This window comes from Falco rusticolus, chromosome 2, assembly GCF_015220075.1.
Source record: "Falco rusticolus isolate bFalRus1 chromosome 2, bFalRus1.pri, whole genome shotgun sequence".
Taxonomy (NCBI): domain Eukaryota; kingdom Metazoa; phylum Chordata; class Aves; order Falconiformes; family Falconidae; genus Falco; species Falco rusticolus.
Genome location: NC_051188.1, coordinates 86,268,111 through 86,324,143, shown reverse-complemented (window position 1 = coordinate 86,324,143; position 56,033 = coordinate 86,268,111). Strand labels below are relative to the sequence as shown.

Below are 56,033 nucleotides of genomic sequence, written 5' to 3'. Positions count from 1 at the left end.
GGGGGGTGGTCTCTGGCAAAGCCAGGAGAGATTGTTGTGACCTTCTAGTATGACCTGCTGTGGATCCTTTTCTGGGTTGCAGGACATCCCTGAGAAAATGGATCTCTGTAGTACAGTTTAAGTTCTAAGAAAAAATACCACACTTAGTTCTAAAATTTTAGAATAATAGAGAATCCTTCATAATATGTGTAAGTGGTTCCAGTGTTTCATTACTCTCACACATATTTTCAAAATATGGATCTTTTTACTAAACTGTATTTGTTTAATTTCAGATTTTGTAATTATGGGCTGCAACTCCATCACTTGCTATCTGTTACACAGTAGCAGATAGTGCTGTTCACATCCCAACCAAGGCTCCTACATGGCAGCTGAAGTACTAACCAAAAAAAGTATGTCAGAAGTGCTGTGCAAGATGTCAGGCAAGTCATTACCAAGCAGCAGTAATCATATTTTGCTTATCAGGAAGCAATACTGACAAAATACCGTGAGTTTGGTCAACTACCGCTAATGGGGAGTTACAACAAAGACAAATGTATTTAGTGGCGTCTGTGGGGGTTGACTTGCTGGCAATGTGTGTCACTGGGTAACTTCTCATGTGCTTCAGTCAGCATTATTAGCTTTTGCAATTCTATCGTTGGTCTTGCAACACCAGCAGTTTTTCTTGAAGCACTAGTTACCAGGACACCGTAAGGAAAATCCCAGTTTTAAATTTAATGAGTATTTCTGCTTGACACGGGGTAAAGCATTGAGAGCTGCAACAAGCCTCTTTTGGGGCCGCTAAGATTTTTCAGCCAATATCATAGCTATAGTGACTCAGTTTTGAACGCCTTATCGGCAATATTCGCTCTGAACAAAAAAGTCTCCAGAGCACATCTCGGCTTGGCGCCTTCCGAGCGCGCACCCTTCGCGGCTGGATCCCGCCTCGCCGCCGGCCGCACCGGGAAAGCCGGCCGGGCCCTCGAGGGGTTTCTTTCCGCTCTCCTCGATTACAAGCGAAACAGGTTTCGCTCCGGGGAACGCCGCCGCAGGACACAGATGACCCCAGACTGGTGCCCCGAAATCTCGTCCAGCAGACTCCCTCCGGAGTCCCGCACAGCCCTCCGAAGACCCTCGCCCCGAAGCGACACACGCCTCCCCCAGGAAACACCTCAGGTTTCCCGCGCCCCCCCTCAGGCCGACAGCTTCCCTCATGCCAGCGGCTCTCCGGCGGGCGGGGGGGGGCGGGGGCGGGGCGGGGCGGGGCGGGGCGGGGCGGGGGGCGTGCTGTGCACCACCCACCACGTGACCCCCCCGCCGCGCCCCCGCCGCTGGCCCACTTCCTGCGCCTCCCGGCCCCGCCCCCGCCCCTCCGCCCCGCCGCGCCCCGAGCGCTGGTTGGCTGCGGGCTGACAATGCGCGCGGCAGCGCCCCCCGCCCCGCCTGCCCGCCTGCCCCGCCCCCCCGCCGGCTTCACCCGGCAGCCACGAGCCGCTGGCCGCGAGCGGCCGGGGCAGTGTCAGCGCGGCCGTTAGCCGCTCGCTGAGGGATCGCTGCGGGATCGCTGAGGGGACCCGGCGGGCGGCTAAGCGGGGTCATGGCCGCGTCGGACCGAATGGTGCTGGGGCCGCTGGTGGGCTCCATCGATCAGGGCACCAGCTCCACTCGCTTCCTGGTGAGCACATCTTGGGGCTTGGGGTGGCCTCTGGCGCTGCGGCGCGCAGGGACGGGCGGCGGCCCCGCGGCCTGAGGGAGCCGCTGCGCCCGCTCCTTCCCTCTCCTGCATCCTCGCGGGGTCCCTCTGGCCTCTGCTGTGCCCTTGGGGAAGGGCAGGGGGGCGGGCCGCGCAGGGCCGTGCTACCGCTGCCCCGGCTGCTGCCTTGGGCCGGCATCCCTCATCCCCGCGGCGGGCCGGGGCTGCCGCGCCGCCCGGAGAGGCGGGTGCTGGTGGGTACTGGGGTGGCGAGGCCGCCGGCCGGCGGTGTCCCCCCAGCGATCAGACCCCCGTCGCCTTCCCGCCGCGCTGGGGGGCGAGCAGCGCTGCCCGGCCCGCGCAGAACGAAGGGGAGCAGGCCCGGCGGCAGGACCGGCAGTGCCCGTCCGGCCCCAGAGCAAGCCGGAGGGCAGCTGCTGCTTGAGGGGGCTGCAAAATCCTGCTCCTTCGGGCAGGCTGTGTTTTAAATCTGCCGGATATCTCGCCCTGAACCGAATCAAGTGGGCGCAGTGCTCAGGCACGGGAGGAACAGATCCCTGTGAATTCAGTGGCTGTGGTTAGTTAGTGTTCAGACAATGCAATGACTGCTGTGTTTCCCTCTAAAACCTACTTGGGCCTGTTGGAATGACTGCTGCAGTTCTGGAGGCTACATCCCAAATTGTCAGTGCATCCCGTGCACTTGCACACAACTTCAGGTGACGGGACTAAAGATGGGCTTGTTTAAATGCTAGAGGAAGATTGTTTAAGGATGGGGCAATGACTATGTTAATCAGATATATATAAAAGCCTTTTAGTTTAAGGATCTAGTTATTTCCATATTATGCAGTAGACAGTAACTAATGTTGTTATTATATATGAAACTTACTATGTAAACTTCCTGCTTGCAAATCTCTCCAAATGTCCAGTCGCCTAGTCAGTAAGTCATGGTAATTTGATTTAGATCCCAGTGACGTTTTCCATCATGGAAGAGGAATAATGACTAAATACAAAAAATGTTGTCAAATATACAGTGTTGAACTGGGAAGAGAAATGTTTTGGCTTTTTTTTTTCTTTTTTCCCGTTTTTCTTTTTTCCCTTTTTTCCTTTTTTCTTTCTCCTTTTTCATTTTTTCTTTCTCCTTTTTTTTTCTTTTCCCTTTTCCTTTGCTTTCCTTTTTTTTTTTTAATGCATCCCCCATGTGGAATGTTCTTTCATGAAGCAGGAGACTAGAATATCTTCTTGACATGTGTTACCATTATTACTCAATATCACGACCTTCATGGGATTGTCAAATGACAAAACCCAGATCTGGGGGTGGAGAGAAACTTCAAACTGACAAATGACACCACCGGACTATCTTGAATGCCAGTCAGGAGTCCATTTCAGAAAAGCATTTGGAGAAGTTCCCTGTAACACCTGAAGATTAATTCTATCTGCTTTACGTGTATACCAAGTTACCTTTTTTCTTAGCCTAAAAGGATAAGACTAGTAGAAATAAAAGAGACACTGAAGGATTTAAATTTATATTCAAGCTCTTTTTACAGGTATTTTTACAAGTTCTTCTGACAAGGAATTTCTTATACCAGATGCATTCATCAATGGCTTGTATACAGTCAGGGTTTTTTTCTGTCTACATGAGATATGTTTCCTCTGTTTGAGGATTCAGGTGCTTACACAAATAAATAAGAGGCCATAATTCTTTCCTTATTTTTTTAAAAAAGTATATTATGTCTGTCATTCTTCAGTTCTTCTTGTATCCATCTCATTTTCTCTTAATTAATTTCAAAATACAGTGCTGGCCTACACTTGGCAGTTGATCAAACTAGTATGATAATTAAGGTATGTGGATTTGAGAAAAAAAGGTACATCACTGAACTGAATCAGAACATGGGGTGGGGGGAGGAAAAGGGCAAAGTGTGCAGGAATCTACTACAAGTTGCATCAATTACACAGATAATAGCACATATATCTGGAGAATTCTGTGCTGGAAAGAGATTGCTACAGTTAGAAGGGAGATTTTTGCTTTGAATTATTTTAAGCCAAAATGTGATGTGGTGTTCTTTTTGCCTGAGTTGTTTCCCTGTCTCTCTTACTATCTCTCCATCTTTTACTGTCTTAGTTGTTTTGCATACCTTTCTCATTGATCTCTCTACATTTTTTTTCTTCAGGGCTTCCAACAATTTTAATCTTCACCAAGTCACCAGTCAGAATCAAAGTGTTGGTTACTTTGCACATGTCTGTTCAGTAGTACAGTGCAACGGTTACCTAGTTTTTTAAGATGGAAGACTTACTGGGTTAAAGATGTCTGGGTGAAAAACTGGCTTCTCCTTTGCGGCCAAAGGGTGGTGTCAACAGTTCAGTCTAAACTTACAGTTACAGGTGGCCAATTTACAAGTGGTGTTCCACTTGTAAAAGGGCTGATATACTATAGTATTTTCATCAACCACCTGGGGGATGGGTTGGAATGCCCTTTCAAGTTTACAGGTGACTACAGACCAGAAGAAGCAGTTGACTGGAATTCCAGTTGGAGAAGGGGCCTGACAGAAGCTTCATGAAGTTCAACAAAGTTTGGCGCTTGGGACAGAATGCTAAGAAGCAGCTTGTTGGAAAAGGACCCAGATGCCTGCTGGACAGCAAGTTTAATATAAGTGAGCAGCGCGTCCTTGTGGTGAAGATTAACCACATGAAGAAAAGTACAGACTGCAGATCAACAAAAGTGATTATTGCCATCTGCATGGCACGTAAGAGGCAGCATCTGGAACGCTGTGGCTGGTTTTGGCCTCCCCAGAGGAAGAGAGAATCGGAAGAACTGGGGTTTGTCCAACAAATGGTCACTAACATGATCACTGTGCTGTAGCACAAGGCACACGAGGAGAACTTGGGAGATCAGGGGTTGTTTCTTCATAGGGGAGTCTAAGGCAGTGTCTTCAGCTGTCTAACCACAGTCTGTAGAGAATACAGAGCCAACCTTTTCTCAGACATGCACAGAAAAAGGCAACATGCAGTGAACAGAAGTTGCAGCAAGTGAAGTTTCAAACAGATGTAAAGAAAAAAATTTTGACTTATGAGGGGCTCCGGATCAGGGGTGCAGAAAGCCTGTGGAATTTCCATCCTTGCAGATACTCAACACCTGGATGAGAAAAGGCCTTGACCAAACTGGTCTGACTTTAAATTTAAGCTTACCTGAGCAGTGAGTTGGCCTAGACAACCTCCAGAGATTCCTTTTAGAAATAATTATGCTATATATAGACACAAGTTTTGAGAGATTCTCTTGCTTACGTGAACGAGACTGTACGAACACAGATAGATGATAAAGAAGCACCAGAATGTAGGTACATTTCTGTTACTGTCACTCCTCATTTATCCTTGCCTCTCACACACAATACACATACAGTTTTAGCTTGTGCTGTGGTTTTACCCTCTGGAAACCTTAATTTGGATCTTTGCTAAGCTACTTGCTTTTGCAAAATAAGCTGTAATTATTTTTGAGATCTCAGCTTTCCTGTAAAGTTAGGTTGAACCTGGATAACAGATTCAGAGTTACCAGGGAGAGTGCAGTGCTTTGAGTACCAGTCCAATTGCCTAAGGCTCATTTTCTGTAAGATATCAAGCAGGAAAATAAATTGAGTAGGCTAAACAAGTGTACCCACGTGAATAAATTCTGGTCTAGATATTTGGCCAAATATTTTCATCAAATACGTGCTTCTCTTGTGTTTGATTTTATTTTTTTCAAGAATCCTATCATAAAAATCCACTGTTAACTTCTTTTGCTAAAAGTCTTGGGATCAGAAGCTAATGGCTGGCTGAGCCACTGCCTGATCTCTTGAAAGCTATTTGCGGGTTGAAGTCTTTCTGGCATTCTATCCAGGAACAGCAAGAATCGAAAGTACACATACAGTGTACACATACATGTACAGAACTTCAGGTCCTAGGTTTGTCAGTCAGCCACAGACAATTTTTTTTCCACCTGAGTGGAGTGTTTCTTCCTTCATTTCCCAAAGAAGCATCCCAATAAAGCTATATCACACTGTAAGCATTCTTTTCAGGAAACAAAACCTGGGTTTAGATAAGGAAAAAATTGGTGTACCCATTGAGCTTACCCTTCAGAGGGGAATCTATTTCACTCTTCTACTGAGGTAACATGACCTTTTGGGAAAAAGCAAAACTTGATTGTATAGTTAACAAGAAGGGTTGAAAATATTTCAAATACTTCAGTTTTTCCCTAAGTCTTAGTTTTTATCACTTAAAATGTATTGCAATTTTTACTTTTTATTCCCATAATCATAAGCGCCTCCTTGAGGGGGGGAGGGAGGTGTGTTCATTAGGAGCCTTCCAAGCAAGATAATTTCTAGGAGACTTGTTAAACTGTACGTACGTACACAAATTCTGATTGCCTGATAATTCTAGTTAAATGCTAAAGGTGGAGTTACGTTTGTCTGTCATCCTTCCCCCAGCTGGGTTGATTTCAGTGCGTTTTCAGAACTCCAGCTCTGAGCTTGCTTGCCTGCAAAGCTGTAACATTTCTAGCTTAACAGGAGCTCATGAAAGTATAGCATAAACTAACAGAAGTAGCATTTCTGCAGGCAGTTACCTGGCAAAGCATGGAAAGTTACTTCTAAAATCTGTCTTCATTATTGTAATTTCAGCTGTGCAGCTTCTTGCATCACTTCCCTGAGCCTCATGTTTCTGTTTGTCTTATTTCTTTTCATTCTTTGAAAATTGTTACAGCTGATTGATCTGAATTCTTTTCCACTAAGGTCATAAAGACTTGGTGTAATACCATGCAACTGTTTGCACCCCTTCATATGATGTCATGTGTTACACTAGAGACCCTATAAAGAGCTCAAATTCAGTGATCAGCCCAGTGCTTGTGTGCTTGCTTACGGACAGCATAGCTAAATAGGTCTTTCTTCTCTCCTTCACTCTTGAGATTCAATGCTCAAGCTCTAATTCTTTGTATGATAATTTGTTGGGAGTGGAAGGAGGATGTTTTTTATTTATTGTCTTTAATCTGTCACCCAAGAATTCAGTACATATCTGGTGGTTTTCAGTCTTTGCGGATAGCTCTGCATGTCCGAATAACCTAGGCAATTATTTTGTGAGTACTGCTCATAAAATGAGGGCAAAACTGACTTTGACTTCCATCCCCCCTACAAAAAGTGAGAGATCAGTACCATAAACTGGAACCAGTTCTTAATGGATATGAAAGGAAAGAAAGCACTGACAGAAATACACCTCAAACTTGTTTCAACAGGAATGTATTGACCTTACCTGAATTACCCATTGTCACCTCTTTATCTCTCTTACCACTGTCAGAGAGAAACAATTGTTTAGGGTTGTTTTTTTTTTGGCATCAGGGCTATGGTTGGTTTGTTGTCGGTTGTTGTTTTTTTTTTAGAGGGGGGGCAGGCAGGGGACGGGGACTTGGGCAGGGAAGGAGGGCAGGTCGCATTCTATTTATTCCCTACTTTGTTTATCGTCTTCTAGGTTTAATTGTAATGACTCATTTATGTTTGGCATTCTTTTGTGTATCAGAATTCTGTTTATCAGTGTAGAACATGGTATTGTTCCCAGTGAAAGGTTTTAATCCCTTGCTTTGAGGTACAGGGAATGTCTGATGCTTTTGTTGAGGATGTCAGAAGCTTGCAGTTTTGTTCCTGATGGATTAGGAAAGCATGTTTACCTAGTTCTTCTCGATGGGCATGAAAAAAATTATGCATTTATAGTGTTATTGCTTCAGTTGATAATTTATTGCTATTTGAGCAGCTTGTTTAGAAGGAAGCAAAACATTTTGCTGTGCTAGAGCTTCACCTTTTTTTTATTTTATTCTATTTTTATATTTATATATGTAAATATATATATATTTATTTTTATTTTAGAGCAGGCCACACACTCCAGGTTCAATGAATGACCTTGTCTAATTGAATCTGTATTTATTTCCTGCTAACAGTAGGAATCTTTATGTACTGCCTTCTGTTTCAAGGAATACTGAATGATTAATGGTGAATGATTACTGAACGATATTTGACATTGCTAGTAGAGCAGATACATACAGGTTCAATAAAAAGTCTTCTGCTATCTTTATTATAAAAACTTAGTAAATGTTACTATGCTTTAGGCAGAAAAGCAGTTTCAAGTAAAAAATTTTTCTGCGTACATGCAAAACCTTATCTCTCCTACTAACTATGTTGCACAGTGTTTTAAGACCTGTATCCCATTATACTAATTCCTTCCAAACATCTAAGTACTGACAGAGCTTACCCTTTTGTTAGGATATCTTCATGTCAAGCCTGAGGTGTAGATTAAATTTGTACAAGTAAATATGGTAAAAAGAATAGTGGTGCTTTTTCTATCTAATCTTTCCAACTGACAACAGAAAAGGACAAACTAGTACCTTTTAAAAACTTGTCTTTTTGGCAGTGGAGGGGAAAAAATAACTTCTAGTATTTTCCAGAGAGGTTGTAGTCTTTCCATCCTTGGAGGTTTTCAATACCTGCCTAGAAAAAATCCTTGAGCAACCTGGTCTAATCTCACAGCTGACCCTGCTTTGAGCAGGAGGTTGTACTAGAGATCTCTCAAGGTCCCTTTCAGCCTGAATTATTCTATGATTCTAATATATATATATAGAATGTTTCTAGTCATCAAAGTTTCACTCTAAAGATAACACTTTAAAGTTTCAAAGAAACTGGAGAATTGGAACTTTCATCTGCACTTTGTCAGAATTGTTCTAATAGTTTCAGAGTAAACTGTACTATCTAAATGAAATCAAGAGTTTATGGATTAAAAGCTTTAAGAGAAAGTCTTAGAATTTGTGGAATGAGAGGAGAGCATTACCAAGGAAGTCTAGAAAAACTTCAGTTATATCCCACAGAGTGGATGGGTATAACTGAGTTTTGTACCTTAGCACGAGTGGTTTCTAAAGCCAACCCTCCTCTGCTTGCCATAAAAAAAGACAGGATGGTGTGCCACTGGCATGTTTTGCAGTTCACCTGAAGCTGCTGTTAGATTTTACTTTCTAGGTCCCTGAGTGTTCTTCAAAAGATTCTGCATGATGCTAGTGAGCAAGAGCTGTTCTCACAGGAACTTCATCATTGCCCAGTCAGTTATGCTGGTTTACTCATGGTACAATGAAGTTGGATGTTTTATTGGGTGTCATCTTAGCTTGGCCACAGTAGATTACTTTTGGAAACAGGCCACTGATGGTTAATTAAGACTGTTGTGTATTCTAGCTGAGCTTTTACTGCAAGGCAGAGCCTCTAACTTGTGATGCCTTAAGAACAGCCATTAGTATAGTCCTCAGGATTCTCTGCTGTTTTTTATTGCAATGTATTCAAATCTAAGTCACTTCTGCATTTTCTTCTTTTTTAATGTATTGTGTTGCTGCAGTGACATTCTTTTATTGTCAGATAGTTCACAAGCTCTGTATTTGTAGTTTGTTTTGAAATAAACTGGATTCTGCCTAGGTGCTTTTTCTTTCTTCAGTTTGGTCCCCTTTGTCATTTTGAAACTACATGTGATTGTCTGTCTCTTAAAATCACTCTTCCTAAATGTGAGCTAACCCAAGAAAAGGCATAGTTCTGGCATTGGAGTATCAGTGCAGAAACTAAAGAAATGTTATTATGACTAGCAGTGGGTGTTTTACTGGGAGGTGTGTTCTAAAATGCATCATCAGTTTAATTTCCACAACCTCTACAAGAAAAAAATATGGTTCTTTCCCAATCCATCAAGAAAAAACAGCAGTTATAATGGACAGCAAAGCTTACTAAAATATTCTTTGCTTACCTTAATTACAAAAATCATCTATCTGAACCCAGGTTATATGGATATTTGGGTTGATAATAGACAATTACTATCAATTATCACAGCACTGTATTTATTCAAAATAATAAATGTTCATTTATTGTTGTTTAAACTTCTGTGTTCATAGGAAATCCTGTCATGTAATTTATTTGCAGGTTTTTAATGCAAAAACAGCAGAGCTCTTGAGTCACCATCAAGTTGAGATACAGCAGAAATTCCCTAAAGAAGGGTATGAATTTTCGGTGGTTTTTAATTTGTGTACTTATTGGTAAAGCTTATGTATATTTATCTATGAATGATCAAAAGTGAAGTTGATTAATAATCATTAAGAACATAGTATCTGCTATAAAAGACTGTAGTCGGAAAAGTGGCATAAAAAACTCACATTGGGTGTCTGGCATGTGCTCTGATTTAAGTAAACTAAAAATACTTAGCATTTTACTCTGACCACTCATTAACACATTTAAAATTTAAACTTTAAAGTTTAAATGAGACTTAAAGTCTTTTTTAAAGTGGTAAAGCTGGACATTTTTACAGTTTAATCGTAGTCTTCAGTTTAGTCCATAGAAATTGATTAGTTTGTTCTCTGAGGTGTTTTTTTTTTTTGTTTGTTCTTAACTGACCTGCCATTTGCTGCCAAAGCAGAAGTATAGAATAAAACAAAGCAAAATTCTTTGTTTTCTGCAGATGGTTTTGTTGTGAAAATACAACTTACTCTTTTAAAAGGGTTTGAAGTTCATTGCACAATTTCCAGATATGTAAAACATACTTTGTAGTTAATGTTTGTGTCAAAATGCTTAGCTGTTTTTTCAGAGTATAATTTCTTTTTTTCCCCCTAAATGTAATTTTTTGTCTTTTTATTAACTGGTGTTTACTTTTTGTTAAAGGTGGGTGGAACAAGATCCAAAGGAAATACTAAAGTCTGTCCATGAATGTGTGGAGAGGACCTGTGAGAAACTGCAACAACTGAACATAGACATCACTAACATAAGAGGTATTCCTTACTTAAGGGTAACTGAGGGCTTTAACATACTCATGGTTGAGCAAGTCAAATTCTCTAGTTTTTAAGTCAATAAATAGAAAGGTGGCAGCATGTGCTGACCTCAGAGAAAAGCTAAATTGGCATTGAGAGCAGTTTGGTTGAAGCAATGTGAAAGCAAATCCTTTGTGTAGATTAGCAATGCAGAATCTACAAAGTAGACTTAATCTAATCTTGCAAAATCACAGAGACAAGTGATGAATTAAGAGATTCTGAAATTTAAATTGGGATTTATTGGGAAAAGCTAGTTTCCCTGTCGGTGCTTGTGTTGTCTCAATTTGTAGCAAAAAAAAAAAGATTTAGAGCACCTAAGTTAAGCAGCAAATGTTGAATGATGAGCTTTTAGAAGTAGCATTTCTAAATTGTAGCATGAAAAAGTTGGAATCTTTTTATTTCCCATTTACTTTCCTCTTCTCCTTACCTGTTCCTCCCTCCTTTCCACCTCTCCTTTCCCTCCCTCACTCCCCAAAAGGGGAAAACAAACCTTCTGAAAAGGATACTTCTTTCTATTTTGTCCTGAAGCCATTGGAGTCAGCAATCAGAGAGAAACAACAGTGGTTTGGGACAAGACAACTGGAGAACCTCTTTATAATGCTATTGGTAACTACTATGCTTTCTGAATATGTAAAATCATAAAATGAGCATGTTGTAGAAAAATGCTTTCCTAGTTTTCTGTGCAGATCTCACTGTGGCCTTGCCTCTTCACTTCCTTGATTTTTTGATACCTGTGTCATAAGCTCTGTGTTTATATATACCAGTGCAACTAAGAAAAACCTACTCTGTTAAAATTATTGCTTAATAAATCACTTAATGGCTTTTAATAAAAAAAACCGTTCCTGAGGGGTTTTGTACATCCCTGACATGTAATGAAGCTTTTACTTGCACCCCAATCACTTCCTCCTAAATTAAAAAGCCTACTAAATTTTCAGGATGCTTTTGATTTAACTTTAAAGGAAAAGCATTTCCAGTAGGTTTAAATATTGTTTTGGATCTTAATTTTTAACCTAACTTAGCTTTTCAGATCATGTCAGCTGAGAAATGGTAATTGCATAGATTTACTCTTATAAGTCATGTCAAGTGCCAGATTTAGTTTAGCTTAGTATCACTGAAAAATCAGGACTCTTCTATATTCAAATATATGTTAACAGCTTTATCTTAAGCCTGCTTGTACCTTGATAACTCTGACATAGCACTTGAGTTCAAAGTTTTCATAGGAATAGTAAATAATCAACCTGCTATTTGTTTTAACCTCTTAGTTTAATGACAGTCATCCACTGTAAACGAAGTAGTATTTTGCTTATGCTGTGATTGAGAAAAGTATATATCCTGTTATGTGGAAAATCCTGTTTGATTTTTCATACCATTTGTTCTTCTAAATCAGTTTATCTAACCATTTTTAATTTTTACAACAGTGCATTTAAAATACAAAGGCAATACAATATTCTTTCAGCTACATGAAAAGCTAAAAATAAAGACAGGAATTTACTGACAAGAGCTCTAGTTTTGTAGAAGCAGCTTCTACATGTTACTTTTTGTGTATTAAATTAGTTGATCACTTAATTATTTGTGGTTTTAGTGTGGCTTGACCTTAGAACCCAGTCAACAGTTGAACGGCTTCTTAAAAGAATTCCAGGGAAAAATAAAGCCTTTTTTAAGGTAAGAGATTTTGCAAAGCATTTAAATAGTATCTGAACTCTAATGTTCTGGAGATGCGTGCTTAAAATTCCCCAAAACAAAGTAAGTCAGTTGTAGCTTCTAGTCCTTTCTTACCTTGTCAAATAATAAAAAATTTGCTTAATGCTACACACCAATCTGAGGCTGCAAAATGTTTATTTTCCTCAAAATAAGTGGTTAACACTCCTTACTTATCTCACTGGAGAAGTTAAACCAGTAATCGTTAGTGAGACTTAATCATGTGCTACCTATCCAATGAGAGGTAAAGATCACACACAAAAATCAAGAGCAAGTAGAAAAAAAACTACTTGGAAAATAATTCATTGATGTGAATTTTTTTACCCTTTCTCATCTTATGCCTATTCTCATCTTAATATTGAAATTAATTGTAAGCATTCTGAGAATTGGGAAGATAGTTTATAAAGAGCAAATTACTTCTTTTTTTAATATGGGCATATATAACAATTTGGAAAGTAATTGCTTGCAAAAAGGTGTCGTAATTCTTTGATTTCTATTTTCCTTGATTGACTGGATAAATATTATATATTTTATATATTATATATATTTTCTTATAGACAGGAAATGGATGTCAAAAAGCATATAAACTTACTTGATTTTTCAGTTCTAGTGGAATACAAATTCCATCTTTCCTGTGTCATGCTGCTCATTTTCGTTGTTGACCCTTGCTGTCTAGTCCTACAGAGATAACCTAGATAAGACAGGACTTCTGCAAACAGCTATTTCCACATAAATGGTCATTGAACTGCAGTTACATCAGCTTTGATCTTTGTCCATTAATGGTTTTGGTATTTTCAGACTTGTGTATTGTGTGCTTAGTACTTATTTAAATAAGATTGTGTAATTTCTCTGAGTTTTGTGTCTGCGTTTTTTTACTTACTATGACCATTTTTATATGTATAACTACAGTATTCATGGAAAAGATACTTTAATAGTGTTTAATTACTTTTTTTAAAATTTATTTTACAGTTTAGGACTGGTCTTCCACTTAGCACTTATTTTAGTGCAGTGAAACTTCGGTGGCTTTTGGATAATGTGGAGGAGATTAAGCAAGCAGTTGATGATGGAAGAGCTATGTTTGGCACTATCGATTCATGGCTTATATGGGTATGTATTTGTGAGTTTATTATCACTCTTTTTAAAATGAATGGCCATATCCTGCAAATTTCTGTGCAAAGTACTGTGTGACCCATGATGCCTCCTGATCACACAGTGATGCGAGTACAAGGAACTAAAGAAATTCCATTAAAATTCCTTACAAGATGAACTTTCATTGACCCTGTATCACTGTATTTTTTTTATGCTTATGTGTAGTTTACCATTAATAGGTTGCTGTAAAATTTTGCTCATGCTTTGGAAAAATCTTGGGCTTTAGAAAGGTGTCTTAGCCACCTTCGCAATAAAAGAATCCATGTTGTACCTTTATTTTCTGTTTCATGCCTTTTTCCCATTATTAACAGGTCTTCCTCTTTAGTTGTAGAAATGTCAGAGTTCTCACTCCCAAGCTCAAAACTTTGTGAATTTAGAAAATTTTTTTGTAATTTGTTGAAGTAAACCTGTATCTTTTCTTGGCAAATAATATTTTTTTTTTTGTTCAGAGTTTGACAGGTGGAAAGAATGGAGGCGTTCACTGTACAGACGTAACCAATGCCAGTAGAACAATGTTGTTCAACATTCATTCCTTGGAATGGGATCCTGAGCTCTGCCAGTAAGCTCAGTTTTTCAGTAATACTGTTATTTAAATGGATTCTATACATTATGTGTGAAGAAAGCATTTAATAGCAAGAATCTTTTACCTAGACTTCAATCAGCAATTACTGTTCTATTTACTGTTACCATTGGTAATTAAGATTCATTGCTCTCCAGATGTCCAAATTACAGCTGTCTAGATTAATTAAAAGTAGCAGATTTGTTCTGTAGCTGGAAGACTGGTTCATGGAAACGGTGGTAGTTAATACTTTCTTTATTCCTTAACCAAATTTGTAAGACAGTTACAATGACAGTGTCTCTATTTTAAGTTTAAATTTATTAGCAACAATTATTATAAAGATATTGTTGGAAGAGGAATGACTTCCCACGTAGAAGAGTTGGATATGTCTTCAAAATACTCAAATGCTTTACTCCATAATTCAGTGTCATGTACTGTAAAAAGTGGAAGAACACAGTGATGGATTAAACCATAGAAATCGAAAGTTCCTTTTATAGTGTTTTTTTTCTTTATAGCTTAAACTTATTTAAGAAAACAAAAGCGAAATGCTTTCTGATTTAGCACTGACCATATATATTATTTTGTATTGTGTTCAGGTTCTTTGACATTCCTATGGAAATACTCCCAAAAGTACGAAGCTCCTCTGAGATTTATGGCCTGATGGTATGTTTACTTGTGTATGTATGAAGTTAATCTTGTAAAAATGTAACTATACCAATATAGATTTGACAGAATTGCCATAGATTAAGACTAACAGCTTTTTTTAGACCAATATATTTTTACTTATGTTTAGTATGTCATTATCTACTGTTGTATAATATTATATGAAGTTGAATATTTGTTGTTTTCTCTTTTAAGTGTCAAACACACAAAAAAGATGGGAGAGGTTTTTGATAAGGATAAAAATTTGATTTTTATTACAGTCACTTACTGATTTAGAAACTACCCATCAGAATGCAATGTATAATCAGTAGATAAAAAGATTGAGACGGCTGTTACTTCTTTACTTCTTGTACAACTGAAAAGAAGAGATGAAAGTCGCTGTGGAAGTCTTCATGATCTAAGAAGACTGGACAAGATGTGTAATGTCTTATTTCCAAATAACTGAAGGCAAGATCAGTCAGTTTCTGTGAAATGGAAAATCATAAGTGACACCGTAGATTGCCTGCTTTTTGAAAAATACATTTCTCTTGCCCTGTATATTTCCATAACACTCAGTAAAAAAAAATATTTTGGAATAATTGTGATGTCTTTTTAATCACATTGCTCCCAGTGCAACTGTGAATATTACTTAGGACTAAATCATTAATTGTTGTCATGAGGCTGAGGTTTCAAGTTTACTTTGATGCAGTACCAACTTTTCTGATACAGTGGCATCTAATTTATTAGCTTCAGAATCAGATAAACTGGATGTTGTAATTTTGCATTCTTTTCCCTCATAGTTTGCTCTGTTTACTAAGAACACACAGGCATTTTGTGATTAAGACAAGTTATGTGATTTTTATTTAAAATGTAGCTTAACTTGCCTGAAATGTAAGTATTTTTGCTGTTCTGTTAATGGAGATGCCACTCATTGTGAAAGTCATTGCTGACTTTCATTAATGTGCTGGTCGGATGAGAGTGAGTTGTATTAAGCTGAATGAGTGAGGTAAATGGAAAAAGACACTACCTAGCAACTGAAACAGAATAGCTGGTCGCTTTAAATCAACTTCTGTTTCTCTTCCCCTATCCTTTTCTTTTTCTTCGTTTTGCTGGCTGTAGAAAATCTGTCCTAGCCTGGTGAGTAAGAGGCTTCCATTAGGCTGACCACCTATATCTTACCCATTCTGTTCAGATGCTGTACATTTCCATTGGTTTAAGGATTAGCAAAAGCACACTTTCTAGACTGATAAATTGAGTGGACATTTCCAAATACGAGATACTACAATTAGAGTTCATGCCAAAGGTGTTTCTAAAATGTAATCTTGATGTATGTGTTTGCCTTAATTTGCAAGCTGTTGAGTATTTCTTTTTATAGTGAAGTGAAAAAAAACAGCTACTGGCTAGTAAACATTAGCTGTTTCATTTTATAAATGAGAAAATCAGGCCATTCTGTCTACAAATATTCATTCAATTATAGTGAAACACAAAATCCATGCATTTATAAATTGAATTACCTTAAATCCAGTTAATTAAAATGAGTGTTAAAGAAAAAAGTATTCAAATCAGAAATGCATTTGCATGGCTTCACTGAAAATGCATTTTCACAATTGCACAAAGAAACAACTTAAAGAAGTGTAAATTTCTTACGAGACCTGTTGCAACTGAAACACTACATGAGACTTAAAATGCTGTATCTTAAAAATGAGGCATCTGTCTTTGCTTATTGTGTCGTCACTCTCACCTTTTTTCTAGTCACTTCACCATTTTGCACTTTTGCTTTTCATGCTTTACACTGACTGCACAGATTACACTGAACCTAATATTCTGTGCACTATGATTTAATCAAAATTTATGTTGAGAACTGCTGAGGTGACATAAAGTACACCTGTAAGTTTCCTGCTATTTTTTAGTAGTTTAGGCATAAGCTGCTTTAAGCTGAAGTCCAGCGTACACCTCAACTGAACCATGTTGCTTTTGTGATGCTTGTTTTCCTTTGAGCATTATAAGTTTAGCTTCTTTTTCATTGCCTTAAATTGTAGTCATGGAAAGCTAATTTGGAGCTTTTCTTTCTCTTCTTGCAAATCAGAAATCTGGAGCTTTGACAGGTGTACCAATTTCCGGGGTAAGTCCTACTTCAACTCTGATTCTGTCATGAGAACTTGATAATGCATGAACAGTGGGAAAAGCTTTTACATGGGTGAATCCTGCTACAAATTGAGGTTCACGAAGTAAACTTTTGAAGTTGAATTATTAATTGACTAGATTCTTCATTATTAAGTTAAGGTCTGACAGCTTTATTGCATATGTGTAGTGCTTATTGTAGTGTGTTGGAAACTTAGGATCTCTAAGTAAATGAGTAATGTTACAAAATGGAAGCAAGCTCTGCTTTATATATAAAAAGAGTTCAGTATGTACAAAATCCGGAAGTGTTGGGCAGATTCTCAGCTTTTTCCAATACAATATCCATAGAGATAGTAAATGTTTGTTTGGAGTTCTTTAAATTGTTCACCTAAGTAGCATGACACATTTTACTGGCAGTTCTTACAAAGGGGAACAGCAGTAAAAAGTACAGGTTCTCTCTATAGACTTTTCCTCACTTTCAGTTACCTGTGTGTTGCTAACAGATTAGTTATAGTTAAATGTGTCTGTTCATGTTCCTTTTTCATGCATATGATTCATGTGCACCCATTTGCTAAAATAAAAATCTCCCTTTTCAGTGCTTGGGTGACCAGTCTGCTGCTCTTGTTGGGCAAATGTGTTTTCAAAATGGGCAGGCAAAAAATACGTAAGTTATTATGAAAGTTGTAAGGTAAACACACTGTTCTGTTTTGAATTTAGTATTATATTCTCTTTCAAGCTAACTGCCAAATGCTTTTGTAGTTACCACATAACTACAGCTCTAACTTTTGACTGTGTGGACCTACAAAGTAAACAGTGTCCTGACTTTCATATAAAGTATTGAAGTTACTAAAGTTACATGGTTTGTGAGGTATACTTTGGAACAAAGTCACTGTAAGGAAAGATCTCTGTGATGGATTTTTCATTTTAAAAATCTCTGAAACACAGATTAAAACAGTTGCAGTTTCATTTAAATTGTGACCTAAAGTTAAACAAATACAGGAAATGTGTGTTAGATTGCATAGACTTGAATGATAAAAACCCACAGAATTGTAGATGGGAAAGGTTCACTTCAGTTGCAGTGCCTAGTTTTGCTTCTGTGTCTAGCTCAGTGTGGAGAATTCTACTCTTTTTTTTTTCTGTTTCTCAGTCTCTTAGTGTCCCTTGTTTAAAATAGCTGATCAGTTAAATCAGGCAACTGGTGTAATCAAACATTCATTTGAGGAAAAGCTCTCTGCTTAAATGACTTACTGTTCCATTTACCACCATGTGCTTAACTAAGCATGTAGGTACATGCACAGTATGGGACTTTCACAGAGTTAATTACACATTAATATATACTTGTTGCTAATTAACCTTCACTTTATCTTTTGCATTTCTACACAAATTTAATAGTTAGTGGCCTTTTATTTTAGTAGAACAAACATGGTTCTAAGTAATATTATCACAGTTAATTTTTGTAAGAAATACTCTTATACCACAAGGGACCTTTTGAAATAAAACAAGCTAAACCAAATGGTAAAAGTGAGATTTTTTTAAACTTATATGTGTAACTGCTTTAGCCTTTTTCTCTCAAATTTAACTGAAGACTATCTCGGGACTATTTTGAGCTATTAATTTTCAGGGTATTAAAAAGGTAGGGAACTCATACTTTCTTAGAATAAGAATGAATTATAAGTATTTTGTACTGCTTTTATTAAACTGTGCCCTTACGTGTGTGTTTGCACACATACATGTGATGTGGTCTTTGAATGAGAAACATACCATTTTTAGAACTTTTTGAACTGAGTATGTTTAAAGAAAACCCTTTTCCTTGTGACAGGAACGAAGTTCCTTGCATTTTCCCCTTTAAAAGCTTGAATTTAATATTGTGAAATATTTATTTTATAAAGTATCTTTCATAATCAGCTTAAATTGAAGTAGGTAAATACTGTGACCAAAGAGGAATTCACACTTAGTCTTCAGCTGTATCTGCTCCTTGATCAAGTATTATACAAGAAACAGCTAGAGCGAGAGGTGTGGGACTAGGTTTTTCAGCTGCAGGTTGCATTTAAATCAAATTTTAAGGGTGGTTTTATCATCAAGTTAATGGTAACATAACCTTCAAAGGGCAAAAAGTGGTGCCTTGATTCTCCACAGAGGAGTCATGGATTCATGAATTGCAGTAACAGGTTATCCTTTAAACATCCTAGTTTTAACTTAACTTTGCTTTCATGTTAGGTATGGAACAGGATGTTTCTTGCTGTGCAATACAGGTCAGAAGGTCAGTTGCACTTTTTAGTTCAATTTTTTTTACAATCTTAATATTTACGTTCTTGAGTACAACAAAATATTAGCCTTTCTTAAACTTATTAACAACAATTCTATTGCTACAGATAAGGAAAAGTTCATACTGAACTGTGAAAGAATAGAAAGTAATAATTTGTTCAAGGTGTTTCAGTAAGACTCCATTTCCTAGCTCCTTAAGTTTCCAAAAAATAACTTTTCATAGCAAGTTTCTTGCTGTTTCCCTGTGTATGTTCCTAAAATGCACACAGAAGTGCTGAGTGTTGTGTTACTTAACCATATGCTTTTCTCCTTGTCTTGGCTATTTTATTTCTTCCCTTCATATTCTCCCATTATTTCTTTGTAGTTCTAGTTGAATAAATAATGCAAAGCTTTAGTTTCCTTCTCATTCACATCTCCTTCTAAAGATCCTCAATTCTTTGCTATAAGGAGGATGGAGAGACCTGGGGCAGCTTGTGGAAGCAAGAATTAACACCAGTGATGAGAGGCTTCTATCTTAGGTGTTTATTTAGAGTGACTGATAATTTACTTTGTTAAACTTTCCATATTCCATTTTTTTGCCAGTGAAGGTTTTGTCTCTTGTTTATTATCATTTGAATATTTTTATTTAAATATTTTCTGCCTTTGTTCATGCTTTACCTCTTCTTTTCCTTTTCCCCATTTAGTCTGTGTTTTCTGAGCATGGTCTTCTAACCACAATAGCTTACAAACTAGGCAGAGACAAACCTGTTTGTTATGCACTAGAGGTAAGTCCAATAATTTCTTCCTCTTTGTAATGATACATGTTCTCATTTACTCCTGTTTTCTAGTATCCTAATATTGTCTTCAGTTGTATGGAAATGAAAATAGCTTTGTGTTGTAGCTTGTGTGCCTCAAGGCTTACGTGGGGTTTTGGTTATCCCTATCTCTAATCTGTATCATGTAATCTAATAACAGTATTTCTACATTGCATTATTTATATTTTGGGGGCATGATGGCTAAAACATTTTTCTGTTACACAGTCTTTCAAATCTTTAATAAATGTTATAAATAAATAAAAAGTTTTTATACTAAAATTGGGTTTAAGAGAGAGGGGAAAAGGTACTAGTGTTTCACTTATCCTTTCATAACAAAAGTCATAATGAAAGGCTTTGGGTTTTATTTCATTCTAATGCATTTTACTTCTAACTTTTAAAAATCTGAATCAAATTCCTGGGACAAGAATCCTCTAACAATTGAGCTTTTTTTTTACGTACTAAGACTTAGGTGCTTAATTCCAGAATTTAGTTCCTCAGTTCTCCACACAACTCTGAGGGCATCCAAATTCTGTAGAAAATGGTATTTTTACTTTAACTTCTGGGTCTATTGTTCTAAGGCTCTGCTTCTGAAGCACAGATCAGCTGAACATCTACTTGGCACCAAAGCTTCATCAGGAATGACAGAATTCTTCCATCTGCGCTGCTTAGTGGGCTTGATCTAATAGTTATTCTCAAAACACACATACTGAATTCTCTGCTGCTATTGAGCTTTTGTAGGGAGCCTGTTTTCCATGTGAAACACACAAAGACAACACACAGGATTTTCTTCATTGGGAGAATAGTTTGTGGTTTATATTACTTTACTAGAATGTGGGAGGCTGACTTCATTTCCTTTTCCTTCCCTAAGGAAAGTTGATGTTGCATTTGCCATGTTCTGGCAAACTTTGGGTTTTGACTTTGTGAGAGTGTGTGAGAGGTTTCGTTTGTTTCTAACCCATGTTCTTAAAGCAAGAACTGGAATTGTCTTGAGAGTGGTTTGTATTTCTGCATGCTGAAACATGTGCATGTGTAACTTTGCTTCTTCCTCATCTCCAAGTCTTTAATGATACTGTCTGAAGAAATGGCTTCCACAAAAGATATTAAGTGTCCTTTCTCCTGTGTCCATGCTAGAATCTTCTATAATTTGCTGGTCCCAAGAGTCAAAAAATGTGGATTCAGCCTTTTCTTTTAATCAAACCCCTGTCTTGTAACTCTAATAGGTGGGTAGAAAACACCCCTGCTCCTTCAAGCAAAGGCTTTGAATGAAAATATGATGCTGCTCCCATTTTACTTGAAGCTTGGTCTGGCAGACTTGGGACTTGTAGAGAAGTCCATTTGGACCTGGAAGTGAGATGGGAGCCATCTATGATATGGTGGAGCCATTCAGGGCCATTTGCTGAGGCAACAGCAATTTTTCTGGCAAATGCAAGTGCCTAAATTTTCTCTCTGTCTGAGCTTCTGTATTTAGAATCTAGATGTAATCAGTCTTGGGTTTTTAAATCAAAGCATAAAAATCTTAATTCGTCAGAAAAAGAAGACTGAGGCTTCTGGGCCTTGTAACGATATATTCAGGAGAAGGGCGAAATTAGAGAGACAAGAAGAATGCTTAGGAAATATCATGGTAACTCCCCCCTATGGAAAAAATCATGTAATATGCACCTTTCCTACATGGAGCCTGTGTAACAGACTGCTGGTTTTACATGGCAGTCTCCAGCTGCTGAGAAACGTGTGTTTTGTTTGTGAGCATTCTTGGGAGTACTTTAAGCTGTGACTATAAGCCTGCAATTGGAGGCTGCAGGTACCCCTCCTCTGCAGTCTTGTAAAAAGGAACATGAAGCTACCAGTTGTTGTCTCCTAATGTGGTAATTTTATTTCCTTCAGGGATCTGTTGCAATAGCTGGTGCTGTTGTTCGTTGGCTGAGGGACAATCTAGGTATCGTTAAGACTTCACAGGAAGTTGGTGAGTATTCACAATTGGGAGCTGTTCAGTTTTTTAAGTTTTCATTACCAATGTCTTGACGTCTCTGATGTTGAATGAAAGCTCAAAATATTCAAGGAAAGAAAAGCTGGAAGATGCATATATTTTGCTGTGTTTGAACAATTTGCTTTGCATCCATGAAATTACTGTTTATTGATACATGTATTTCATATAGCATATCAATAGTCTTTGAAACCCTTCATCAGCTTTGTTCTATTGCAAGCTGTACTTTTTAGTAGTTTCCCTAGCAAGCGGATATTCAGGAAGATGTTATACTTACAGTGTATTTCCTAGTTTCATACAACAATGAATTTTCCAGAACCAAGAGTATTTAAGTCTCTACTACAGAAGCTAGAGCATATTTGATCCTAAACCTACATATTCATTCCTGTCATAAACATGAGAACCTAAAGCCGTATGTGTGCAATTGTTTATGTAAAGGCTTCATATCTGTTGAGTTAAGAACCTCAGTTTGCACAGCTCCCTCTTAAAGGAATTGGGGAGGATGGTAATCTGTTTTGGCTAAGAATACAGTAATCCTTTAGCATTTGGGTAGCTGATGTTTTCTGCTTGAGCTGAACTGAAACAAGCTGGTGTGTGGCATAGAAACTAGGAATATATCAAACTTTGAAAAAGGAGAAAATGGTGGAAGCGTGCAAGTGTAACAGTTTCAAAGTGACAGACTTAATGAGATTTAGGATTAAAAAGCAATTAATTACATATTTTAATAATTTGATGTCTTATTCAAAGGTGAAAAAATTTAGAATTCAAATTTTACGTAGAACTTCAAAGATGAAGCAAAAATTGAAAATGTCAATCTGTTTCTCTGTAAGAAAGCCTTACAGATGATACAGAAGAATATAAACTACCGTCACATGAATTAGCCAGCTGTTGAAACAGTGTAATACCTCTTGGCTTCACGCGTTTGACTAGACCTTTGGAAGGTCTGAGTTTCAAAAACTTTAATCTTGTCAGTGGTTTTGAAGTCCCGTGGGATTTCATCATCTCTCCCTATTTACCTTTAATGTGTTCGTACTTCTCCCTTCACTCCTTTTTTAAGTGGAGCCTGTGTGAAATTGCCATTTTAAAAAGACTTTTTTTCTCTATTGCTATGCTTCTCTGATCAATACAAACAGAGGAAATTTACAGAAGCTGAAAAAAAATACTTTCTTGTTATAGGAAGGAGCTGCACATTAGCATTACTTCTTTTGCAGTTCTAGGTGGTTTAATATAATTTTAAAAATTAAAATATTTTAATTTTGGGGACTTCTGATATCTAAAGTTATTACTCAGATATTGAGAAACTTTAGATTTTCTTGTAGCTGACCTTGTGATTATATACATAAGCCAAGAATTTAGAACTCTAAATCCATTTGAAATTAATGGGAATTTAATTCTTAAATCCCTTTGGTCTTGATCCAGTTTCCCTTGCTTACTTTGACTTAAAAGCAAGTAAAATGTGACCTTTTGGACTGCTTTGAAGGGTACATTCTTTACCCACAGGGTACCCTTTGAAAACCTCACAGTATCTAGGTCAGAATATTGAGTACACGATTTTGGTTTTCAGTTTTAATTTTTCATTTTACATTGTACATTTTTCAAACTCCCTATGCCCCATCTTCCATTTATATTGTTGCAAATGGAAAGCTTGTTAATGAGGAGCAGGGTGTGCCAGAGTTAGTTGTATTTTCTACTTGTGTGTGGCTTGATTATTTTTGTAGCTACCTAACATATTCTGAGTATCTTCCCTACTTAAATGATAACACCTTTAAGTGTCATATTTACATGTTGGAACAGTTGTGAAGAGCTAAGCGAAGGCTGTTTGTGTGTGTGCATTAGAAAAACTGGCCGCGGAAGTGGGGACTTCTTACGGCTGCTACTTTGTGCCAGCATTTTCAGGACTGTATGCACCATACTGGGAACCCAGTGCAAGGGGGTAAGGATCTAACTAACCACTGCATTTGCCGAGGGATTTAATGTTTTTACAAATAATATCACTAGTCCTTCCAGGTATGTGAAATTGTTCTTTTTGTTCCTTTGACATGTCTGGGTAGATCATTCTCTGTGGTATCTTCAAGCAAGTGCTGTGTTTCTCCTTTGTACTTTGCTGTTCAAACCAGCAACTGCTTCTGGGAGAGAAAGAAGGATTAGCTAGCTCAGCTACTCACACGCCTTTCCCTGCCCTCCAAAATAAAGTAGGAGGTGGGCAGGGAAAACACATGGGCTTGTTTGTGCATTTCGAAAGACAAGTGCAAGATAGTTCTATGATTCTTGCCCTAATGAGGCCAACTTTTCTTCTTCACACATTTCTGGTTCTGAAAAGATTTTCATCTCACTAAAGAGGAAAAGAAGGTCTGCATACTGTGAGGCATCAGGCAACAAAAGAAAGTGAAGAATTTAGTGCTGATAGGTGTTTTTTGAGCTCAGTTTCTGGTGGCTGCTGCATTTACTATCTCAAATTATACATATTTTATATATAAGTATATGTATATATATACACACACACACATATATTAAAATATTATATATATATATAAAAAATAATCATGTATATATAATATACTTAATTCCTACCCACTTCTTCTCCCTCTCCTTCCTCTTAAGTTCAGCTTTCTTTCCAGTCTATTGAACACTCTTTTCCCCTCTCCTGCCATTCCCTTTCCTGGTTGTTAAGACTTAACTAGCTGCTACTAGTTAGAGCTACTAGTTCAATCAATAACCTTCTGTTCGTCTTTTCTGCTGTTGTGAGCTTGCCTACTGTTGCTGGAATCAGAACATGCCATGGGAGTCACAGAAGCATAACAAATTTGAATATAAAATAACTTGCCTAAAGTGAGAAAAAAAAATCTTAAAGAATATCTAGTTTCCAAGGTTTCAAGTAGTTGGATCTTTAGAACTTAGATGCATTTTGTACATCAGGAAGAAATAAATCATTGATATGGATGTTTTTAGTTTTTCAGATCACAGTGCTTAACTTTTTAACTGTTAAAAGCTGATATTTGGAGTGGTAACAACTAAAAATGTCCTTTAGTATCTTTGAACTTGCATGTATCCAGCAGCAAATACAGCAGCATTTCTGTGTAGTATGCTACTATTCCTCAGATGTCAAAAAAGAATGAAAGGATGATTATTTGCTCTGCAGTTCAGACTACATTGGCAGAATTCAGCTTACTCGTGGTTACATGTAGCATAATTTCCATATCCAAAAATCTCTTTGAAGGTGCAGAAGCAACTAATGATCAGAATAGATCTGAAAATGACATTAAGCATTTAGAGCACAGCACTGACCCAGCTGGGCTTTTCCTTAAGAACTGAAAGCACTAGAGAATTTCTTAAGGTTTTAGTGATCAGCAATACTATTTTTTAAAGAAAAATCGGCCTTGATCGTGCATTTCCATTTCTTAAAGAAAGACTGGAGCTTGTGTGTGTGTTTGTGTGGTTATGGGTGAATATGCACCCATCTGCATGCAGATTGGCAATACATTTTAAGTTTATAGCAATTGTATCAATTGGTCACTGAAAGCATGTTTGTCAGGAAAATAAGGATGAGAAAGTTTAGATTAAAGAGGCACAAGCTTTTTAATATTAGAAGGCAGTCATGCAATGGAACTGATGAACTTTGAATTAGAAGGCCTAGGTCTGAAGTAACGGTGTATGTCTGGTAAAGAAGTATGTCCTAACTGGTTTCTTTTTTTCTTTTCAACAGTATTATCTGTGGCCTTACTCAGTTTACAAATAAAAACCACATCGCCTTTGCTGCACTAGAAGCAGTCTGCTTTCAAACACGAGAGGTAAAGGCAAATTGACTCCTAAACTCATTTAAGTTAGTATGATAACAGGGACTGTAGCTCTTCAGGAAGAGAGAAGATTTTAAAGATTTAATGAAGATTAATCATATGCTTTATATTGTACTTAGATGCTATTCTTTTCTCTATGTGGTGCTAACATTGAAAGATTGTTCCTGTGGGTTTAGCTACAATTAGGTGGTTGGGTAGTACATTATTTTGGAGTGGCAGTGCTGCTTTTTATCAGCACTTGAAATAAGGTGAATGTATTTTGTGAATGCTTTGAGAGACAGAACATAGAAACAGCAAATGACAAGGCCAGTGCTATAACTAAAAAGTTGCATCTGTGTAGGAAACTACATTTTATATTGTCTGCTGTGATGGGGGTGGCTTACGGTGCTTCCAATAAACAAGAACAAAAATGAGTTAGAGCAAGACAGCAGCAAACATACCGAGGGTAATCTGAATTCACTTCTTCCCCATTATACTTTGTATTGCCTTAGCTGGCGTTCTGCAACAGCAAACTCAAATTCTCACAGAAGAATTTAATCCTCCAACCAAATCAGAGGGGTTTATATCAGTATCTGAGCTTTAGAATCTTTATGTCACCATCTACTGTCAATTTACGCTCCCTGTGTTCCATACAAATACAGGAGAAAATGAAATCCATAGAACCCAAAGGGTAACAGTCAAACCTGAATTTGATTGCATGTTTTTAAACTGCTGTTATTTAAATGTACTGAGTTTTAAAATAACACCCAGCTAAAACTGTGAGAGGAGGAAAGCAGCTTGCTGTTTCTGTAGTGACAGAATAAAAGGTACTCATGTGGAAAAAGACAGCCAGAGATTTCACCCAGCTGTCTGCTTTTGAAGCTGTGCTAATGGCCTCTGAGTCCTCAGAAAGTCATGAAGGAGCTTGGAAGTAGGATATATCTCTAATTCTGCTACTAGAAGTCAGGGTAAAGTTACAGGGAACTGAACTGACAGTCTAGTTTGTTGTGTGCTCCTCTTTCCATGTCCCTCTTCCCATCCATTCCCTCTCATGTGACAGCTCAATGAACTTTCCAGCAGAAAATTATCCCTCTTTTTGCTAGGCTTTTTTTCTGCTGGATTAATGACCTCAACTGCCTCACCACGAATGTAGCAAGTATCAGAACAAGAGGCAGAGTATGTGGCTGGGAGTAGGAGGGAGGGGAATAAAGTTCGCAGGCTGAGTAAGAGTAAAGTTAACTGTTAGATCTAATACTTCCTTATACTTTAGTCAGTGTGGTTTTATCACAATGACAGGAGCGCCTGATCAGGCCTCTGGACACATAAATTGACAGATTAAGTCCTTATGACACAGATAAAATACATAAACATTTTTCAAAGATACTTGTTAGTTTTGTGTTGTCAGAAACAAAGTTCTTTTGGCTTAATTCCTTTTAAAATGGAACTCTTTTGTATCCTTCAGGCAAACCCTCAAATTTCATGTTCATTGGAGTTCTTGCTTCTTCTGTTGTGCCATCCAATCCATCTAAGTCTCTGTTCCTTCTTCTGACCTCAATAGAGATAGTAGCAGCATGATCATGATTTGGTTTGTTCCTTCATCCCTTCCTGATTTCTAGCATTCTTTTCATTTTTTTTAATCTCTGCTGAGTGCATGGTATGATCCAACATGCCCTTGCACAGTGGTAAACAAAGCCAGAGCCTCCAACAGTACATGTATGTAAAGCTGAGATGATGAGGCACTGTTGAAGTTCTGAATGGTGAAAATGGCAGGTGAAATCGGCATAGACAAATGTAAAATGATACATGAGAAGGAAATAAGTGGTGGGGAGCAGTACTTGCTTAGTAGTGCCAACAAACTTTGCTGCTGTGCTACAAATCCTGTATTCCAGGTTATTTCTAATTTATTGGACAGTGCAGGCCCATGGACAGGTGCTGCCACCATAAAAATTGGCCTTACTCTTACCTTCTAGATTTTTAACCATTGTTTATGCTGTGGCAGTTTCTTTAGTTCTTTTAAAGACTTTTTGATAAAGGACCTTGCTGACTTACTTTCTGAGAGTGGGTAGAGTCTACTTGACAACTCATCTTTATGTAATTTTTACTACCTTACAAACCTAAAATTTATTTCTTCCATTTTAAAAAAAACATTGATTTTTCCCAGTAAGGATTGTATAACTGAGTACTTCATGGACTACAAAACAGCATAGAATGTGTTGTACCTTTAGTGTTTTTTGTGGTCTATGTTGATTTGTCATTTAAAGCTCAAAAAAGCACACCTCTGTGTTTTTTTTCAAATAAATCAAAAAATTAGAAAGAGCAAATCATTCTGCACTAGTTAATGCCTAACTTTGTCAACAAAAATTATGCACCAACCTTAAAAAAGGTAAATGACATTTAATTAACAGCTTTTACAAAACCCTAGAAACCGCACTATCCTGCATTTAGTAGGTGCTTGTAGGATAATGCTGTGATGTTACCAGTAGCTAAGGTTTGAGGCAAATCTTACATTTTTAGGAAACCCTTTAAAAACCGTATTGATAGGTATCAGTGAATTAAATGCTCCACTCTTGATTAATTGTCCCTTGAAAACACTTTAACACTTTTCATTTATTTTCAGCTATCCACTGTGCCCAAAAGAAGGAAACATAATTTTTCAAAAAATTACACTGTTTATTTTTGAAGTCTATCTTGTGTAATGTGAAATTCTGGATTTTCAACAGCTAATTGAAAAAGAGGCAGCTCTTTCAAAATAGTTAAACATTCAGCAGTTCCTCCTGAAGTGTCTTCCAGATCGCTAGTTCAAACTTTTTAATTTTTCAGTTCTTTAATACGTCAAATTAGAGAAAGTATCTAGACAAACTGTAATGAGCTAGAGGACTCCATTTAGTGTTACTTCTTCCTTTGTTAGCTTTGATAAATGTTATAGTTGTCATCAGCTTTTCTTCAAAATTCTTCTCAGACCATTTAAGCAACACAGGCTAGATATAGAGCATCAGAGGAGAACCATCTCCTAGAGTACAATTTCTGTAATAAACAGAATGCATTTGCTCTGTGTTAAGCAAAACTGTATTGTCACTACCTTTGTTTTGCCCTCGTGATGTATAGGGGAGGGGAATTATCTACTTAACACTCTTCTTCAGCAAATGCTGAATTATCTGTATTTTATACTCAGAAGGTATCATGGATTTCTCTGCAATTAAATCGTAACATATATTACTCTTAAGATTTTAGATGCCATAAACAAGGACTGTGGGATACCACTAAATCAGTTACAAGTAGATGGAGGAATGACCAATAACAAAGTTCTCATGCAACTCCAGTCAGACATTCTCTGTATTCCAGTAGGTAAGATGAAATTACAACTCCTATTTTCTTTTTAAAGCTGAAAACAATATTGGTTTGTAATGGGTAATGAGGGCAGACTGGATGGCTTGCTTTGTTGTTGTTGCTGGTCTTTTGCTGCTGCTTGAGGAAGTTGTGTTGTTTGCTGGGGGTTTTTGGGGGGGTAGTCAGAAAAAGTTTCTAGATCTTGCATCCAGTTTTGAGATTCACTTTCATAGAGTATCACTGACTTCCTTATTTTATTGAAATATTACAGCACTATAATGGTATTGAAGTTGTTATATCAATGTCTAAACATTTGACAGTTTTAAAATCAGTGAAATTAATGGTCTCCTGCAACATGTTGGCCCTGAGAATCTTGCTCAGAGATAAATCAGAACTTCACACCTCCACTGCTCATGTGGGGTGGGATGGTCTTCCATATCATCTGTGGAAGGCCAACAAGCTAGTCAGTACACTCTTAAGATGCCTCTTTTAAATAGAAATGCTTTTAATAACACAGTATCTAGAGCATGGGAACAAGACTGATAACTTAGCCAGTGATCACTGCTTTGAGGAGGGATGGAGAAGACAAAAAATAGTATATTGTTAACAGGAGTACTCTAGGGAAACATGGCTGAGGTCAGCAGCCCTGCACATGGTATGAAAGTGTGCAATTGCATAATTCTGTCTTGAAGGAAGTAGTGAGCTGAGATATTTCAAAGACTTGAATGACTGATAGGTGAAGTTAACTTCATAACCATGTGAATGGCAATAAAATGAGGTTTGCAGTTGGTAAACTTAAAGGAAACATATAGCAGTTCTACAAAATATGTATCATTCTAGATATATAAGTCTTTAGTTCTGATGTCATCAAGGTGACTTTCATTAAAAATCATCATGGCCACCTCTGTCATTTACTTCAGTAAAGCCATCAATGCCTGAAACAACAGCTCTAGGAGCTGCTATGGCAGCAGGAGCCGCGGAAGGAGTTGGAATTTGGAGTCTGAATCCTGGAGATTTGACAGCAGTGACATGTGAACGATTTGAACCACAGATCAACCCAGAAGGTAAAACACTTTCATATTGTCTAAGAAGTTGCAAACTTAATATTTAGTGTCCAACAAATTAGGGGTTTTCTTTGTTGCAGTCTCACATTGATATAAAAACTGCTATATATGAGTATCTTCACAAATGCTGAAGATCAGCTTCACAGTGTTTGGCTTAGAGAAAAGTGCATTTCACTTGCTGTTTTCTCCACTTATTGACTAGTAAGATTGGAAAATGATTAAAACAGCATAACTATAGGGGAATGTGTTTGGGGTTTTTTTTCTTCTTTTTGAAGGAAACTTGGCACTGGGCATTGCAGTTAGTAGCTTTTGATTTATAGCAAGTAAAATCAAAGAAATCTTGAAAGTTTTTCTGAGAAGGATGTCTGCTAAAGCTCCTATGCATTTGTGAGTTTTCACAGATGTAGGAAGGACAGACTGACTGTTTCGGGGGGGACTTTTGGCTTTAAAAAGCCTACATTAATTACCATTTTTTAGCTAACTGTCTTTTTCGTCAGTACTTAAGTGCTTCTAGAGATGGAAAGTATTTACTTGACATAATTAATCCATATGCGAGACAAATACATTTTTGTCTTAGCAATTCTTTCTTAACTTTTGGTACAGAATTTTGTCTTACTGTTTTGTGTATAAATACTGATATAATCCCTAGTTCAAAACAGTATTTTCAACACTGAAGGGCTTCTACATGAATAGCAATTGCTTCATATTATTCTACTTATAAATCTCCTTATTGGTGAGCAAGCAGAAAATTGATTTTAAAGTTTATTTCTCCTTACTGTGCATAACTCTGGAGTTTGGGGTTGGTCTGTTTTGGGTTGGTTTTTTTGGTATTCAAAACAGCATTTTATAATACTTGTTCTGTCCAGACAAATTATACTGTGCAAAAGAGTAGAAAGCTAATATTGTAGTCTTTGCTTAAATACTTGTAGTTGTATTCATATCCGTTGAGAGGTTTTTCTGTTTGCTGATTTCTCAATTTCAGAAAGTGAATTTCGCTATGCCAGATGGAAGAAAGCTGTGTTGAAATCTATGGGCTGGGAGACATCTGAAGCTCCTTCAAATGGTAAACCAGAAATTAATGCAGGTCAAGTATTAATAATTAGACAGTTAGCCTAGGTAGTTAATTTGGAGTTTGGTGACCTTTTCTGTTCATGCCATCTCTGGACTATTCCAATGATCTAAAAATTATTACTTAAAACCACTGTGGAAACAAAGTAGGAAAGTAGATAGATAGGTCTTCATCTTGAAAGGAGGACAGAAGCAGTATCTTGCAGGGCTCTAAAAACAGAGGACATGAAATCAAGGCTAACTTCTGGTTTTGCAGAATAGCGTTGGTTTACAAAAGTCTTACCTAGAAGAATAGATACAGCACAATTCTATGACAGTGCAGGGATTTCATAAACTTTCTTATACTATAACCTCATGTTGCAAAGGAGAAGAGTTTCATCCTGTGATTTTTCTTGCTATATCTTGCCTTTTTTATTTGCTATATAGGAAGGAGGGATTGATAGCCACATCAAAATCTGTTTGACCCACAAGAGCTAAGAACGAGCATTTATCTTGGAAGTAAAGAATTGCAGACTTATTGTTCACACACAGAAAATATACGAACACTTTTGAGAGACTGAACAAGATCTTTCTTGTGAAGTAGAGGGCTTTTTCATCCATCAAGTTTGAATTGCACAAAACCTGCAGTCTTCCATGATCTGTAATTTTATATTTCAGGATAAGTTTTTAGTCCTGAATTATCCTACAACACATCATTTATGGGCTTTATCTTCATTTCATTTTCTTTTGTTGAAAAAACTATTAGAATGAAAAGTATTAAGTAAAGAATCCTTGAAATGTAAACTCCCCCAACAATCCACAGTTGCAGCCCTCAGGCTGCGTGAAGTCTCTTACTTTATTATTACATTATATATATATATATATATATGTAAAGTATTGGCTTATTTTAGCCAAAGCTAAAATTTTCTTTTTACCATCTTATAAATTGATTTAACTATTTCCTTTCACATCATGGTTATACAAACAATTTCATCAAGGCTGTTTGGAAGGGAAATAGGTAACTTGGCATGAGTAATAAGATTCACTTCAGTATTGTCCACCATGATTTAGTAGCATTACATCTAACCAACCCTCTGTTATGTATCCTAAAATCCCAAGTGCTTGATGCTTATCCTACTTACATGTCTTTATCTCCTTTTGAAGGATACAAAATTCTGCCTTGCAGAATATAAAAATAGCTCTTGTTCTTCAGGTGATGTGAAAAAGGGTATGTTTATCAAAACATCCTCAGTGATTATCTGGTTTAACACTGTCAGGGAGGAAATGTTACTTTCCTTAGTTCTTGCTTTGAAACTTTGTCTTCCGCCTACTAGGAGTATTTTGAGATTGAAGAATACTAGAAATGGGCTCCACCTAGATAGTGCTACAGTGGAATTTGGATTTTACCTCTTATTTTGAGAGCCTGTTTAAAATTATTGTGGGGGTTATGCATAATCTTTTTTTAGTTTTTCTGCAAATGTCACTATATTTGTTACTTTTTGCTGTTCATATGATTTTAAAAATATATATTGCAATTTATATATATATTTCTCTTTTGATTTGCTTGACTGGAAACACCCTCCCCTGGATGACATCAGGTGACACTAGTATCTTCTGTAGTCTGCCTTTGGGGTTTTTTATTATGAGTAGCATGATAATGTTAATCGGAGCAAAGTACGTCTCAGGTTAGTTATTATTTGAACTAGATCACTTTAAAAGCTGTCTACACTAGTTTAAGTGTTGGGGTTTTTTGTATTCCATCTTGTTTATTTTTAGCAAAAATGACTGATGCTTTTTGTTGTCCATGCACACGAGTGTTTGAGGGTGTGAATTAAACATATGGTACCTAAGGGAACCAAGAGAATGCCATCTTGAATTCATCCTCACGTGCCATGAAATTCATAGTTGTTAGATGCACATGAAACCTTGAACTCTCCCTCCCTTTGTCTAGCTCTGCAGACTGTACACGATTTACAAAAGTGATACAGGTTTTGCATTGCCTGCATAACAGTGTGCATTGCAGTTAGAATAAGGTTCTGTCCTTTATCCTGTATTTCTTCTCATAATGTTTAAAATTATTTTGAGTCTCTTGTTTAAATAAAATGAAGACTTTTCTTCTGTTCCTGAAAGGCTTCATGTACCCCCTTCATTTTTCTGGTCCCCTTGGAACTATTGCATGGTTAGAAATCTTCATCTGCTAAATCTATAGAATATTCTTTTTGTACTTTGCTTTTGATGGATAAGTGAATTCGTTTTGTGTAAAGAGAAGAGACCCTAAAAGGCCTATCTGCAAAACTGGGGAAAGGGACTGTGTGCATATGCAATGAAGATGCATCTTCAACCTATTAATATATGTTTTATTTCAAAAGAAAGTTCTTGATCTGGGAGACAGTGTTAGTTACTTATGCCAGAAGTAAGACATTTCATTAAGATATTCTTACGGTAAGAAAAAGAAGTTTATATGGTGATGTCTTTTGGTCTTTTTGTTGTGTTTCATAATTTCATGTCAAAATATTTTACAGTATAGCCATTGTTGCTGCTTAGTAAGCTTTTTGGAGGAGATTGTTTAGTTTTCTTTCTTGGTTGTGGTTTTGGCGGGATGGGTGGGGGATGTTAATTAAACAGACAGTTGAGGACTCCAGCATGCTCCTGTGATGTGTTTGTATTTTGTTTCTAAGTATTCAGCCTGAATTAACTATTCAATTGTATTTTTACTTGCATGGAAGAGACTGTCTGAGCTTGTAGGAGAACTAAAATCAAACTAAACAAACGCTAGGCAAAAATGAAACTGAACAAATGGATTGACATTGATTTACTAACTCTGTAATGTATCTATCTGGGAAGGAGAACAATCTTTATTATGAAGAATAAAATAAAACCAGCTGTGAATAAGTGGGTAAATTTTTAACAAGCTAAACTAAGCAGCTTGAGTATTAATTACAGGTCAGGTTCTCACCACATAGAGGATACCTAAAATAATATGAAGAACACTGCTAAGTGGGTAGATAAGCAACTTAAATTCTGGGTTTATTGCTTTTTAAAAAACAACTAATCAGTAACCTGCATATAAATATCTAAACTTGCGCTGCTGGAACTGTTAACAAAAGGTGAGGTTTTTTCTCCGTTCCCTGAGCTTGTCATTGCCTTTCTGACCCACAGGTGAAAAACATACTCAGCTCACTCTGCCCTTCAGAACCCATTTTTGGCCTTGTTTTCAGATAACAGTAACTATTGGTATAGTTACCATTACTATATATATATATATATTTACTATATATACCAATATAGTTACTTTATATACCAATATATGGGCCTATTGTTTACTTGGTAAGCTTGGGAACAGGAGAAGTTGCAAGTAATTTCCAGCTCTTACTTGTTTTACGAATGATGTTGTCTAAAAAGGAATAGCGTCAGTGATGACCATGTACAAGTTGTATTGCTCAGCTGTGTGTTAGGGTAGAACATGATATATAGAATTTGTGTGGCTGATTGGAGCAGGGCTGCTTCCCCCTTAGACATTTACTCTGGTACAAATACCCTTTTGCTTTTAAAAGCTGGAACTAGCTGACCAGACTTTCCTTCTAATTCAATACAGGAGCTCCATTAATTAATTTGTTACATTTTATCTTTTAATGAAACACTGGAACTCCAACGCAGTCATCAGTATAGTAGGTTTGAGGATTGAATCTACTGAGGACTGAATTCATCCTTCATGTGCTGGAACAGCAGTAAGTCTTGCATGGCAGCAGTGCTGTTGTTGAGCATGTCTCTCTAGGGCAGGGCCATGATTTTACAAATACTGACATGCGAACGAAAAATCTGCTGTGGCAGAAGAGAGAACACTAACATGGCAAAAACCCATTTACAGAACCATTAAACTAACAGCCTTTTCATGCAGCACCTGATGACTGAGTATGAAAAACCGCTGTATTTTATGGTGTCATTTCATAATGTTATCAAAATTGAGTCAGTTACTTGTAGCTTATCTTCATTCTTCTTCTATCCCAGGGGAGAAAGGACCAGTATTTTGTTTTATTTCACTAGTCAAGTGAGTTGCGTGTAGTAGCTGGAGTCCCTATGCTAAGAGTCTGCTAAGTTTTTCACACTAGTTTTAGACGTGGGCATCTGAGGGATTTCAACATATTCTGTAGTTGGCTTTTTGTGGGGGTTGGGAGTTAACTGAAAGCAGTACTGTACTTTATCAGGCTCAAATTTAAGCAATTGCCTTTGCATGCTTAAATTGGCACCTCTGAAGTGAGGTGTAAGCAGGGGTTTGCTCTCTACAGGATCTTGTGTGACATCTGAAGTACTGGGGTATAAAGTTCTTTGACTTTATTCTCACAGAATAAGGGGTCAGTACTGATAGTAATACTATATTCTTCCTGCTTAAATATGCTTTAGGGGTTTTTTAAGATTCTGTTTTTCCTTATTAGTTTCTTGCGTTGTGAGTTACTGCCAAATTGCATACTAATTTACATACAGGTATCACTATTTCTGCAATAGTTGGTTGCAATAGTGTTTCCCAAATTTCTGAAACCTGAACTCGTATTCAGAAAAAAATTAATTTAGAGTACCTTTCGTCAATTCTGCTTGTTAAAAATTTACCCATCTTAATAGTGTGGTCTCTTCTCTCCTACTATATGCACATCCCACACACTTAACTGCTGGTTTATCTGGTGCCACAAGATATAACTAATTTATAATTGCAGTAATTGAAAACAAAATGTGTTTATACTCGGTTCCTCTAATAGCTCAGCTGTGTTACAGAATGTTATTAATGTTTCAGAGTAAATTCTATGTTACTAATGCATATTCTTTCTTATTTAAGGTACTGGTAAATGAGACTGCTTAGTGGACTCTCTGGATGCAACTGCTTTTTTTGTTTCGTTTTGTTTTGTGTCTGAAGAGATCCCACCACCAATGTGATTATACTACTTGTGTGACTAAATCCATTCACGAATCCGTCTGTTGGCAGCCCCTGAGTAACCTCCCAGTGGTACACTGAAACTTAAGTTTTCGACCCTTCATTACTCTGCTTCCTTCCCCATCAGCTCCTACTGCACTGGAGGCCTTTGTGTGGACTATTGCATATCATCCTCTAAAACTTCACAAGCCCTAGATTTGTTTGAGTGTTGGTATAACAAACCCCTGAAGCTTCTGAGGTAATGTCAGATGTTGAGCTATCCTTTTCAGGGGTTTCGTACTTTATACAACACCCTGCAGAAAGTTAATGATGTGCTATAGAACTTTGTAAGCATCTTACAATTCTTCCAGCTGCTGTGAATTACCTTTCATATGTCTGTGGTTGCCAAAGATGTTTTATTGTAGTGGCTGCTGGTCTGAAACACATTCAAGGGTACAAACCTTTTAAACACTAGCTCAAAGCCTGTTATCAGCAGCATGCATTGCCACTGGTTTGGCAACGAAGACGCTGCTGATACAGTCCACAGAGCACTCTTGAAATGATCAGTTACAAAGTTAGAAAGTTTGGGTTGGCCTCTGGCTGACGTAGTCAGTTTGCTGGTTGTATTTAAGACACTTAAGTTCCATAGCTATAAAGAGATACGAGTAACTAAATGTTTTGGCTAAGGCCATCTTTTATGTTCTTGTGCTTTTCTGTTAGTTTGGAAAGACAGATTTGATGCAGCATGCTGTTGACAGGACAGCTTCTTGGTCCTCAGCAGCTGATAACACTTAAAACTGCTCTGTACAGTGCACTTTTCTTGACCAATACTGCATATATTCTGTCATCCTGCTTAAGGATATTTTAGTCACTATTTGTTAAACTTTTGAAAGTTGAAGCTAACCTAGTTTTCCTTAAAGAGGGTCCACTCCAAATTAAGTATCAGTGCTTCAGTTCTTAATCTCATTTAGTATATCTCAGGGACCAAAATCTTCCACTGAGTTTTCATGTCCATAGTTCTAACAGCAAGTTGTTGCAAAATATACTGGGATAACCCAAAACCCTGACTTGGAAGAGTAAGCACTTGGCACCTGAAACGGGCCACTAGAGTCCACAGGCAATGTGTGTGACAGCTGAGTTGCGTCCACTTGGAAACTTCGTCTTCCGCAGGTGAAGGAGTGAGGCAATAATCTTATCTTCAGCTTTCCTCTTTGTACCAACAGTGTGACAAATGCCAGCCTTATTGGTTAGGTCAGAGAAAATGCATTCTTGTATAGCGTCATTCGAATGGTACAGAATGATAGCGAGGTGAAGTGTGGGAACGACATGGAGAATTTCAAAGATGTGTTTAAATGCACTAGGAGTTAAAGGGAGCGGTTTTTTGTGTGCGTTTGTTGTTAAAGTTCTTTTAAAATACAGTCTCTAACAAAGTTTGTTTTTCTTTGTTACATTATGATTAGAGGCTTAGTTTTTAAAAAGATGTTAAATATGTGTGTCTGAAGCAATGGATTGCACAGAAGTTCAGATCTGTACAATATATTTAATATCAAATGCATATTAATTGCCTTTTTATTATCAAGTGCAATGACCTTTGAAAATGTGACTTTTAATTAAGAAGTTAGAGAAGGAACATTTTTCGTCCGGTGGCTGCATGTATAAATTTAACAGAGGGGGTTCTTTTACACAGGTGAAAATATAACAACATCATTCAAATCCTGTATCTCCTGTAAATACTCGAAGGTGAGGTGTGGCAACTAAAATTTCTGGGGTTTCCAGTGTATTGGAGAGTTGAAAAAGAGTGAAAAATGAACATGAACCCATGAAAAAATCTTTACACTCAGAGCTGTGGCTGATCCCACCTGACCCCAGGGAACAGGAGTGACAGCAGCCTTTGCAGCACACAGGGTGAGGGCAAGCACACACCTCAAACACTGAACTTGTGAGTGTGTCTTCTTGCCAAAAAGTACTCAACCTGGGAACGATTAATGTTGAAGTGTTGCCTTTGCCAGTGATGTATTGGGGGGGGAAGGTAGCACATAGCAAGTAGGAGGGAGGTTTTTTGCTGCTTTTCTGATTTATCTTATACTGGGAAATGCAATTCCTATTACTTTTTCACTGAGTAAAATTCATTATTTTATTTTCAATTGCCGTTGCAAATATTTTTAAAGAATTTCACACTACTGTTAACTTTCTACCAACATAGTTGAAATATATTGTAAACTGTGTGTTGGCGGGGAGGGGACAAACTGTTGAAAGTTAGCTTTTTGTGAAGCTGTGATTTATTTTTTTCTATAAATTACCAGATTTATAAGTTCTTACTTGAGAAATGCGTTAACTTGGTATTAAAATACCATAAGTAAATTGATGTGAGCTGTCAGTTTTTTTCTTCTACATCACCTTTCAAACACATTTTCAGGAATCTTTTTTACATGAGTCATTGGTACACATTGACACTTATTTTATGATAGAGCACCCTCTGTAAGTATCACAGACACACACTTTAACTTGCTCAGCTACGCGGATCAAACACATGCAGCGCTGTGTTCTGCTTTTCAGTGGTATAATCAGTTTCAAGGTCTGAATCAGAAATTACATTTCCTCAAGTCCCTCCATACTCAAGAAAAAGCAGGAAAATGCAAGCAAAACAACAGGAAGGAACACAGTCGTAATACAGGTTTGATCCGAAGGTCTCAAACATGATTGCTTGGTGGCGCCAATACGCCAAAGGGGTTTTGGTCTTACACCTTTGTCTGGTAATTGCTGCAGATTAAAAAGCCACTATGAGTCGGGGGAAGAAATATTCCTGAAATAGGAAACATTGCTAGGCATGCTAGCCGGGAGCATAAGGTACTTCCATTATTTTAGGAAAGAAGCATGGGGGTATGTGTATATGTGGAGGGTACATTTATGGAGTGTGCCCGCCAGATTCCTGTTCTGTCTCTTTGTAGCTCCTGATTGTATTCTACACATCTAGTGCTGCATAATTTTACCAAGGCTATAGCCTTCACCTGTAGTCTTACAAAGTCTTCAGTCCCCTATATCACAATCAGTTGTGTGAGTCAGAAACAACACCACCCCCCACTGCCCACCCCCCAGCCCTTCCACCCCCCCCAAAAAAGCAGTTAAATAGCAGCACAGAAACCTTGGCTAGCATGTTGTTATTCCTCAATATCAGACTTCTCCCTCTGCTTGTGAGACTCTAGTGTCTTCCTTTCACATGGCAAACTTACAGCCATGCACAAAAGCACACTCAAATTTCATGATTCTTCAGGCTGGAATAGTATGAGATTAGAAGTTTACAATAAATTAGTAATTAATATCAGAAATGTATATGTATAAAGGATCTTTGTTCAATGAAAGCTAATACTATGTCTAGTCTATTATTGGAACTCTATACAAACAAGCTTCTTGACGTTCATATCGGCATGGAAGCCACAATCTTCCCATCTAAAGAATCCTGCATCTGTAGCTATTGGAGTGTCATCCCATCGCAAGCTGTAGCACAAGGCCAGTATGACTTTATAATTATTAATTACTGACTGGCATTTATGGAAGTAGTACGCGTCAGTCCTGGAGATAAGGACAGGCAAATGAGAAGCAGCCTTTGAAAGCTCGGAAATGGGACAGGAACATTGCTGGAATGATTTTCCTATGCTGTTGAGAGGGCCTTCCACAGGCAGGAGAAATGGGCTGACAGGAACCTCATGGAGTTTAACAAGGGGAAGTGCCGTGTCCTGCTGTTGGGAGGAACAACCCCTGTGGGGGCCAACCTGCTGGGAAACAGCTTTGCAGAAAAGGTCCTGGGGGTCCTGGTGGGCACCAAGTTGAACATGAGGCAGCAGTTGCAACAAAGGTGGCCAGCAGCACTTTGGGCTGCATCAGGCAGAGCATCACCAGCAGGCCAAGGGAGATGATACTTCCTCTCTGATCAGCCCTGGTGAGACACATCTGGAGTGCTGGGTCCAGCTCTGGGATCACCGGTATGAGAGAGACACAGGCATACCAGAGGGAGACCTGTGGTAATCAAAGATGGTTAAAGGACTCGAGCATCATATGGGAGAAGCTGAGAGATCTGGGACTGCTCAGCTTGGAGAGAGCTCAGATACAAATACCTGATGCAGAGGGTAAAGGCCATGGGGCCAGACCCTTCTCAGCAGTGCCTGGTGATGGTGAAAGACAATGGGCACAAACTGAAACACGGGAAATCCCATTCAAACAAAACAATTTTTTCACTCCACGGGTGGTCATGTATGGGAGCAGGTTGCTCATAAAGGCTGTGGAGCCTCCATCCTTCAGGATACTCAAACTCCTGACCTTGCTGACCACACTGAGCAGGGGTGTGCCTTCCTGCCTCTGCTGATCTGTGAGCCCGTGCTTAGGTCAGCCACAGCTTGTCTCCAGCGCAGGCTGAAGGCTTGGGCTAGATAATAACAAGGGCCAGGGAGAAGGCAACGCTAGCTTATTTGGACAAAACCATTTCACTTTGTATGAATCAGTTTACACCCATCACTGTATTTCAACATTATTCAACCGGCACGATCACTACGTTACCCTATATATGTATTTGCTTTGGCAGAGTCAGCCCTATTGTGTGGGCTTGCTATCCTACTTGGTTTAGTTTTGAGAGAGAATCTTTTAAGCGGTTGCAGTGGGAGTCCAAGTAGAATGACTCCTTTTCAGATTCCTGATTGCTTTAGTCAAATGCCTTATTTTTCACAAGGAATTATACCACCAGGCGCTTCAAAGCAGCCCAAAAGGCAGGCGTGGGATAATATGCTTCCAAAGAGACCACAGTTAAAGTGTGGTTATAAAAACATAAAAATATGGGTTCCTTAATTATTTTTAATGGGAAGACATCAATTTGGGAGTTGCTTCTTTTTGTCTGTAGTGTTGGGTTTTTTTAATCTATGGGCTGCTGATCTGAGGGTTCCTTCTCTGACTGTCCTCAAACGTTAATTCACTTTGGTTGGAAGGATCTCCCACACGACTGCTTTGCAGTTCTGCAGGGAGGGAGCACTCTGAGAGCTGAAGATCCAGCAGCTCTAGCTTCCTCACCGCCTGATACATTTCTTGGGTCTTGTGCAACTAGGAAAGAGCTTGCAGACAGGACAGCGCTGGTGATCAGTTGTCACTGTCTAGAGCAAGCATTTTGCCTCCCACTGCCAAAGCTGTTGCAATTGTCTTCTATTTGTTTTGGCAACAGGATGGGTTAGTCAGCTGCTCAGCAGCATGCGCATTTCCTATGCTGCCTCACAAACAGCTTCGGGAGTTTTGAGTATATCGCTTTAGCTACTTACTTTCTTCTAAGTTTTCTGACTACATCAGTCCTGTCCATCTTTCTTGCATATGTTGTCTTGCAGGTGAACAGATCACTGAAACCTGCCATAGAGCTTACTGTTTGATACAGAGGAACTCAAATTCATGGACTGTTTGTCATCAGCTTTTATGAGCACAGACATCCCTTCTGTGCCACCGCTCTGTGTCCAACAACAGGAGTCAGCTTACGGGATGCATAACACAAATATTAGTGCTCTCCCCTGCATGGTGTTTCAGTATCAACATCACTTTCTTCCACAAACGCTAGTGCCCAGTGCTGCCCCGTTCTGAAAGAAGGTTACTTGAAAAACTATGTAAATGGCTTCAATCTCTGTCAGCTTACGACTAGAATCTAACTCCAAGTCTTCTGTGGACGGCACTTTCTGGAAGTTATTGTGCCAGTGCCGCTTGTCAACCTTGATTTTTCAGGGAGAATTGATTCTTCAGTTGCACAATTCTGATGAACTGACTCTTCAGCAGAAGAAACTGATTTAACAAGAAGAAAAGCTTCTAGCGCTCTCACAGTACAAGAGGCATCAGATACTCACCGAGTTCTTTGTTTTTAAGGAAGAAAGGCAAAAGGAGGGAGAGTGACCTGTCCGGAATGTGCAAGAATCCTGTCTTCATTGTGAAGCAAAGCACAAGATGATAACTTTGATATTGTTCTCCAAATGATGATTGTTGTGTCTCAGTTAAAACTCAAGACATGTATCAGTAAGTCTCTTTAAGACACTCTACACACAAACACACACCACCACCCCAGGAAATAGGCTGACAACGCAAGCTGTTCTGATTTGGACTCTATATAGTCTTCAGCAAGGTGTAAACCACTTAAGTGCAACATGATGCTTCTGTTCTGTGACCTTCTTAATACTTAAGCCTTAAAGTAAACAAATTGTACCTTACCTTCATTTGGATTTCTGCTTATTGACTCAGAAGTCGTCAAGGACTATCATATCCAGCAACAGATTTCAGAACATGTGATTGTTTCTTTGACTGTTACCAGGTCCTTTTGTTTGACTGCTGATACTACACCAACAAACAATTGGATACAATGCAAGGTTTATCAGACTGCTAAACATTAGGTAATGTTAAGTAAAATTCATATTAATTTAATTAATTGATTTAATTAAACATTATAATAGTGCTGAAAGATTTTATTCGCTCATCTTGAAATAGCTTATTTGTTTATTCATGAATATATGAAATACTGAGTTGCACTTCATGTGCAAATAAGACATGTTGTATATTGGAATATGCAGGTGTAGTTTTATTTAGTGTGTGAGGTAAGGACTTAGGAAAGGTAGAAAAAAACAAACCAGAAATTTAGCAATTCAGAACCCAGTGTAATGCAATAGTAAATCAATATAACAAGCCACAGCATGATTGATGGCCATAACAGTAGGATGATACTGGTTTATAGAACATCCTTCAATATCTGAAATTGTTGGAAGGTTTTATTATAGCTTCATAAAAAAACAAACCAAAAAAAACCCAAAGCAAAAAAAACCCAAACAAAAAACCACAAAACACTTTCCCACTTGCTTTTCAAAGTAGCATCTGCTGAAGCTATCAGAGCAGCATTTGGCATAGTATTCTCAAAATGAAAATGTTGAAAAAAAATTTAAATATTTATGCAAAAACATGAGTCACAGCTGTACTACCTTACAATAGTAACAAAGATAACATCAGCATATGAGCAGTTCATTTACACTGTGTAGATCGGTACTGCCAAACTAGTTTGCAGTAAATGCATAGTACCAAACACATATGAGGAAAGACAGTGAGTTCTTTCATAATAAAATAAAAAACAAGAGGTGTGGTCATTCTTGTCTATAGAATTTCCTCTAAGATTGTTAATGTTATGGATTTTCACCCAAAAGTCATGAAGTTCCTGTACCAAGGTCACACACAGACCTAATAGTGTGTATCCACAAAGTAACCATTAAAGTATACTTATGTAATTTATTTCTTTCTATGGATGTTTAATCTTGGACACTGCCTAGACTTTGAAATGGATGTTCCACAGTGAAGGAAACAGATGTACGTAAGGTCCATATCACTTTTGGTTTTCTTTTATTTGGAAGTCAGAGGGTTTGTAATGTGGAAGACATGGGTTCTCATTACTGTGGTGCTTGAAATTACTCTGAGCTACACAACATTTGCACAGGCATTTCCAGGATACGTCTCTCTTGCTCTCTTCTCTGGCCATTAAAAAAACACAGACACTTCATATCCATTAAGAAGGCTGCTAACATTTGTTGGTTTGTTATTTTGGGTTTGCTTATCCATCACTTTAAGTCTGGACTCTGTGTCAGTAAAAGCATTCCTGTTTCAGAACTATAAGCTGGGGATCCTCCACTCCATCTGTCCCCTCACCCTGCTACTGTAGTGAAATAATGTCTGACGGTCTTAGGGCATATAGGATCATGCATCTAGATGCCAGGCAACATCATTCTTCAGACCATGTCATCCTTATCCACCTTTACAGAGCCAATCTTTCCTCTTGAGAGTTGGCCATCAGCTATAGTCCCAAAGAAACACTGTACAGAGGGATGAGCTAAGCAGGAGTTGTGCTGAAGTCCACACATGGGGTGTTTGTTGGGGTTCAGGGTAGTATCTGGCAGGGAGGGGGGCGTATAGATCTGCCTTCCACTGTGAAGCAGAGTACTGCTTCTGGAAAAAAAAAATCTCTCCTGAATGCTAAAAAAAGCATTTAGGAGAAAAAAAAATAAATCATTTGCTGCACTGTATACCTGCATTTGTAAAAATTCAAAATACTTCCTTTCCACCCCAGCTTCAGTGCTGAAGTCGGGCCCACGCTGTAGCCCTCTGCCAGCACAGCTGTGCTGCCCGCGGGTATAAGGATGCTTTGGCTGGTTCGTACCTTAGCGCCCACGTACATCAGGCACAGTGGCAATGCTGTACTTTTACCAGCTTCACTGGCATTTTAGGTGGGAACTGATCTAAGATCTCTGTATTATCACATCAAAATTGCTTTACTGCTATCATATTTCTCTGCATTAAGAAATGCTTTTGCAGACATAGCCTTGGCATCTTGGGCTTGAACTAAACCAGACTGTTATCAAAGCGATTTTAATAGCTTGTTTTTCAGGCCAAGGCACATAATGCTTCAAATTTAAACAAAGTAGAATAAATATAGTATATTCAAAAGTACTTTATTCAGTGAAGACCAACTTTTAAGGTGTATGAGAAAGTAATTAATGGTAAGAGTTTAAAAAAAAGCCCCCAGTGATGGTATCACTGTAGAGGAATGAAGGCAGTGGGTTGATTAGCATTGATAACATGCAGCTGTGGCCTTGCCTCAGAGGCAGCGGGTTGATTGACCTGGATGATGTGCAGCTGTAGCTCTAAATATCCCTGAGGCGTGTGGGAGAGGTGGTCAGATGGAGGAAGAGGAATGTTGTCTGACCTCTGGAGGAAGGAGAAACAGCACAGACAGTAGAATCTGACTGAGGGTAAAAGCCTTGTTGCAGCCTACTAGTTTGTTTGTGCTGCAGCATGACTCCATTTGGTATATGTGCACAGGTAAGATCAATTGATTCCTCTGGTTTCCTTTGTTCCTTAGATAGATCTTTTTGAGCATCCCATATGGTAGAAAATTTCCAAAGAACAAAAACCCAAATTTGCCACCACTGTTATTTTCCTGCCAGAGCAGATGTTAAGAAGCTGCGGTCCTAACTATAAAAATTGAATTCTTATTGATCAGCCCAGTAATTAGATTATCACTGGCCCTATGCATGGGACCTATTTAAGCAAGGCATATTTTGTACTCAAAATCCGTTAGCACAGATACTGATTATGTTATTTATTATGTTTGTTTTCAACAATCATACATTTGTTTTCCTTCTTTGATACTTTAATCATTTGCTACTGCTAACTAGGTTAGCATTAAGATAATGCTAAGCTAATGCCACAAGTGACTTGCAAGAAAGCTGTAAATTCTTATCTAGTTCACAAGCAGCTGCAATATAAAAAACCTTCTGCACAGTTATGGTAAGTGCTGCTTTAAATCTGAAGCTTTTGATAGATTAAAAAGTTTAAAGCATAAATTGTATTTTCTGAACAAAGGAGTTTCTTAATCACATTTTGCCTGTGCTGAAAAGCACCATCTGTTTATAATTTTTAAAAGACACTTGTTGACTGCATTAATTTCTCAGGAAAGCTAAATTCACTTACAATGAAAGGTGCTCACCTGGCAGTATGACAAACAGAAGCCCCTTGTTTATTCACAAAACCAGCCATGCACGGACTGCAGACTGAGTCTTGCTCTCTTACCCTCGTGCACCACATACAAAAGCAGATTCTTGTTGCCAATTAAACCCGGACCATCTCTTTGGGCATTAGGATGCCCACCGAGATTAGACTTTGTCCTTGTGTAGCTACTTGTCCGACAGATGCGGAAGGAGTTCCCAACCCCATCGTCAGTAGGTGGGCAAGCAACCACCAAGGACATGGGGCTTCTGTCAGTCACCTGGGGCTGAACCAGTCAGGTAACAACCTGGCATTCTGGATCCCAGTCAATCATCTTTTTTCCTTTATTTTTCTTCTCTTCATTCACTGGCTGTTTAGTTGTGGGCACACCCTACGTGTTTAAATGACTCAAAATAAGACTAACCTTGTGCTAGACCATTGCAGTGTGGGAAGTGTTGCTTAGTTATTCACTATTCTCCTGTATTTCTTTTTTTAATTTTAATTTTATTTTATTTTTTTAAATTTTTAAATATATTTTTATAGTATTATAAATTTTTAATTTAATTTAAAAAAAAAATACCATGGGTATCTCCTAGCAGAGATGAAAAAAGGCAGGGTCTCTAGTTATGAATGTAATCATCCTGATCGCTATGTCTACAGTTGTATGTAAATTTAATGTAAAATGTAAAATAAATGTGAATTTAAGCCTAGCTCTTAGCCCACGCAGACCAGTAAGCCTCCTGGCCTTCCCCCTGCCACCCCCGTGAGTGTGCCTGGAAGCCCCCTGGGAGCACCGGGCCAGTGCTGAGAGGCAAACCCGCGCTTCCCCCACTGTGGTGACACGGCAAGCCACACACACCGGCTCCACCAGCTCCCTCCAGCTGTCAGGCAGCAAAAAGATCCTCACCTTGGCTGTTCGTTACGTCCAGCGGTGTACATCAAGCATCCCTTTGCTTCCCCAAAAACCCAAGTGCATGAGCTGAAACCTCGCGGTCTCATTGCCCTGGCAGAGCTGCCAGGCTGTGAGTGCCCCTCTGTCTTCACATCGTCTGAAATGTGACCTTGCAGGGAACGCCTGGAGCAGGCAGATGCCACGGGAGGTAGCTGGCAGGCAGGGTATGACCCCCTCAGCACTGCCTCCGAGCGCACAGGGGCTGCCTTCCCCACCACTTCGTGTCTGGGGACCACAGCAGTGGGACCAGCAGCTTGCCCTGAACTCCACCCAACGTGCAGCACAGGGTGGTGCTTTCCAGGGTACTTGGGGACTTTGGGGATTAATTTTGGACCTGCAAAGACAGTGAGACACTGTGCTTGCAACAGGACAGAGTCGTTCACCCAGGGTCACGCCAGGAGTCCAGGATGCTTTTGCTCAGGGCTGTCACTCCCAAACGACAGGACCTAGGTGGGTGCGCGTAGTTTGACCAAGGACCAAGTCCTTACCTGGGGTGACAGCCAAGGGCAGCTCCCACTCAGCCATTCACATAGTGTCAGCTTTGCCCAGGTGACACTTAGAAACTTGCCAGGGTACTTGACAAATATAAAATCAATTTAACAATCCAGAGTACTGTAATTGCACGTGTTTATCAAACTTGACAAGTAAATTGTGTAAAGGAAGCTAAGTTAAAACACTACAAAAGTTTTAATTAGAATTTATTTCGGTATGTAAAAGGGGACTACCAAGTTTTGTAATTAAGTCTTGGCAAAATGATTTTAATGGAAAAGGCCAGGACATAAATTGCTTTGTGTCACGCTACTCAGCATGGATTTCTCTGCTGCTTTACTGATGGAGTAGGAAGTAGAAGAATAAAAACACCATGCCAAAACCTCTCTGCACAAGAGTGGATATTAGTCGCTTCAAACTCTTTCCTGTTTAATAGAATGTGTTACCTTAACTTTCAGAGGGAGGAAAGTAATATTCTCAGTGGTGAAAAACAGCTGGATATCATTAACAGCTTGGAAGTGGAGGTGGTACTTTCAACAGTTCCACTTTTCTTTCCCTCCCTTCGCCCTCCTTTTCAGAGCCACCGCTTCATTTCCCTGTTCTTGCTTAACCCACTCCATATTACAGCTTTCTGGCAAAATGAAGCTGGATTTTCTGAGGTATCCTTCTATATTTTGTCAAACAAGGCACAGGTGTGTAACGTACCACAAATTTTCTTTTCCTTTTGATTTGTTTCCTTCTGTTGTCTGAGCCAAAAATGCAAAAGCAAGAGAGTGAGAGAAGCCCTCCTACAATGGTGTGTGCTTCAACTCCCTTTTTTCTGGCTCCTCCACAAACAGAGCTATAACTTTTATATCCAAAGGATTTGCATTTTCTATTATGTACCCTCCTTTTGCCATACACAGTACTTGGCTCTACAGCTGCAGCCCTCTGTGCACCCAGCTCTGGAGAGCCCCTGCTCTCCCCTTGATCTGCCCCAGAAGCCACAGCCACCCCAAAAAACAGGCAATGTGGTGGCTGGGCTCTGTGACAGCAAGGCTGTCAAAGCTACATCATTTGCAATGTAATCTGATTTTTAAGGGAAGCTATTGAGAAGGTGGTGGTGGCCAAGCACATGAAAAATTCACAAAAGACTTGTTCTTCTGCAAGTGTGTGCTGGCTTTGACTCAGACTAAACACTGACTGTAACTTCGCAGGTTCAGCCATCGGTCCTGTGCTTTTGGGTGGTGCGACAGAGTGGCCTGACACTGCTCCAGGAAGAATGCATCCTGCCACCCAGCCAAGGAGTTGCCATAATGTTTGTTGGGCTTAAACCCCAGTGAGTCTGTGGTATGTCACCGATGGGGCATGTAGAAGCTGGCAAGGAGTGGGTAATGGTGTCCTGGCTGTTGCCCGCCCTAGTGACAGCCCCTTGCACTCTCACAGGGTTGCACCTATAGTGTTGCACCCGGTTTCTTTACGTGCACAGCAAGGAAAGGGAAGAAGATGACCCTTTAACATGCTGAGTTTCACAACCCCTCTTTAATGCTTCCTATGTAATGCACACTTCATGCAAGACTGGTATCATTTATTTCTAGGCAAAGAGCCTAAGTTAATACAGGTAGCCCTGTGCTCGAGTGATCTACCACTCCCCGCTCCCCCGGAGGCGTGGGGACAGAGAGTGGCCACCCCCATCCCACTGCAGGGACCATGGGGGTGACTGAGCTCTGGGCTCCAGGCTGCCCAGCCACACTGTGAGCTGCCCTCCAGCCCAGATCCGCTTCTTCCTTGCGGGCAGCTTTCTCATCCAGTCTCAAGAATGGTCAAAAAAACCCCTGGCAACTCCAAGGTATATTTTCCTCCTCTCATCCTAAAACTGTTCGTTTCCCCTCCTGTGCTCTGTTGGCAAGAGGAAGGACAGATAGAAATTGTTTTCACATGGTCTACCCTTTCTCCCTACTGTTTTTCTGGTTGTCTTTGCAGATACAGAAAGTTTGATGGTTTCTGAGAAATAAGAAAAGGTTCTGCCTTTTGCAACAGCTGCTGTTTGTTGCTCTCCCCAGGAAGGAGGTTTAGTCGGGCAAAGAGGGGGTTATTTTGGGCAGTCCAGTACATGAAGATCAGATTTTGCAGGATTAGCTCCCAGTGGAGCCAAAGGGCCATTACTGAGGATGCGTCTGGAAAAGGTCACAAAACTCACTCGAACAGAAGAATTGTCAGCCTGCTGCTTTTTGTTCCCTCATATAGTCAGGGTCCAGCATTAGCTGGATATTCCTGCATCCAGTACTATATCAAAGAGGAACTTTGCTGTTCTACCTTTCACCCAGTGCACGTGCTTCTCTCCTGAGCGCTGCTCGCCCCTTCAGCAGTGCGAGACTGCTGTTCTTTATTCATGCACTGGGCGAAGCCCCGGTGGCACTCCTGGATGGGCAGTAAACGAGTTACAGCCAGCAGTGGCATTGAATTATTCACAACTATACCCAGAACGGGTTTCAGTGATACAGCCGTGATTCTGGGGTGGAAGGTAAAGCTGTTCACTAGGCAATTACTTGTCCCAGTGGGGTGGGGGTGGATGTTTTTGCTGCCACCAGCCTCTCTGTTGCTATTAGCCTTCTAACCGGTGAAGAAAGTCATGACATCTCAGCGCCGCCCCAGGGACAGCGTGTTTACCAAATGGAGGTAAATGCATACGCTAAGGGGCGTGGGGGATAGGCAGGATTTGTTCCCTTCCTCCAGGGAACTACAGCTGCTTTCCTGGCCATCCGTTCTTTACTTCTCCACTTTCTCCCTTCCTAGAGATCTCTCTTCCACCTAATGGGATTTCTATTGTTAACTTTAATTATTTTAATGCAGGTTTCATGGGAATTAGAGTTCTGGATTGAAATTATTACTTGCAGGTATGGTGTTATATATACATATATTTTAAAACCTCTAGTTTTCACCTTTTTTTTCAAGCTCAAGAAGGAGGTAAAAATTATTCTATTTTCTAAATCATGTGGTGTTTGAGTTGTTGGACTTTTCAGCGTATTCTTGTCCTCTAATTGGACTTTGGAAGTCAGCTCTTAGAAAGTCTGTTGGGTCTACTGGAGCTTGTCTTCTCTTTATTGCTATGTATCTTTTATTTTTCTTTATGATGTAGTATGAGTATGTCAGGATTATTCGATGTGAAGATAATTATTTTTCCATTACCTCCCTTTGTGAAGTGTTAAAAGAGAAACTTACACTATAGTACTTCATACAGTTATAATATGTCAAATAGGTGATTTTTATTTTCCTGACTTTCATTTTTAATTAAATGGTATTTTCTGCTTTTTAGGATTCAATCTGTAACATGATGAATAATTGTCTTAATTGCAGTTTGATATTTTTTCTGATGGGGTGCAGAACAGTGAATAAGGCTGTTCATTATTAGAATGCAAGAAGTTCACAAACTACTCTAAAATCAAAATGTGAGTAGGTGGCTGAATATGTAAAATCCTTGTAATTAGTGTGATTTCCAGACTGCATGGTGGGACTTCTATTATTTATATTGTATCGCAGATCTGTTACATATTAACTGTGACTACCCATCAGCTCCAGATGAAGTTTTGAGCCAAAGTGCTTGCTTCCTTGCGTGATCATTTTAGTATCAAAATAACTGTTGCTCTGTTTTTGCTGTTCCTGATGGGGCTAATGAGTAGTGCTTAACAAAGGCAGTTAAACCCTCAGAATTTAATTGCTGGTAAAGAACACTTTTTGATGAGAACATTGCAACTTCAAGCTGTGATTAGTGATGTTTACGTAGCTCCTCCAGGATAAATATTTAGTGGGCTGTTGTATGGGTCTCTAAATGTCTTTGGAGTCTGATCAGGTCTGTCTTGCACATTAATAATGTTTTCAAGCACTTAAATTTCATCTTAGTGAGCAAGAATAAGTGAAGAAGGCTGAGGGATGTGGGTGCATGCCTACATGTTGACTGGACCATGACTACATCTAAAGAGATTGTTTACTCCGGCAGCTACCAAGAGTATAAATCGCCATCAAGAGAAGGCAGGATGCCTTCTCCTTATTTTCATCAGTGGAAGGAGCAGTTTGGCAGTGCCCAAGGTCATCTTTTTTATCCTTCTGATAATTAAACAATAGACAATTAAGTGCAAATAGTGGGAATAAAAGTGACTTGACTGTCCACAGGGGTTTTTAGTTGCTCAAGGGAAGCTGTTGCCAGAAAACCCTGTGCAGCGACCACTGGCACAAGGCTTGCTGTGCGGCTTGCCCTGTCAGGGGTCACGCCTGGGCTGCTGGAGACCCGGGGAGCTGCTGACCACGGCTGACCCTGGTGGCATTTCCCACCGCCCAGCAATGTTCTCCCAGTCATCCTACAGGCTTTGTTAGGCTGAGGAGAGTGGGCTGTGGAGGCGTCACTGGTGTGTGCATACCCTGTTTCAACATGTGCTTTAAGAGTGTTGGTGGAGTGGAGTTGAGGGCTGCTGGTGAGAGGATGATGATGATGTGATGACTGAAATGAAGAAGCAGAAGTCAATGCCTTGCTCCAGCCACCCTGTCTGCCAGCCAGACCGCTCACAACAGCGGTGCAGGCATGATCTACCCTGTCAGCCCCCAAGCACAAGCCTCAAATAATTGTTACAAATTCTGCTCATATCAGGCAATATTTTTCTTATATTAACTTGCATGGAGAACATTTTTGACCCATCTTAGAGCTGCATTTATTTCATTGCTTGCTAGGTACTTAGTAAATGCAGTGGGGAAGGATTTGTATTTTGATTTTAAGAGAAGGAAATCTAGTGCTTTTACATTCTGAAAGATACGTCAGTGCTTTCCAGACAATTTGTAAGCTCCTTTAACCCAGCACTGAAACATGGCTGCATCTTTTCTGTGGAATGCTGCTGGAGTTTGAAGCAAATGTACCAATTTGCTGGTATCTCAATTTGAAATTGCATGGAGTGTGTAGCTCTGGGTGCTGGGATATTGGTAAATGTGGTGCCTCTCATTTGAAATTGGTACAGTTTTTGATACTGTTTATATAAACACAAAAATAAAATGTGAAATGCAAAACATAGCCTGTGCTCTGAGTTGTTTTGTCTACTTAAGGTGATTATTGTATAAGTATTTCAAGGGTGAAGTATAAAAATTAGAGCAGGTAAGTCTTTGAGTTCTGAATGCGTGGCACCTTGATTTTACACCTGAACAAAATTATTGATGCATGTTGCAATTTGATAGCTTAAAAGCCTCATAAAAAACCAGTGAGGGAATAGTTTATCACTACTTTATTTATAAGTAAACATGATTTTAAGATGAATAAATATCTGTAAATTGTCTTTTAGTTGAAGGACAGGAAGAGATTTTGGTTTTCACTGACGGAGCATTTCTTCTTTGTCCTTTCAGGACAGACAAATGTGGGGGTTTTTGGGTGTTTTTTTTTTTTTTTAAACAAACCAAAAAAACCAACAACAACAAAAAAAACCACAACAAAAAAAACCACAACAACAAAAACATAGGGCAAAGTGCTGGATGTAATAACTCTGACCCAGAGAAATGTCTTCATTCAGAAAAGGTGTTTAACTGTATTTTAGTATCATCAGCAGCTTCAGTGAGAAAGAAGAGTAGGTGTGCATTTCCAGAATAAGAAATCAATTTCAAACAATTTGCATGCTTAATCCTTCTCCCCAGAAGGGGCAGGAGGTCTGGGCTCCTTGATGAATGAGAATGACAAATATGCAGATCAGCAGTCTTTGAAATGGTTGTCCTTTTTGGGAGACTTAGTAAAGTAGATAGAACAAATTTAGGTGGGGAAAATCTTGGTGTGTATCTCGCATCACAGGCCCTTTGAAATACAGAGTGCCTGAAGCAAAGAGAAATTGGTAAATGTAAGGACAGGACAGCAAAACCAGAGTGAGAATTTTTCAGGAAAAAAAACAGTTGGAAAAGTAATAAATTTTTCATTGCCTTAAATTCTAAAAAGAGTTTAATCAATAATGGGAGAGATACCAAAAATTTCTGTAACTCAGTATTGATTTTTGTTATATTTATCCTTTGAAAGGCACTAGCAGGTCATTATTGAATTAGATAGAAGAACCCTGAAAAGCTAAGGGGTTTTACCACCCTCAAAAGATAGATATTTGTTACTCAAGGTCACAGTGACAGTTTATTTTTGGAAAACCATTAGTTCCACACAGTATGTAAGGAAGAACAGTTCCAGCTGCCAGGCAGCAAACCTGAAGCTTCTGTCCTGTCTGTGAGGGTTTGCATGTAGTTCTTTGTTTGAAAAGAAAGGCTGGGGGGTTTCTCCTAGCCTAACACGATCATTTATTAAATTCTATTATTTCAGTGTTTCAGTAAATAATTACCCAACATTGCATCATTAGCTGATTTGTGACCCTCATTATTACAATTTTATGTTAAACCCATGGCATTTAAATGTTGGACTCCTGTATAAACAAGTTCTGGGCTAACCAGAGATGCTGCAAAAGGAAACATGTGGATCAAATACCAGCCCAATGGCTAAAAATTTCCCCCTCCCCTGAGGAAACTTCATAACCTCTGCATTTGTGTCTGTGCTTGCAGGGCTTGAGCTGCTCCCTCGTCAGTTTCCCATACAGGCTGGCCAGCTGAAGGACAGTGTGGTCCTGCTGTAGCAGTAGTTTTGTGGTTAACCCTCGTGACATTGATGATTCTGCACCAGGTGTTGCATCCTGCTGGTTTCCTTCTCCAAATGAGGATGCTTTTTGTTGCAGATATGTCCTTTAACTAAAACCTCTTCAAGCTACAGTGTGGAAAGTATTTTCTTTTGCAGATACGTGATGCCCCCAGTTTAGGTACTCTGAAGTTTCACGGCTCTGACTCTGTTGCCCTGGGCCATGTCTGTGTTTGGCACAGAAAGCTGCTGCTGGAGTGCAGTTGGGATCTTAGGTGACCTAAGTTAGCATCTGGACTTGCCCCATATTCCCCAGCAGAGGGGCAACGTGGTTAGCAGAGGGAGATGGACCATGGGGATGCTTACTTTGCTAGAGACCAAAGCGTTTGAGGCGGGGTTAATGTGCATATGCTTGAAACTTTCTTTTTTCTCTCTTTGTAAACGTTTTTTTGTTTTTCTTTTTAAGCCATCTTAATGCATTTACTTTAGTTTCTTTATTGTTTCAAGGCAAGGAAATATTTAACATGATCGATTTAGGAGTTCTGGACAATATAGGCAGTACTGTAATATAATATCAGACCTTTAGCTAGGCAGTGGGTGGGGTAGATGATTAGTCTAGCCTCTGGAAGAATGAGACTCTAAGAAACTTTATTCTTAGTGGTATTAGCAATTCAGGTATATCTTCATTTCTGGTGATGTCAAGAGTTGGGACGTAATGTCTCTATTTCATCCGTCAGCTTGGCTAAGCCAAAGCACTTTACCATTGTGCAATGCTTATTTGACATCTATATTAGATTGCCAGTCAAGCCTCTGTTTAATTACACTTTAGATTTAAATGCATGCTTTTTTTATTCAGGAAAAAAGATTAATTCACTACCCCTTTTTCTCTTTCCATCGCTCGTGTTCACTTCAGTGCCAGTTTCTCATTTCCCTCTCTCCTTCATGACTACGCTTTTTCTTATAGTTATGCTCCTTTTTTCTCTTCCATTGCTTCATGAGGAAGAAGGTATCTTCTTTGAATATTTAACATATAGCAGGACACAAAGAACAAGGAAATCCCCAAATCAAGCCTTCTGTTGAGTTCCGCTTCACAAGTTCATTTCAGTTTTTCCTTTAATGGCCTATCAACATCAAGTTAAACTGCTCCAGATAACCCTTTTTCCTCAATAGGGATTAAATGCTTGCACTGGGGGAGGAAAAAGAATTGTTTAGGGAACTTTAAATGTAAGCCTTGACATTTCATATTAAATTTACTAGAAATGCTGACTGTATGAATGAGATTAAGAGGGATGTGCTAGGAAGGGCTGTGCAACATTGCAGTGGGCCAAACCTCTAACACTGCTTGGATGTACCTGATTAGGTACCAGTACACAGCTCCACCTGGATCCTCTGCATAAAACTAGACTAAATTGGCTAAATTAATTCTGCGTTGTTTTAGGGAGTTGCGAAAAAGAACCCAAAACTTTCCACCAGTAGTTTACTCCTTGTTTGTCCTTTTTACCAGGTAAAAGATGATCTGAATGCTAAAAATAGCATGGCACCTATAATTTATTCAGTAGTTTTTATTTCAGGTTTTGGTGCCCCAGTTAGTAGAAATGAAATACAGTGTAGAGGCTTTATTTGAGGAAAAATAATTTTCAACTTTCCCTGCAGATAGAGAATTACAAAAAAAGGGCTTTGTGCCAGGTATCTGCTTTAATAATTCTATAAACGGTGGCAAAAGAAAGAGTTACAACAAACCTGGAACTCAACTGCAGCATCTTTTCTATTCTTCCAGTGTCTAATGTCTGTATTTTACATAGAATCTGCTGTGGATATTTTTCTGTTTTCTCTTTGGGGGGGAAAAAAATACTCTGCTTCTGCTCTTTTAGTCAGAGAATTGTTTGTTGTGTCTTTTACACTTGATGGGTTTTCCCAGACAAAATAGGGAAAGTTCAATATCTATAGTTTCATTTCTTATCAATTTGGAAAGATGTGATTATTTCTGTTGAACTTTTCCAGAGATGACAGGGCTTCAGGTAGGGATCTTTAGGCAGTAATTATTTCTGATAGGAAGACAATAAATGGACTAGATATTTGCTATTTACTTTGATATTCAGCCTTGTTCTAAATACCTAATCATTATGTTTATGAGACAAAGTAACCTCTGTGTTTTGGCACTAAATTTTACTATTCATTCTCTGTTGTGCCTGGACTTGTGTCTACAGTAGCTTTCTCAATGTATATGGTCTGAATTGTCAAAACAAATAGATTGAAAAGGGTGCATTGAAATCTGTTGAAGGTGTGGATAAAAAAAATGCTTTTTCTTACTGAGAGGAGAACTGAGCACATGAAGACCAAAGAGACTTTTCCCACTAATACTCTTCACTGAATTTCCATTATTGCAAAGTTAGTTTAGCGCTGAAAATAAGAAATGGCACTCATGGTAGAGCTTACTCATTCCGTATTTTCCTGTAAAATAAAATTAGCTTCTATAAATAAATAAAACCATACATTTTAGTCTAATACCTTTTTACTCTACATTGTATTCTCTTCAGGTACTATAATATAGATGTTTCAAGAATGCACACTGAACATTGAATCCTGGACATCAAGGTTATTGCATTCTCATAAATATTCATGTAAA

The 56,033-nt window shown here is 38.8% G+C and overlaps 1 protein-coding gene across 2 annotated transcripts; it reads left to right on the top strand.

The window, feature by feature from the left end:
• The first annotated feature begins 1,429 nt into the window (after window positions 1-1,429).
• On the top strand, window positions 1,430-38,190 carry GK (glycerol kinase). Of its 2 annotated transcripts, XM_037377028.1 has the most exons (20): window positions 1,430-1,651; window positions 9,625-9,698; window positions 10,357-10,463; window positions 11,031-11,108; window positions 12,085-12,164; window positions 13,170-13,307; window positions 13,799-13,908; window positions 14,505-14,571; window positions 16,637-16,672; window positions 17,268-17,335; window positions 18,889-18,931; window positions 19,620-19,700; window positions 21,612-21,690; window positions 23,548-23,644; window positions 25,415-25,499; window positions 28,709-28,829; window positions 29,732-29,875; window positions 30,858-30,938; window positions 32,521-32,607; window positions 35,751-38,190. In XM_037377028.1, exons 1-20 carry the CDS (start codon window positions 1,574-1,576, stop codon window positions 35,762-35,764), a joined length of 1,668 nt encoding a protein of 555 aa, XP_037232925.1. In that variant the 5' UTR covers window positions 1,430-1,573; the 3' UTR covers window positions 35,765-38,190. The 2 variants fall into 2 exon arrangements, with proteins under 2 accessions (XP_037232925.1, XP_037232926.1); XM_037377029.1 differs by lacking the exon at window positions 32,521-32,607.
• Window positions 38,191-56,033: the final 17,843 nt, after the last annotated feature.

What these genes read in the sequence shown, in the direction of transcription:
- GK (XM_037377028.1), top strand. Translation starts at nt 1,574, where the DNA reads ATGGCCGCGTCGGACCGAATGGTGCTGGGGCCGCTGGTGGGCTCCATC. An exon ending in AAAATAAAGCCTTTTTTAAG is followed by an intron (nt 12,165 to 13,169) that starts GTAAGAGATTTT and finishes TTTATTTTACAG; the next exon opens with TTTAGGACTGGTCTTCCACT. An exon ending in CTGTTTGTTATGCACTAGAG is followed by an intron (nt 19,701 to 21,611) that starts GTAAGTCCAATA and finishes TATTTCCTTCAG; the next exon opens with GGATCTGTTGCAATAGCTGG.